We start from the raw sequence: 72,089 nt of genomic DNA on the forward strand, positions 1-72,089 counted from the left end.
TATAGGCCCGTTAGCCACCTGTCAAGAGGTGGTTCTCCTCGAGGATTTGATGGGCTCCACAAGGAGATCCAAACGTCCAAAGTTGAAAGAACATACAAATAGCAGCAATATGTGTCCGTCCTGTCGAGGCCAGCTGTCACTGGGAGATTGGATGAGAGAACTTTGTGGACTCCATCAATGTGCATAGCTATCAAACTGCATCCAGAACTTCATACCCTGCATTCGTCAGAGCTACACGTCTGCAGGCAGCGATGTTATACTCTACTCATACATGTCTCTCCATTAATCTCGACAAGAAAGAGTGTCCAGTCAGATGTAAGCTCATGACATAGGACGTGGCAAGCAACTGTTGGTTATAAGGGATTTGTGGGTCCCACGTGAGTCAACAGCTTACGTTGTACTCTTTTCTTTCTCAGGGCTTTATATCAGAAAGCTGGATTGGGATTGGCTCTTTCTTTTAATATGCTTCCTTGTTAATTAGGTTTCGTAATTGATATTAGTTTATAAAAGATAGACTTCTAAGTGTGAAGGAAGTTCCATTCCTTGGTTATAAATACAGGAGCTCACATGGTGTAGGAATGGCTTTTGGTTTTTACATTTTTTTTTTCTTTTATTCTCTATGTGAGAGAGAGGCTGAGGCAGAGGCAAAGGAGATCTTGAACCTTGTTTATCCCTTAGGTCTCATCATCTGGCCAATCTAAGCCGTTTAAACTCCTCGCACCTTCCTTTAGATTCCCTTCATCAGTGATTCCGTCTTCTCTGCACATTGTTGGGATTGCCAATTCAGGTTGTGTACCACATTGTATTGTAAAACGATGCAAAGCCTGAATGAAAGATACCTCGCTTTGGCACTGAGGTCTTGGTATGGATCCCTAGTGGGGGTGGCCAATTGTGAAGTGTGAACTGGCCGTGGAGTACACTAACAAGCTAACCAAAAAAAAACATTGTAAAAGGATGGAACATATGTAAAGTACTGTCAAAATCTTAGAACGTGGAAGGAAGGGAAATCAAATGATTTACTGAAGGAAATCAATTCAGTGGAATCGGTTGAAAGGACGAGTGGCTGTGATATGTTGTAAGGTCAGTTATTTTGTATCATAAGTGAATTTTGGATACAATAGCATCATACCATATGTGTTATCATTGGAGTTGGTTCACCATATATAGTGAGTATGATGGTTGCCTATAAAATCATATGAATTGGTTCAGTTTGTATGATAATGCTTGATAGGGTGGAGTGTACTCTGATTAACATGAGGCATGTTCCAAATTCAAAGAAGATTCTAATATTTCCGGGAGATTTGGATGTACTCGGATGTAAGTTTGTCAGTTATAAAGGGGTCTTAGAAGTTTTAAAAGGGACATTCATTGTTATGAATGTGCAAAGGAGCAAAAATCTTTACATGTTGATCTGTATCAGGTGGAGATGCAACATTTGTAGTGAAATCCATGTCGGTACATTTATGGTATGTGTGCCTAAGCTACATGAGTGAGCATGGTATAAAGTTACTTCTTGATATTTAATTAATTACTCGTTTAAAAAATGTTTATTTATATATACGTGAGCATTTCATATATGAAAAATAATTAAAATTATCATTTAAAACTAGGAAACATATTAGTAAATGTCAATTAGATTATGTACATTTGGATGTGTGGCACCCGTTGTTTTTGGAGGAGAGTTGTCATTCTTTGTCACATTCATTAACGATTTCATGTATGTGTTTATTTTATAATGTATAAATTCGATGTTTTCGTCACTTTCAATATGTGAAAGACAATGATTGAAAAATGGATATGGTGAAAGGTGAAAATCATGAGGATAGATAACGATGAAGAATTTACTTTTATGGAGTTTAATCAATATTTTAAGAAGAAAATCGTGAGTTACAGCACAATGAGGCATACACATAACAGAATGGTGTGGCCGAATGTATGATTCAGACTTTTTTGGAAAGAGCTCGAAGTATGTTAAGTAATTCTGAGTTGGGCAACGAACTATGGGCTAAGGCCATCAATACAATTTTTTATTTAATGAATCGATCTTTATCTACACCTATTAATTGTAAAATTTTGGAAGACGTATGGAGTGGTCGGGAAGTTGATTACTCAAGGCTATGCATATTTGGTTGTGATGCTTACTTTCATGTACCGTCAATTAAAAGAGATAAGTTAGACTAAATGGTTAATAAATATACTTTTGTCGGTTATAATAATGGTCTGAAATGATACAAATTGTATGAGCGGGTTTCACAGAAAATCATATTTAGTCGGGATATCAAGTTTAGTGAAGGCTCCTTATTTTAAAAGGATAGACATAAAGAAACAGAAAAATCAACAATTGATGTTTAAACGAACAAAGGTGAAACATTGGAGAAGTTGAGTCACATATTGATGTATAGGAAGATGTGGTAACACCACCTATCAAGAGAAATCCACAAAGGGATTACAGGGTACAATTGAGATACATGGATGACTCAAAATGTTAAGTTTGATCTTATTATAGATGAGCGTGATCCATCTACTTTTCAAAAAGCTTTAGAAGACAGAGATGCGGAAAAGTGAGTAGCAGCAATGCATGATAAGATAGACATTTTATACAAGAATGAAATGTGAGAGCTGATGGAGCTGCTTATTAGGTGGAAAGCGATCGGTTGCAAATAGATTTACTTGAAGAAAATGGATAGATACAATGCTAGATTGATAGCGAATGACTATGCTCAAAGGGAAGTGTCGACTTTAAGGAGATATTTACATATGTGGTTAAACAAGTATTTATAAGATTTGTATTACCATTGGCTGGCCAATAGAATCTAAAATTAGAATTGTTAGATGTAAAGACTGTGTTTTTGTATAAGGAACTAGAAGAACAAATCTATATAAAGTAACCTAGAGAGTTCGAAGTGCATGGAAATGAGAATATGATTTGTAGATTAAAGAGGCCGTTGTCTAACCTGAAATAGTTGCCTATGCAGTGGTATAATAAAATTGATTCTTTCATGTTAAGCCAACAGTTTATCAGAAGCGAATTCGATCATTGTGTCTATTTTAGATCACTGAGTAACATAGAATTCATCATTCAGGTGTTATATGTTGATGATATGTTTATCGTCAGCCATAATTTGTCTGAAATTAACATATTGAAGGCTCAATTATCTGAAACATTTAAGATGAATGATCCGAGGGCTTCAAAGGAGCAAAGACAGGGAAAGGAGCATGATATGGTTGTCTCAATTGGAGTATCTCGAGAAGGTCTTAGTCAAGTTTGGACTGAAAATTGCTAAACTAGTTAGTACATACACTGCTCACTTTCGGCTTTCTTCGAAGCAATGCCCTATGTCAGATAAAAAAAAGTGGTATATGTCTCGTGTGCTTTACTTGAGCATGTTTGGTAATCTTATGTATGCCATGGTCTATACTAGACTGAATATATTTCATATACGGTGGGTATTATGAGTAGATACATGTTAAACCCTAACAAACAACATTGAGAGGTAGTGAAATGGTTACTTTGTTATATACGACGTACAAGAAACTATGTCCTAACATTCAGAAATTCTGAAGAAAAACTTTTAGGCTATTTAATGCAAATTATACATGAAATGTGGATAATAGAATGTCGACTTCCGATTACTCATTTGTGTTAGTTGGTGGAGCTATCAGTTAGATCTCAAAGTTTTAGTACGTGGTTACTTTTTTTATAACTGAAGTTGAATATATGACAGTGACAGAAACATTCAATAAAATTATTTTGGTTAAAAGTGATGATGAATGAGTTGAGGCTTCAATAAGAAGCCATGCCTATGCGTTGTGATAGCGAGAATTCGATGTACCACTCATAGATTAAACACATTGATATTCATCATCATTTTTTCTATCGAATGTTAGAGGAAGGATGTATTACTCTTGAGAAGATTTAACGCTAGTAAAAATCAGACGGACATGTTTACGAAGGTTGTTATTGCAGAAAAGTTTAGGTTTTGCTTGACTTCTCTGAGCTTGACAAAGAGTAAATGAAGATGAAGTGTGCATGAGAAACGATAATGGTGTTATAATTGAAGATGATTATAGATATAGATAGCAACTTGGAGTAGTGGAGTTGGAAGATTAAAGTCATAGTGAAGATTGTTGATTAAATGCCTTTAATCTGGTGCAGTGCAATTGGTCAACTAAAGCCCGTTGTGATGTTTCCGATTAACCAAGGTTTGTTTTGGTTAATTAACAAACTCTCTTAATATCTCAATTAACTGAAGGTGCAACCAACAAAATGCATAAGTTTTTTTTTTTTTTTTTTAAAATTTTTTATTATTATATAGAAAATATGGGTTTTGTTTTTACTCTTGTATAGAGTTATATAAGCATGTCTCTAAGCTCGATTAGGGTAGGTAGAACAAGGTGAGCTTACACAATTTTTAGGATTTTGCAAAGAAAAAAGATTAGGTTTTCTATTCCGTAAGTTGTTCTATATCTTATAATTCATTGTTCATGGTGGATTAATTGTTACTCTGTGTTGTGGTTTTTTCCCACAAGAGTTTTTCACATAAAAATTAATGTTCTTTGTTATTATTATTATTATTTTTTTTGTTTTCCTATTTTGTGTTTAATTCACTATGAGGTTGCTTTTGTGCCCATAAAGGGATTTCAATGCCCAAAATGGAGTTGGATGTGACTTGACTTTGACATACAGGAGAAGGGAAAAATCAAATATTATTTTGTATGCAAAAGAAGTAATTAGACATCCCCAATTATATTCCTACCCTTGTCTTGAAACGGTTTAATAAGAATGCTTCATAAGTTGGCTTAGAGGCCTAGTATGATCAAGATCTCGGTATGGCCTTGAGTCCACCGTCTACTTCCAATCCCTTCGGATGCTTTCTCACTTAAATTTTGCAACTCACACAGTCACCCTTTACTCCCATAACTTTTGCAGTAGAAATTGCTTCCAATTGGTTTATCAATATGGTGGATCATGGGTTTACCCGGTCCAGATTTACAGCACATTTGCCCACCTGAATTCACTCGGGAACTGTGGGAGAAATCCATCCCATCATTGGGTGTGCCTTACAATGCACATGCTGGTTTTATACGCCAGACGCTGATGATGAATATGGCTGTTGATTAATTTTTCCAACAGCTATTTTTTATGAATGTGTGACGCAGCTAGCCAGGGAGCAACCTGATGTTCAGGCCTCAGTTGTCTGCATGTGAATTAATTGTATCCAATTGCGAGTGTCACGATCCGCATTCATGCAAAACAGCCACTTAGATGGGACCGCCCCCAAATTCAGTCGTGGCCATCCTAATGTTATATTAGTGGACACTTGTTTGAGCATGGATTATTTTTCATTTTATTATTCCATTTGATATCATCAACTTGTTAGGGTGCAACTTCAGTATCCACTTGACTGTGGGGCCCACTATATGTAACTTACATCAACTACGTCCATCCGTTTTGAAAGCTCATTTCATATTATGATTAAAAAAAACAAGCAGATCCAAAATCTTAGATGGATCACACTAAACAGTGGTGATTGAATACTCATCATTAGAGACTTCTTGGGGGCCACTGGAATGTTTATATGCCATCCAACCTGTTGATGAGGTAAAAAGTACCTGGATGAAGGGACCACACAAATATCAGCTTCATTCAATACTTTTGTGGCCCACAAGAAGTTTTTAATGGTCACTCACCACTATTTCCCGTGGCATGGTTCACCTAAGATTCGACTCTACCCATTCTTCCAATCACACGTTAAAATAAGCTTTCAAAACAGATGGACGGGGTGGATGTAAGGCACATACATCAAGGTGGGCCCAACCTTTTAATGGGATAATCCAACGTTATTCCTTTCACACAAGGGTGCCAAAAATGTGGACGGTTCGGATTGATGCACACACGTGAAATGTGCCATTTGCTGTCCGCACGGGCGTGGCTGCCAGCCGCATCCAGCGACTCCTCTTACAAAAGACAAATGCTCGTGTACTCGCCCTCCTTACGTGGGAGGGACACGAGCCAGCGTGCCAAACGCGGTTTAGATCTGGGAGTTTCATCAGGTGCGCCCCAGGATGAACTTACCCTGGACCGAAAATCAGGCCGGACCACCATCACGTGGGGTATAGTAGCCCTTGAATGTAGGGCTGGTCAGTTTATTTTAACCGTCCATTTTCTGTTGTACGTACGTAGGCAGCTAATGAGCAGAGCGGCCCATTTTTTGGCCTTGGCAGGGGCCGGGATACTCCGCAGCGAATATCTCGCTTGACGAGTGCTTGGAATTTTCTCACACATGCGTGCGAGAGTCGATGACCATCTGCAATTCATCTGGCAGCCCTCTTCAGTTGTTCAAAGGGAAATGACCAGATACAGCAGCAGCCATTTATCCGGATAACATGTGATATATGTAGAATATCCTATCCGTACAAAATGTTGTCCACATCATGTTGATCATCTGACACGAAAATCAGGCCGATCAAATATATAAAAGTACACAAAGACAAGATCAATGGACAGCCAATTGTATGACTTAGTGTACCGTTTTTCCTCTCACAATGAGTGGATTAGCCTGATTTTCATTCCAGTTGATCATCATGATGTGGCCCACCTTTTTTAACGGATAGGATTTTCTACATATGTTACACATTTGTACAAAAATAATGGCTCTACAAGGACCTATGATGCAGATGATCAACAGTACTGCACTGGAGCTGGCCTCTTTCTTTCCACATTTGTGATGACCGGTACTCACACAGCCACTGTATCTAGAAAACGTATAACTAAATCCAAACTGTCCAAATTGCGGGCCCACTTCACAAAGGGCATGGCTCCAAAATCAGATCGATCAGACCATTATAACCTAAATCAATGGACTTTGGTTTGTTGAACTAGCACAATAAACTACTTTGCATTTCTGATGCCCATTAGACGGTGATCAGTTAGACAGTCAGGATGATACCCATAAAGTGGGACCCACTGTTTTGGACGGTTTGGATCGAGTACTTGTATGACACATCTGCAGCAGCTATGTGCACGCGTGTAGATCATTTGTCAGACTGCCAGAGTATCTATGTTTTTCATAGAACAACGTAGTGTGTCTCTCGCGTATGATGAAAAAAAAGCATCGCGGTACATTACCAATTTTTGAAAACATTATACAGATCCAGAGCATTCATCAAGTGATATTCACTATTATCATACACTGATCTAAACATAACATCAATTAATGCATCATCAAGGCCACGATGAAAAATGTATCATGACCTTATAACCGTCCATTTTTATTTACAATAGCTCAAGTAATTACTAGACCATTCTATTTTTCCGGTTTTTTCATCTAGATGTCGGGATCCACCTGACGAGCGGCTCGGATACAGATTACGTGTAGCTTGTACACCTGTGAAATCAGAGTTAGTTGAATTTACTCGGTGAGTTTTGGTCAAGTAGGACAATGCATTGTTCTTACGGCCTTCACGATCCACACTGAGTTTCGATTCGGTAAACGGTTCCCAAAACCCGACACGGCCTTAACCCCTTCCTTCCTTTCTTCCTTCCCACTTGCAAGCATCGAGCGAGAAGGCGAGGCGAGCCAGCATAGATCGAGCGAGCAACGGAGAGATAGCCATCACTAGAATCCCATCCAAATCCTACCCGCACAAAAAACCCCAAACCCGCATACTGCACACTCTCATATCTCTTTACCAAAATGCCCCTCTTCTCTTCCTTGATCTGATCTATTCCACTCTGCTACTTCGGGAATGGCTTCTTCGGAAGCCGATTCCCGTCTGAGCCTGGTCATAATCCCAGCCCTCGACAAGATCATCAAGAACGCTTCATGGCGCAAGCACAACAAGCTAGCCCACCAATGCAAATCCGTCATCGACCGTCTATCTTCCCCTTTTACTCCTCCTTCCGAAAATGCTTCTCCTTCCCAAAATACCCCTCCCTCCACCCCTTCCTCTCCTTCGTCCCCAGACGATTTCTCCATCCCTGGCCCTCTCCATGACGGGCCCACCCAGCTCTCTCTGGCCGACTCTGAAACCATCCTCAGCCCTCTGATCGCTGCCGCCGGATCTGGTTTCCTCAAGATCGCTGATCCCGCCCTCGACTGCATCCAGAAGCTCATTGCCTACACCTACATCCGTGGTGAGGCTGATCCGTCTGGTGGGCCCGACTCCAAGCTACTCTCCCGCCTGATCGAGTCTGTCTGCAAGTGCCATGATCTCAGCGATGACGCCGTTGAGCTCATGGTCCTTAAGACCCTGCTCTCAGCTGTCACCTCGATGTCGCTGCGAATCCACGGCGACTGTCTCCTGCAGATCGTGCGAACGTGCTACGACATATACCTGGGCAGCAAGAATGTCGTCAACCAAACGACTGCGAAGGCATCCCTGATCCAGATGCTGGTGATTGTGTTCCGGCGGATGGAGGCTGATTCATCGACTGTGCCAATCCAGCCAATTGTCGTGGCGGAGCTGATGGAACCTGCTGAGAAGTCGGGCACTGATGTCAACATGACGCAGTTCGTGCAGGGCTTCATCACTAAGATCATGCAGGACATTGATGTGGTCTTAAATCCAACGCCATTGTCGAAATCTTCGTTGGGGGGCCATGATGGTGCATTTGAGTCGACAGCAGTCGAAACAACAAATCCCGCGGATCTGCTGGATTCGACAGATAAGGACATGCTGGATGCAAAGTATTGGGAGATTAGCATGTATAAGACAGCATTAGAAGGGCGGAAGGGGGAATTGGCAGACGGAGAGACAGATAGGGATGATGATTTGGAAGTTCAGATTGGGAATAAGCTGAGACGGGATGCGTTCTTAGTGTTTAGAGCACTTTGTAAGCTGTCGATGAAGACGCCACCCAAGGAGGCGTTGGCAGATCCATCTCTGATGCGTGGGAAGATCGTTGCTTTGGAGCTGCTGAAGATTTTGCTGGAGAATGCGGGAGCTATCTTTAGGACGAGCGATAGGTATTTGGTTAATTTATTCTGTTTATGTATTGAGCTCTTTCTATTTGAAATTATATCTGGTCATCTTCTTTATCTCTGCTCGAGCTTTTCGACATGCGAGTCAACTTGTTCCTTGAAATTTATGTGGTAATACGCATACATTGCATTTTGAATTTGTTTATTTGTGCATATATGTTGTGTAGTGTGGTGGAATAGACTTGCAGTATGAAAATCGTTATGTAATTAAAAATGTCTTTCAGCTTAAATGACATTGTGGTATTACTTTCCATATGCATGCATACCAGTCTGTACTCATGGTGTATATACCATTCAATCCAACCTATCCAAATGTGGGGCCAATTGTTGATCGATGATAACCAAAAACTGGCTATGAGTATGAGTGAATGAGCCTAACTGTCCGATTGGTGGGCATAAAATGGGGGATTGATTTGAAAACGGTCAGTTGTTCTAATTCAACAACCAAATGTCAATGAATTAGAGTTAGAGATTATTCAATAATCTATTTTGGCAGATGCGCTATCTACAATGTGGCCACTATTTGGACTGTTAGGGTTGACTTACGTCTATGCCACTTGTGCCATTTCAACGTGCATGTGTATGTCATACTCTGATAGAACATCAACATGTTTTCTCTAAGTATTATACCAGCTTACAAGGGTAATTGGATTCAATTACATCTCATTGCACAAGATCTTTTTCATCTAATGACTACGACAACCCAGTTATTGAGTCAATGAGATCTTGACACCTGAATCGTAAAGAAATAGACAAGAGTACACCCACAATAATATTTTAGTATAGAGGGAGAAATAATTTATTTAGATCAAACTTCCTACGATACTTAAAAATAACTCACTCAGAAAATTTTGGAATTTATCTTCCCCCTCCCCCCCGTTTCAAATCAATCTAATCTACCTAAGATAATAAAAACAAATTTAGGAAATAATTCTCAAAATTTTTATTCACATCTTAAATCAGCTCCCATATCATCGGTCAGATTCCCCCATATCTCCCACAAATAGTAAAATTTTGCTCGTGATATTTAGATCTCAAATCTATAAATAAACAATCCAAAATCAGCATATGATGGGCCCTAAGTGGGCCGTGGGCTTGCATCATGGGGTCGTATTTGTTGACATCATTCAATCTAGCAGCGGACATTGGATTAAAATTCAATGGTCAAGGTTTTCGCAGATGTTTTTTCATTCATTCATTCTGCAATAACATTTTTTTTTTCTTCTAGAACAATGGATGTTTTTAAACCAAAACTTTGCTTTGTGAGCTAGGATTAGTTGCGTGAAGCTTCTACTGTAGGTGCTGCTCCCCTCTCTCACTTCATGTGTCCCTCTTGCACCGAAGTCTTCTTCGCTTCATGTGGAGAGATTGGAATGGAAACTATCGGGGTGGAGAAGCAAATATCTATCGTTGGGAGGTCGGTTAACTCTCATTAAAGCAGCCCTTTCAAATATGCCTCTCTACATTATATTCCTCTTTAAGTGTCCCAAATTGGTGTTAGTATGAATATGATTGGAAAGACTTTGAAGAAACTTTTTGTGGCAAGGATCAGAGGAAAAGAAGAAATTCCATCTAGTTGGGTGGGGAGCCGTTTCTGAGTCTTAAGGGGGGATTGGGTTTTCTCTAGGTAATGGGGAGAAAATTTGGTTTTGGAAGGACGTGTGGGTGGCAGAATCTCCTCTTTAGGATGTATTTCCAAGACTTCCTAGAATATGGTAGAAATTGATCTTCCGGTTTCAAGGTGCTACTCGAGTGGTGATGGTGTGAAGGCGTGGTTGCCCATGCAGAGGGAACCTTTCTGATGAGGAGATCCAAGACCTTGTCATGCTCTTAAGAAGTATCCAGCTCCTTCATCGGAGGGGGAGAGAGACCTGATGAGGTGGCTTAAGGAGGCTTCAGGAAGCTTTTAGGTTTGATCTTTTTTCAAGATGCTTAGCAACTCTCAAGAGGACGGCGAGAGTGCGAAGACATCTTTTGCATGGAAATATGGAGCTCCTCTGAAAGTGGCGGTGTTTGCATGTCTAGTAGGGAGGAAGCGAGTATTGACTATTGACAACCTCTAAAAAAGGGCAATGATTATTCCAAATGTTTGTATTATGTGCATTAGGGACTTGGAGTCAGTGGATCACTTGTTCATTCATTGCCCCTTTGCTCATGAGATTTGGTCTAGCTTCCTTGAAGCTTTTGATATTTCATGGGTGATGCTGGGCATTGCGGAAGTGTTGCTAACTTCTTGGCATAGGGTGAAGCTAGGGAAGCAAGAACGGGCTTTGTGTGAAGGTTATCCTTGTTAGCTGGACTTCGGACGATTTGGGGCAAAAGGAATGGGAGATACTTTAACAATTTGAGTTCCTCTTTGTCCCTTGTGGTTGGAAGGGCAATGAATTGTGTGGCAGGTTGGATCTTTTGTATATACACTCTAAAAGATTTAAAATTTTCTTTTCCTTTGAGTGAGTTGTATGCAATGCTTTTTTCCCCCTCCCCTTTCTTTTAGTGGGTTGTAAGCTTTTGCGCTTGTTCAGTGCTCTTCCAATAAAACTATGTTCCTTTCAGGAAAAAAAAAGTTTTTCCCATTTCCAAATCTGGATATTATATGTGATTGGTTGTTTTGAAACTCCTAACAATTCTTTTTTATTACGTAGAAGTAATGTTTTAAAATGCATCACTGCAAAAACCCTGCAAAAGGTCAATACTTCCATTTAAAGAAAATACATGCTAGAACTCAATGCTTTGTTTAATAAAACTATAAGGCAAAGGATTAAACTAAACAAATGGCATGTTATGAAAATGATATCTATATCTGCAGGCATGCCCAAGATTTTGAGAATGGGAACCTGTATCCTTGTCAACATTGTTCTGTATTAGTATCTGTATGTGGGTGTCATAGCAAATAGTTCTCTAGCTGGCATCCTCTCTCTGTTAAGCAGTGCCTTCCCCTCTAGAAAACTCTATATCTGAAACATTTGCCTCTTGACCATGGACAATTAGATCCACAACCGCCTACATGTGTCTTTTTGGTGCTTGCATTTTAATTGCCCTAGTATACTTTGTTGACATCATCGTCATTGCAATTTGCAGCCTTGTCCCAGCTAATTCGGTTACGAATCTTTTTTTTCTATTCATAGTCAAAGCAAGTATTCTAATGATTTATTGGCAAAAGTTATACGTCCAGCTGCCCACTTGACATCAATCTTTCTTCTCCTTTGTTCACTCTCTTCAAGTCGAGGACAAGATTGTTCATAAATCTCAGGAGGTAGGCAAGGTGATTATGAAGCACCTCAAAAACCATTTTATGTTGGAGAATGTTTGGAGACCCTCTCTGCCTGGATGATCTAGCTTTTGAGACTCCGTTGGATGATAGAATTTTTGTGCTTGAAAGGAAGTGTTATGGGGAGGAAATTCTATATCGAAAATCGGAAATGATAAAGCCCCAAAACCTGAAGGTTTTATCCTTGTTTTCTTTTAAAAGAATTGAGAGCTCATTATAGACAGCATCCTATAGATGTTCAAAGAACTTAATGAAAGGAGACACATTTGTAAGATCATCGATGTAACCTTTATTGTGCCTTCTCCAAAAAATGATGCCTCCAGGGAGGTTGTCGACACTAAAAAAAATGTTTGTCATCGATGGGTACAAGCAGCAACAAGATGGTGTTCCAGGTTGATACGGTGCTGCCAAATGACATTGATACGGTGAACAACATCAATATGTCGAAGATGGTTCTTCCTAACAACATCGATTGGTTGATCCCTCCAATAATGTTCAAGAATAGGAGACACAAGCTCTAGCGTCGTCAAACTTCTTCTTCATGCAACAAATCAAAGTGCAGTCTATGCAACAAGAGCTTATGGTCTCGTAACAACAGATCAGATCAAAGTGATATGACCCATGCAATCTGGATCATCAAACAGATTAGGCCAAAGCTTGACACACCAATGGCTAAGATCGCACCATCCAAGCAGAGCCAATACATGCATGCAATGTTCAAGATTAGCCATACTGTTAGAAGACATTTTCTGCTGCTTGTTACGGATCATGGATGAAATCCAACAGTTAAACTATACACCAAAGATAGCTTCTATATCAGCTGCAACAACAGAAATGCTGCATGGTTCTCGGTTGCAACAAGGTAATAGCAACAGAGGATTGTAGCAAATCAACAACAACAAACAGATTGTTGGATCCAGCAACAAATCCTTTGTTGCGGCGGTTACAACTACCTTAGGTCATTGCAGCCCATCAATAGAGGTTATTCTCCCTGTTGAGGAGGGATCAGACATCAGAAGACAACAATGAGAGAGCAAGAGAGAAGTGAAGTGGAAGAAAGCTCTGCTGCAAAAACTTCCCAAATCTCTGCTAAAGCTCTCGAAATTATCTGAAACAACTAAGAGGAGTCCAAGGTCCAGGTCTACTCTCGACTCCAGAAGAAGAGTCGAAGTGTTTTGACTTGTATTTCACTAGAGCCCACATAAAACAAAAGTGTTGCTAGCGTTCTGTAAATCTTTATTCAGTACAATACTACCCGGAATATTCTGAGCTGAATGGAGGTCTCATATGTCCGCTCAATAAGCTTCGTCACTAGTCCTTGCGAAATTATTTTGGAAGTGCTTGCATCAAGACTGAATGAGGTCATGGGAGACACTATTCTGCCCATTCAAAGGGCATGTACAAAAGGATGATAATTGTAGATGGTGTGCTAATTGCTAATGATTGCTTAGATTCAAGGCACAATAGTGCTGAGGTGGGATTCCTTTGCAAATTTGTTATGGAGAAAATATATGACCATGTACATTGGAATTTCCTAAATTGCATTCTTGCTTGCATGGTCTTAGATTATACATGGAGATTGGAGATCAATGGATGTCTCTCTTTCTTCAAAAGAAGGGGGATGTCTTTCATCTGCTCGCTTTGTTATCCATTCTAAATGGCTTGCTAAAAGTTCTTTTCAAGAGCGGCCGTATCTGCATCAAGGCGATCCACTCTCCTCTTCTCTTTACCATCATAGGCGAAGCTTTGAGCCGATTGTTCGAGCTGATTCTTTGGGTTTCATTAAATCCTTTCATGTGGGCAACATGGCAATTCCACATCTCTAGTTTGCGAATGATCTTTAAAACTATTTAGTGGAAACTTTTGGGTTCGGGGGATGTATTTGTCTGTACAGCTTGCTTTGGAAATTGTAGGTGCTTCCTAGGATCGTTGCTTTTGTGTAGTTGGGTGTGACAGAATCTTAGCGTTTGATTGTGTTTGATGCAGAAATATGGTTTTGGTTAGTGGTTGCATTTGGTCGAGGAATGCTGAGTGTGCCAATATTGTATTCATCCGTTGCTCCTTTTCATTGCTGTATGAGGATGGTGTTTTTGCCAATTCAATGTCGCATGATCAATGCAAGATCCATCGATCAGGCTGTTGTGGCTTGGAGGCAAGGCTTTTGGGGCCATAAAGGGAAGACTTTATGGAGGTTATGCTTTGTGGCTACTGCTTGGGCTTTTAAGGGAAGGAATAACCATACCTTCAACAACAAATGTGAATCAGCTGTCCATGCTGTGGAAAGAGTTAAATGTCTTGTTAGCTTTTGGGCTATGGTCTTGAAAGTCTTTGCCAATGCCAGAAGTGAGGGTCGTTCTTTAGATTGATTGTTTCTTCTTTGTAATGCTTTAGCTGTGTAATGATCTTTTCTTTTCTAATAAAATTTCTTTTCACCTATAAAAAAAGTTTGTAGAGGTGGCAGCTTTGCTAAGGTCTGTTAAGCTGATTGTGGAGTTTAATTTCCTCTCTGCTGTGGTTGAAGGAGATTTCTCGTTGATTGTAATCAACCTTTTTAATAGACTATTAGGTTGTGCTTGATTGGAATCAACATATGCAATGGTCTATTACATAGCGCCTATGAGAGTTTTGTGCTCTCATTGCTGGTCCCAAGGCCGGATAAAGGAGGGTTGTGCGGGGTTGGCAGCTTGTGTCAAACTTATGCCATAACTTCCATCATGAATCTAGACAATAAGGCTTAGATGATGGTGGTGGTTGAGGGAGAATAAAACAATACGGTGGATTGGGCCAGGGGGCAGTTAGGGTTGTATGTGTGTCCAAGCACATTTCATACCCTTTGTTCCTAAGAACACAAATGAGAAGGTGGATGATTTGGCAAAAAGGTGGGCTGTTTAGGTCAAGTTTAGCTATCGCTGTCCTGACTAATCGGTGCTCTTTGTAAGGGTCTGGGGTGTAGGGGCATCTTGGTGTGAGATGTGCTTCGTTGGGTGGTGGTGTTGTATTGCTGCTTGTTGTTGTTGTTTATGTTATCCTCTTTTCTTTTAATAAAATTGCTATTCATCAAAAATAAAAAGTTCATAGATGATCTTATTATTATCATTATTTTTTTTAATGCCAAACATATCCAAATTGCTAACCGTAAAGTGATTGTTAGATGTTTCAACACTACATTAGGTCTCAAATAATTAAATTAATCTTTTTAAAAGTTGAACAGTTGGTACAGGGGTGGATGCTTAGAGGTCTGCTAGAGTGACCAGCGATTTTGTCAGGTTGTAGTTTGGAGCAATTTCTAATTCGGTGTCCGAGGTTTCCCTTGGGCATGGGCACTCGGTTATTGAATGCATGGAAAAAAGGGCTGCCTGCTTAGAAATGAAAGGGTTGCATCATTCTCATAAAAGCTAATGTGTCAAATCTTCGCCCTATCTCCTCTTTTAAAAATTCTTGCGGCTCTTAGTGACAAGATTGAGAAGTTCCAAGGGGGCTTCTTTTTGGAAGGCAATGTGGACCGGCATAAGTATCATATTTTGGGTTGGAAGGAAGTGTGTGAATTAAAAAGGATAGGAGGTATCATTTTGGGATCATCTATGAAAGAAACATACCCCTTCTTGGAAAACCATGGAATTGAAAACGGTTATGTTACAAATGAAATGGCCATTACATGAAGGAAATGATCTGATGTAGGACAGTCTAAAATAGAATGCATGTGTGAGCACAAAAATTATCTAGCCAAATAAATTAAGCAAATCAATTGAAATATTCACATTCCACATCATAGTAAAGATAATAATAAATGGAACATGCAATGGTTGTAGACCATCATCATGATCATACGGTGCCGTATTCAAATCATGTGTGGATTGGATCCGGCGAGGGATGGGACCTCCCGATCTTGCATGGTTTCAATCCAACAATCAATGCAACTTCTCTAGTCTAGGAAATCAAATGATTTTTGGAATAGGGATGACTAGAAAATCTGAGAGAGGGTTGAGATCAATTCTCAGATTTTCAGTGTCAATAGCAATAAAGAAAAAGACTAGGCATAGAAAGAGAAGAAGAAAGTTGGGGGGCTAGAAATAGAAGTTAGAAGAAGAGAAGAGACTAGGGGAGGAGAAGAACGTACCACAGAGAGGGGGGAAGGAGGCACCAAGCTTTCATTAAAAAGTCATTATTAGGTTTAGGGTAGAAAACACCGTATTTATAAAATTCGGATTTAAAAGAAAATGACTAAACTACCCCTATAACAAAAGAAAAAAAAAGACGTAAAACAAAGCTTTCTAAAAAAAAATAAAAATCATGCGTAATAGATCAGTCTTCTAACTCATCCTACAGGTGTGTCCTCCTAATGTGGGGCCTTCAATTAATCCAGGGACACATTTAAGGTCTTCAAAATCCTCATTGGTTGTGCCATGGACCATCATCATGCCATAAAGATGTATTCGTCGGCCACCTTCGTCTTTGATAAACTTTGAAGGGTCTGATGTCCTCATCATGATCACTCCCATTATGTGATATAGGTTGAATTGGTCCGTTGTTAAAAAAATATAAAACCATAAAGGGCACATTTTGAAATTTTTTCTCATTTTTCTACTTTATTCATTTCAACCATGAAGGAAGCTTAGAAACTAATTTGAAACTAGATCTAGGCCTATTTTGAGTATCTAATACAGAAAATTTGAGTGGGATTCAATGAGCCGAAGTAGAGTGGACAAAATTGGGAAACATAAGAAGGGGTAAACCATCACCTTTTTTTTCCCCATTTTCCGTCTTTTTGCTATATTTATATGCAAGGGGCCCCAATCCACCAAAACATGCTTGATTTTTGTTCAATTAGGGTCCATTTGGTCACGAGCTGACACTGCTTGACAACCAACATTTTACCATAGAATGGCCTAATACACCATCAAATACATGTCTAGAAAAAAAAAAAAAAAAGAAGAAGAAGAAGGAAAAAGGACTACATATGTGGGATCCTACTTACAAAAAATAAAATAAAATAAAAAAATCTCTTTTTTTTTTTGAAATTTACCAACACCTTTTGGGATCCTCATCTGGCTTCTCAAAAGACATGGGAGAGTCTAATTTGAGGGAGGTACTAGTATCCATGATGAGGACATCGTGCACACGCACGCTCGCACACCACCACCCCTACGCACGCACGTATGCAGAAGGAGGACCCCACCATCGATCTGGCTCGATGACGACGTACAGGGAGGGCCTCCTAGTTAGAAGACAAGTTTTGGTTCAAAAAAAGTAGGCCCGATAGTTAAGAAAAGTCCATCATGGGATCTCATGATCGTGGCCCACTCGTCAGATTGATTTCATATTTTAAGTTTTGCTTATTGTTATTATTTAGAGCATTGTGAACGCTTTAGATTTCTCTGTTTGGTTTTTATTTTGGTTTGCTTCATTGCCAAGTAATAGGTTGCGCACATAGTGCGAGTTTTGGGCATAGGATTTTTCCTATAAATAGACACCCCTTGTAGTTCTTTTGAGGCATTGAAGTTATTAAAAAAATTTCTGCTTTATTTTTCTGCTCTCTTCGTGAGTTGTGGAAGAATTCAAAAGTGGGTGCGAAGCCCTCCCTTTTTAAAGGGCTAACTACCGTGGTGCGAAGCCACATCGATCTCAATTCATTCCCATCCTCCATCATCTTTTTTTTTTTCCATCTTCCCCCACCATTCATACTTCGAATTCATCCTTTTTGTTGCATCAGATTTCTTCATTACAACAGGTTTTCAGATTTCGGCCCGCAGGCGAGCTGAAACTTCTGCGGAGCACCACACTCAGGCCAGAGCTCGGATCGACGTCAGATTTGGGAGTTTTGTAGCCCAAGCCTGACCAACCAAGGCCTAGGAATCCGTTTCTGGATTCCATCCCCCACCACACGTGTGGCCAGCCTCAGGCACACGTGCGCCCACACCTGGCTCGCTGTCCACACGCAGGGATTGTCTCGGGTTCAGGTTTCTTCCTATTTTCCTCTCTTTTATACATAATTTCATAAATCCTGACCCTAGATTACATTATCCCTAATTGATTTGTCCCTTTTCTCATCCTAGGGTTCCTTGAATTGAGATTGGGGAATCCCTTAGATTATGGACTGGTTCTTATGCATGTGTGGTTGATTTCTATTTCCCTTTGAGTATTGTTTGGTTCATAATTTTCATTGATCCAGCCCTAACATGTGTAGGCCTGGATCCGCATAGATTCCCCTTTAATTGAATGTTTGGATTTTCATGTGGGATGTGGAATTTGTGTGATTGTTTCTGAATTGGTGTGATCTAAGCTTGAAATCTTGCATATCATATTTAAATTCACGTCCTGCATCAAATTTGGTATTAGAGCCTAGGGTTCTTGTAGGGGAATTCACCACATATTTAGGGTTTAGTTTATTTGAGTCCTTCATGCATCCAATCCATCATATATAGCTGCTAGAAAACCGTAGTCTCTGATATATGTAGCTGAATTTTAGTAACGGTGTGTAGTCTCCTTCTTATAGAGTCTTGTAGGGTCATTTAGTTTTTTTAGATGCATAGTTGTTGTAGTATGTCCTTAGGATTGAGTTAGCCTGTGTATGCCCACACGTACGGGTCGCGGTTTTGGTTTACACCCTACTCTTAACATGGAGCAACTACAAGAATCAATGGCCAAGTTAGCCCAGCAGGTTGAGTCTATGTCTAAGCGCTTGGAACAACGCATAGATCAACGCCTTAACCAATTTGATGATCGCGTTACTCAAATAGAGGCCTCTCTCAGGGCAAACCCCACCATTGGGGAAGATGCCCATTCTCAGGCAGGTGGTTAGGAGATTAGACCAAGGAATGGAGGCGGCCAAGGAGTTGGTCATGGGCGCGCACCTGTGCACCCACCCCGTGAGGGACATCATGACCAATATGACCCAGATGTGCAACTCCTCAAGGGAGTTAGAGTAGATGCCCCTACTTTTGATGGCCACTTAGACCCTAAAACTTTTTTAGATTGGTTGGCGGATATGGACCACTATTTTGAGTGGTATGATATATCGGATGCTCGATGAGTCCGATTCGCCAAGATGAAGCTTGTGGGTCAAGCAAAGAGGTTTTGGGCGACGGTTGAGCAAAAAAAAGAAAGAGCGAGGGAACTCCCAATAGTTCATTGGGGAGAAATGAAAGAAACGCTAAAAGAGAAGTACCTCCCTTTCTCTTATCGCCTGTGGTTGATCAAGGAGTGACAGTCTCTTCGACAAGGTTCCATGAGTGTTGCTGACTATATTGAGAAATTCGAAGAGTACTTGACTTGCTGTGAGGTTGATGAGGACCTCGTACTCACCCTTGCTCGTTTTAAAACGGGCCTCCGTCCTGACATTAGGAGAGAATTGCTCGCCAAAGACATAGACAATATCGAACAGTTGTACTAAGTAGTGTTAGATGTCGAGCAATACCTTAAAGCATCTGTGGGAAGGCAGTTTGACTTCCGCGAATCTGATGCTAAGGCCTAGAGCTCGGCATTTTAGCCCCGAACCAGTGGATCCGACCCGATCAGACCCGATCTGACTCGATTCGAATAGAACCGACGGTCACGATCGGTCAGGATCGGGTAGCCTCATCCAGATCCGAAATATTTTCGGGTTGAATCCGGATAAGTCTCGCTTCGAACCGACTTGATCCGAAATTCGATCCGTTTGGATCCGATCTGATCCGGACCAATCCGATCCGGGCCCTGCATGGTATGTATTTTATTTTATTTTATATATAAACGATCATTTGAGATAGGAAGACAGAGAGAGATTAGTATTATATCATTTGAGATAAAAAACAGAGATTAGTACTAGGTATTAGAAAGGGAATGAAATTTTTGTAATTTTTTAGAAATAAAAAATATAAATGAAAATGGAAAAAGGGGTGTTGATAAGAACTCGGATGGGTTTTAAGATCTCACATTGGTTTTACATAGTTGCAGAGAAAGAGAGATATAGAGGTGAAGGTTACTTGACATGCAAGCAAGTACTCGATGGGAGAGGAAGAGAGAGGGAGGTGAAAGTTTGCTTGAAAGGCAAGGCAAGGGAAATAGATTGGGTACTCCCGTTGACTCTGGCCAATGGCTAGTGTTCGGTGCTATGTGGGCCCCACCATGATGTATTTGTTTCATCCATGCTTTCCATATATTTTTACTGATCATTTTATAATGTGAGTCCAAAAATGAGTTATATCCAAATCTCAAGTGGACCACATTACAGGAAACAGTGTTGAACGAGGGTCAACCATTAAAAATATTTTGCGGGCCATAAAAGTTTTAGATCAAGCTAATCTTTGTTTTTTCTCTTCATCTGGTACTGTATGACCTAACCAACAAATTGGATGTCAAATAAATAGCAGAGTGGGCCTTAGGAGGATTTTAATGGTGGATATCCAATCGCTATTGTTTTCATGTGGTGTGGTCCACCTGAGATTTAGATTCCTCTCATTTTTTGGATCAACACATAAAATTATCTTTAAAAATGGATAAACGGAATTGATGAAACACATACATCATGGTGGGGCCACAGAGCACAGACCACCAGCCATGGCAGGGGGAGTAGCCAATCCGTTCCCCAAGGCAAGTACCTGATGGGAGTTATCATGACAGCTATTCAACAGTACAAAAATATATAAATTTAATAAAAGATTTAAAAACTTCATTATGTACTCACGATAGCAAGTGCTGTGGGTTTGATCATGAGGTATATGTTATATCCAAACCGTCTATCCATTTGACGAGCTCGTCTTAAGGCTCGAGACGAAAAATAAGATATATCTAATAATCAGGTGGACCACACTACAGAAGGCAATGGGGGATTAACGTATACCATCGAAACCCTTTTTGGGGTCACAGAAGTTTTGGATCAAGGATCAATATGAAATTTGTTTTTCCTCTTCATTCAGGTCTTTTTGACCTTATGAACGGATTTGATGGAAAATAGATGGAAAATAAACGTTATGGTGGCCCTACGAATTGTTTAATGGTGACAATCATTATTTCCGCTTCTACTTTTGGTGTGGTCTAGATGATCTTTGGATATGATTCATTTTTTGGATAATACTCTAAAATGATCTCTAAAAATAGATGAACAGTGTGGATATAATAAATACATCACTGTGGGGCCATGTAATTTTGATTTCCTTTAAACTGTTCGTACAACTCGGAGCTCGAGGAATGCCAGTTCTCGTCTTGGCACGACACATACCTGCAGCAGCTATATATAGCTGGTGTGAGTGACGTACACTAGCCATCCGCTTCCTTTTAGTAAACTATGTGGGGCCGCTTTGAATTTTTTTTTTGGTTTATCCACATTGTCCATCAGCTTTTCCATATCATTTTAGGGGTTGATAGTAAGTTTTAAGTATATCCGGTGATTAAGTAGATCACACCATAGGAAACAGTGGGAAATGGACGTATTCGAATCCTGTCCAATCCGATCCGACTCGGTTTTCCTGACTGAGTTGGACTTGGATCGGTTAAGGCCAACAAGGGTTTGGATCTGTTCGAATCATATGACACGGACTCAGTCTCGGATCGGAACGAGTTCGAGTAAGGCCTTGCACATTTCGGACCTGGTCGAGTTGGACCGAATTCGATCCGACTCGGTCCGATGCCCAGCCCTACTAAGGCCAACCCCTCTGGGGCTAGACCTAAAACGGGATTCCAAAACAAACCTTCCTCTAATGTTCAGCCCAGACCTAAGGGTAAAGAGATTGTCGGGTCTAGTTCACGTGGAAGTGGGGCCACTAGGTGTTTTAGGTGTCAGGGGTTTGATCATTTTGCTCACTAGTGCAACACGAGAGAGGGAACCAAAGTACTCCTTATTGATGGGCAAGTAGAAGTAATGCCCCCAGAGAGTGATAGTGAGGAGGAATATGAGCCAGTCGGAACCCCTAGTGATGAGGAAGAGGGAGCACAAGAGTCTGTGACCCTCGCAATTGTGCGTTACGCCATAGCTCAAGCCAAGAGCACTGATGACTAGCGTCGCAACACGATCTTCTACACTCATGCAAAATGTGGGGAAAAGAGCTGTAAGATGATTGTGGATAGTGGTAGTTGTGCCAACGTGGCATTGACTAGCACTGTGAGTCGTTTGGGCTTGAAGCTAGAAGCCCATCCTCAACCCTATAGAGTCTCTTGGGTTGATGAAACATCCATTCCAGTCTCGCACCGCTGTCTTGTCCTTATTCAATTCGGATCTTATAAAGACACAATTTGGTGTGATGTTGTTCCTATGGATGTGGGCCATATTATTCTGGGTAGGCCGTGGCTCTATGACAGGGATGTTACCATATTTGGTCGTTCAAGTGTGTGTACATTCTGGTTTGAGGGCAAGAAGGTCAAGCTAAATTATCTGCCACCCAAGAATACAACTGGAAAAGAGTTCACCACACAGAGTGGTGTGAGCGGCCCAAAAGAAGTGAATGAGTCGAAGTCCAAGTCCAAACCGCTCCATATTTTGAATGCCAAAGACTTTGAGCCAGAGACGGAGGCAGACTCGATGATAGACGTCTTGTGGCTAGGAAGAGTGTACCAGAGACTAGCGTAGAGTTACCCACTGAGGCCATTAAGCTAGTACATGAGTTTCGTGATGTCTTTCTTGATGATTTATCGAATGAGCTTCCCCCTATGAGGGATATACAACATGCCATTGATTTAATCCCTGGGGCAACTCTACCAAACCTCCCGCATTACAGAATGAACTCGAAGGAGCACGCTGAGTTGAAGAGGCAGATTGATGAACTCCTAGAGAAGGGTTTCATTCGAGAGCACGGAACTACCAAACCTCCGTGTGCCGTGCCCGCCCTTCTTACACGTAAGAAGGATGACACATGGAGGATGTGTGTTGATAGTAGGGCCATTAACAAAATCACAATCAAGTATCGGTTTCCCATACCGCGTCTTGATGACATGCTAGATATGATGGCCAATGCTACTATCTTCTTAAAAATCGACCTCAAAAGTGGGTATCACCAAATCTGTATATGCCCTGGTGATAAGTGGAAGACGGCCTTCAAAACTAGGATGGGCTATATGAGTGGCTAGTTATGCCTTTTGGGTTAACTAATGCCCCAAGCACTTTCATGCGTGTGATGACCTAAGTGTTGAGACCCTTCATGGGGAAGTTCCTGGTCGTATACTTTGATGATATCTTGATTTATAGCATGACTAAGGAGCAACACCTCAACCATTTGAGGCGGGTTTGTGGGATCCTTAGGGCCGAGAAGTTGTACGCCAACCTAAAGAAGTGTGCGTTCTTGTCTAGTAGTGTGATCTTCTTAGGTTTTATTGTGTTAGCTGAGGGCGTATCGGTGGATCCCGAGAAGGTCAAGGCCATCGTTAATTAGCCTGAACCTCGCAATATTCATGAGGTGCGCAGCTTTCATGGCTTAGCCACTTTTTATAGGCGGTTCATTCGAGGCTTCAGTTCCATTGTGGCTCCCATCAAGGACTGCATAAAAAAGGAAGAATTTCAATGGACAAAGGCAGCCTCGAAGGACTTCAAGGAGATAAAGGTCAAGATGACCGAAGCTCCAGTTACGTGACTTCCAGATTTTTCAAAAGCTTTTGAAGTCGCATGTGACGCGTCAGGAGTCGGCATAGGAGTACTTAGCCAGGAAGGGCACCTTGTCGCCTTTTTTAGTGAGAAACTAAATGAGGCAAAGCAAAGATATTCCACCTATGACAAGGAATTCTACACGGTAGTGTAATCACTACGCCATTGGCGACATTACCTGTTACCGCAAGAATTCGTCTTGTTCTCAGATCACGAGGCCTTAAGATACTTGAACTTTCAGAAGAAATTAAGCCCCAGGCACGCTAAGTGGGTTCAATTCCTTCAAGAGTACACTTCTGTGCTTAAACACAAGGCCGGCATAGAAAATAAGCCTGCCGACGCGTTGAGTCGTCGAGTCGCATTACTCAACTCCATGAGCGTTGAAGTTATGGGCCTTGAGCGCATGAAAGAAGAGTATTTTGAGTGTCCAGATTTTGGGGTTGTGTATATGTCTTTATTAGAGAGTCCGTCAGGAGCTAACAGTGAGTATTTGATTTTTGACGGATATTTGTTTAGGAGTAACTGCTTGTGCATACCACGCACTTCCCTTCGCGATTTTCTTGTCTGGGAGTTACATTCAGGGGGGGTCGCGGGTCATTTCGGTCGTGACAAGACCATTGCCCTAGTAGAGGATAGATTTCATTGGCTAAGCCTCAAGTGGGACGTGGCCAAAATTATAGGACAATGCCGTACTTGTCAACTGGCAAAGTAGAGGAAACAGAATGCAGGATTATATACACCTTTGCCAATCCCATTCATCTCTTGGCAAGACATCAGTATGGACTTCGTGCTTGGACTTCCCAAGACTATTCGAAAGCATGACTCCATATTTGTTGTCGTGGATCGTTTCTCTAAAATGGCCCACTTCATTCCTTGTTCTAAGACCTCCGACGCCTCTCATGTTGCCAAGTTATTCTTTAGTGAGGTCGTCAAACTGCATGGGTTACCAAAAACCATAGTGTCTGATCGTGACGTGAGATTCATGAGTTACTTTTGGAAGACACTATGGCTCATGATGAATACTAGGCTCCAATTTTCTTCTGGCTACCACCCTCAGACCGATGGCTAGACTGAGGTGGTTAATAGGAGCCTAGGGAGTTTACTTCGATGTTTAGTAGGGGAGCATATCAGGATATGAGACGCCGTACTACCCATAGCTGAGTTTGCATACAATAGTTCTGTCAATAGGTCCATAGGTCTAAGTCCTTTTGAAGTCGTTACTGGTTATAAGCCTAGGAAGCCTATTGATCTTATCCTCATGTCATTGTCCCATAGGCCCATAGCTGAGTTTGCATACAATAGTTCTGTCAATAGGTCCACAGGTCTAAGTCCTTTTGAAGTCGTTACTGGTTATAAGCCTAGGAAGCCTATTGATCTTATCCCCATGTCATTGTCCCATAGGCCAACAGAGTCTGCAGAGTCTTTTGCGCATCACATACATTCATTGCATCAAGAAATCATGCGAAAGATCACTACTAGTAATGAACATTACAAATTTTCTGTAGACCTACATAGACGTTTCAAAGAGTTCAATATTTGGGACTCTGTGATGGTCCGCATCAGGCCCGATCGGTACTCTCCAGGGGCTGTTCGTAAGTTACACGCGCGTAGTGCTGGGCCCTTCAAAATTATAAAGCGAAACGGTCTCAATGCGTATGAGGTAGATCTTCCACCTTCCATGGGAATTAGTTCCACATTCAATGTGGAGGATCTAGTTGCTTTTCAGGGACCCACTGATACTTTGTCCGGCCCTTCGCCCACCCATCTTGATGCCCCAGCCTTACCCTTTGATCCATGGCCTCTTCCCGACCTTTCATCCCAGCCTCTGCCTCCTATACATAGCCTTCACACACCCAGAGAGGAAATAGAGGATATCCTGGACCATGAGATAATTTCCATGATGGATGGCGGGTTTCAGAAATACCTAGTTAAATGAAAGTCACGCCTAGCTTCAGACAACGCGTGGCTCACTGAGGAGGAGCTTCGGAGACTTAATCCCGACATTCTATAGCGGTTCAGGAGTTTTATTTCGCCAGTGGCGAAATCTTCGCAGCCGGGTAGAGTTGCTGAGGACATCATGCACACGCACGCCCGCACACCATCACACCTACGCATGTATGTACACAGGAGGACCTCACCATTGATCTGGCTTGATGACGACGTCCATGGAGGGCCTCCTAGTTAGAAGACAAGTTTTGGTTCCAAAAAAGTAGGCCCGATAGTTAAGAAAAGCCCATCATGGGATCTCATGATCGTGGCCCACTCGTATGATTGATTTCATATTTTAGGTTTTGCTTATTGTTATTATTTAGAACATTGTGAACGCTTTAGATTTCTCTGTTTGGTTTTTATTTTAGTTTGCTTCATCTTCAAGTAATAGGTTGCGCACATGGTGCGAGTTTTGGGGTATATGATTTTTCCTATAAATAGACACCCCTTGTAGTTCTTTTGAGGCATTGAAGTTAATAAAAAAAGTTCCTGCTTTATTTTTCTGCTCTCTTCGTGAGTTGTGGAAGAATTTAAAAGTGGGTGCGAAGCCCTCCCTTTTCGAAGGGCTAACTACCGTGGTGCGAAGCCACATCGATCCCGATTCACTCCCATCCTCCATCTTTTTTTTCCATCTTCCCCCACCATCCGTACTTCGAATTCGTCCCTTTTGTTGCATTAGATTTCTTCATTACAGCAGGTTTTCAGATTTCGGCCCGCAGGCGAGCTGAAACTTCTGCGAAGCACCACACTCAGGCCAGAGCTTGGATCGACGTCAGATTTGGGAGTTTCGCAGCCCAAGCCTGGCCGACCAAGGCCTAGGAATCCGTTTCTGGATTCCGTCCCCCACCACACGTGCGGCCAGCCTCAGGCGCACGTGCGCCCGCACCTGGCTCGCTGTCCACAGGCAGGGATTGTCTCGGGTTCAGGTTTCTTCCTATTTTCCTCTCTTTTATACATAATTTCATAAATCCTGACCCTAGATTACATTATCCCTAATTGATTTGCCCATTTTCTCATCCTAGGGTTCCTTGAATTGAGATTGGGGAATCCCTTGGATTAGGGACTGATTCTTATACATATGTGGTTGATTTCTATTTCCCTTTGAGTATTGTTTGGTTCATAATTTTCATTGATCTAGCCCTAACGTGTGTAGGCCTGGATCCGCATAGATTCCCCTTTAATTGAATGTTTGGATTTTCATGTGGGATGTGGAATTTGTGTGATTGTTTTTGAATTGGTGTGATCTAAGCCTGAAATCTTGCAGATCATATTTAAATTCACGCCCTGCATCAATCCACCAACTTGTCGATGATATGAACTAATGTCCCTTGGCTTCAGTTTTTTAGAAGCCAAAAGACATGGGAGGGTCCGATTCAAGGGAGGTACCAACATCCATCAACTTGTCAATGATATAAACCAACGTCATTGGGCTTGGGTTTTTTTAGAAGCCCAAGGCAGACGGTTGAATCCCTTCCAACGACTAGAATTTTGAGGTTATGAATTTTCTCATCTGAGTTCTGATTAAACATGTGATACAAGCTGCACTATGCAAAGGTATCCCCATAAGAGGAGATGAAAAGTGGACCTTTACAACTTGGAATGCATGCTTACCATATTACTAAAGGAAATGGATTGCAAAACTGCATTCTCCGAAGAAGCCTCTTCTTTATATTGACTCACTACAACCTATTTTGAGAACTTCAAAAAAAAAATTACAATCAATCTATTTTGGGACTTAATAATTATCCTAGAAACTTGAATTTCGTTTTGTTATAACTCAACCATTATCCAGGTGTCTCTCCATCTTTGATTCGGACTCGAGGTAGAATGCTACCACTTCTTATCTGTTTATACTTGATAACATTTTGAATTAGACTTCCCAACTCTGGCACCTGAATCCACTGCTGCTTCCCCTTGCGCTTTTTACAACTATAAATTGAACTACACAGCAGACAGTTTTGCTGTGATAAGATCCTTGCTCTGTCAAAGAATGATTCTATTGGCCAAAGATGATAGTAGATGCATACGGATATGATGGTAGCTGCCAGATTTGTCAAATGGCCAAAGGGCATATCTACAGTGAACTATTTGGTCGTGATAAGACCCTTGCTCTTATCGAAGAATGATGTCGATGCAGGACGGATGGCCTAGCCTAAATAAACTAACAAAAAAAAAATAACAAACATATAAACAACTAAATAAACTAAACTATTTCGTGGCCCATGATCAAAATGTCCAATGACGATGATCCAATGGTCGGAATGGTCTAACTTTGTAGCCCACATGCATCTTCCCAGTGTGGAGCCTTCAAAGATGCATAATCATGCATTTGGGGTCTTCAACGGGTTAGGCACTCGAATTGGGTCGGCGGGGCCCCATGTATGCATCACCTAGCCATAAAGAAACGGGAGCTTTCCTCCTCCTCTGGTATACTCTGACTGGTGCTTGGATGTCCTCATCAGAGGCTGTTGGCCCATGATGAGATGAGATGTCCACGATCAGCTGCCAGATTTGTTGATGCAGGACATGAAAATTAAATATGATATGCGAGATTTCAGGCTTAAGATCACGTTAGTTCAGAAACAATTATAGAAATTCCATATCTCACATGAAAATCCAAACATTCAATTAAGGGGAATCTATGCGGGTCCAGGCCTACACATGATAGGGCTGGATCAATAAAAATTATGAACCAAACGATACTCAAAGATAAGACATAATCATCCACACATGCATAGTAATCAGTCCCCAATCCAAGGGATTCAGAAATTCCAATTCGAGGAACCCTGGGGTACGAAAAGGGGCATAAAATTGGAGATTTGAGTAATTTAGGGTTAGGTTTAGGGATTTTGCGTGAAAGCGGAGTGAAAGAGAGGAGAGAGATGAACCAAAGAAGTACTGCACGCGTGGACAACAACAATGGCCCAAACGTACGTGCGTGTGATCCCGACTGCACGTGTGTGGGGCTCACTTCAGAAAAAGGCCACCTTGGCCCTGGTCGGCCAGGGATGGACTCCAAAACCCCCAAATCTCAGCTCGATCCGATGTACGGTTTGTGCATGGTGCTCTGCCGAAGTTTCAGCCCTCCCGTAGGGCCAGATTCTGAAATTCTGTTGTGGGGAGGAGAATTGTTGTAATAGATGATTGATTCGAAGTGTAGATGATGGGGTGAGATGAGAAGAAGGGATGGTAAAAGATGGGTAGTAGAGATGGTGATGGATGGGGGCGAATCGGGATAGATGTGGCCTCGTACCACGGTAGTTAACCCTTCGATGAAGGGAGGGCTTCGCACCCAATTAGGCTTCACAACTCAGAGAGTAGGAAAATGCAGACTTTTTATTAATCTTCAATCAATGAAAAAAGCTACAAGGGGTGCCTATTTATAAGAAAACCCTATACCCCAAAACTTGCGCCATGTGCGCAACCTATTACTTAGCGATGAAATAAACCAAAATAAAAACTAATCAAAGAAATCTAAAGCGTCCATGATGTTCTAAATAACATTAATAAGCAAAACCTAAAATATGAAATCAATCTGACTAGTGGGCCACGATCATGAGATCCTATGATGGGCTTTTCTTGACTAACGGGCCCACTCTTTTGAATGAAAACTTCATCTTCTAGCTAGGATGTCCTCCCTGGATGTCGTCATCGATCCAGATTGACGGTGGGGCCCTCCTTCTGGCGTACGTGCGTAGCGGGGGCGGCGTGAGTGCACGTGTGCGCTTGATGTCCCCATCATTTGTCAAACAGCCTAAGGGCATGCACACACTGCTTTTGTGCATTCCAGTTACAGCCCATCTTTTCCAGATTTGTGAAATGGGCAAAGTGCATAATGACACTGGCTTGTGCGTCCTCCTTGTTCCATCTTTGTCTTGACTGATTGAGAACATTTAAATGCTCCAGCATGTTCTCTTAAGCCCTTTAGTCTCGAAACAATGTACTGGTTGAAACACTCCCAGCTCATTCATGCATGCAGATCTGCATTAAGAGCACTATGGTTTCTCAAGAATGTTAGGTGAAACAATCAAAGCTCATTTGAGATATGATCCCTCTTGTTGAAGAAGATACTATTGGCCAAACATGAGACAATGTATACAGATGCATTGATGTTTGCCAGATCTGTCAGATGGTCGAAGGGCATTTCTGAAATGTTTATGTGTGTAGGCCTGTTCCTAATGTATTTTCACCTTGACCAATTGAGAAGATGTAGATCTGTCTTGAGCCTTTTGTCTTGAAGTAATTCACTGATTGCGGTTAAAAAAAGAAAAAAGAAAAAAGAACTCCAATCTCACTCATGTATGCAACTATGCAGTAAGAACGTATTGGATTCCTTGAGATCATTGGTCTTACTCTTGATTGCATCCAGAAACCAATGCTATGCTTGCATTCAGAACAAGTTGGGCCTTATTGTTGGAATTGAATGCAAACTATTCCCATCAGATAGATTCTGTCTGTAAATGCCATGCTGTGGCAGCATTGTCTATCTCAGGGTCCCCAATTTTTAGGAAATCTCATTCTCTACCATCGGTTTGACCTTGGTTCAGATCCATGGCGGTCATTTATTGGCTGTTAATCCCTTTAACCATATGCATAATGAAGTCAGAGTCATCAATCAGACACTTCAAAGGCTTGTTTGATCCAAATGTGCATTATGGCCTGTAGTCATCATCTTCTTGGAGTGGAGTACAACATGAGGCAGTTTCTCTAAAGTTTGAAAACTATGGGTCCCCAATTTTTAGGAACCCTCATTCTCTACTATCGGTTTGACCTTGTTTCAGATCCATGGTGGTCATTTATTGGCTGTTAATCCCTTTAACCATGTGCATAATGAAGTCAGAATCATCAATCAGACACTTCAAAGGCTTGTTTGATCCAAATGTGCATTATGGCCCGTAGTCATCATCTTCTTGAAGTGGAGTTCAACATGAGGCAGTTTCTCTAAAGTTTGAAAACTAAGATCACACATGATGTCTGTGTGGTCTTGAATCTGGAACAGTCCACAAAGTTCTTGATGGGATGTCATGTCACAACAATTTAGGCATCAATTGTATGCTCTGTCAAAACCATGGATGCAGTGAAGTTTAGAGATAAGGAAAAGGAGTTGTGAGATAACTCTGCAAAATATGGCTTTAGAAAAGGGAGCATGGTGCTTTAGAAAAGGCGTCAATTGTATGCTCTGCCAAAACCATGGATGATCCTGCTTAAGGCCTTTAGGAGTATTATCAATGTGTGTAAAGATGGTCTTTGGAGCTGCTAAAGATATCACCAGATTGCCTGTCTTGTGTTTTATATAGCAGCCTAGGCAATCGTGTTTGTTGATTCTACACTACATGCTTTTTTGACGAGTCTGCCTATGCTATTGTGATTATTGATTCTACTCTACATGCTTTTTGACAAGTCAGATGTCAGTTTGTCCAAATTTTTATCACCTAATTCTGTGCTAGTAGTCGCTGCTTTACTGGGGTGCCTTACCTCTTTATTGTTCATGTTTCTTTTAATCCAGTCAAGATTTTATTTGCCAATGTTTTGCAATAACATGCTTTTATATGCCTTGGTTTACAGCTTACACTTTCATTGTTTCTGGGGATTGCGTTTCTTTCCACAGCCTGTAGTTTCTTTGAAATATCTTGTGTATTTGGTTAGTTAGATTCAATCCATAACCTGATGAATCTGCTTGCAATGATACAGGTTTTTAGGTGCTATTAAGCAGTATCTATGCCTGTCACTGTTGAAGAATAGTGCTTCCACTCTCATGATCGTTTTTCAGCTATCTTGTTCCATTTTCATTAGTCTGGTTTCAAGATTCAGAGCTGGATTGAAGGCAGAGATTGGAGTATTCTTTCCAATGATTGTACTCAGAGTTCTGGAAAATGTTGCTCAGCCTAATTTTCAGCAGAAGATGATAGTGCTTCGGTTTTTGGACAAGCTCTGTGTCGATTCGCAGATATTGGTAGACATTTTCATCAACTATGATTGTGACGTTAATTCATCAAACATATTCGAGAGGTATGTTGTTTCTCCTCTGGCATAAGACTTTGAAGCATTCGTCAAATGTTTTGTTATCTGCATCAAGTTACTGTTCTTGCTTTGTTCATGAACCTCAACTATTGGTAGTTCTAAGGGTTTCTGCTTTCTGCCAATAATTAAAATTTCTTCATCCCGTTGTTTTGTATTTGTATTCATTTTCTATCTAATGTGTTCTCCTAATAGGATGGTCAATGGTTTGCTCAAGACTGCTCAAGGTGTCCCTCCTGGTACTGCCACTACCCTCCAACCACCTCAGGAGGCCACCATGAAACTTGAAGCAATGAAGTGCTTAGTGTCCATTTTGAGATCAATGGGAGATTGGATGAACAAACAGTTGCGGATCCCAGATTCCCATTCTCCTAAGAAATCAGAGGCAGCCGAGAACACTCCCGAATCTGGAAATGGTCTTCTTGTGGAGAATGGGAATGCGGAGGAGACTGCTGAAGGATCAGATTCTCATTCCGATACTGCAAATGAAGTCTCTGAAGTAGCATCTATTGAGCAACGCAGGGCTTACAAGCTTGAACTTCAGGTATATATATTAAGTCTTCATTCTTTTCCATGCAAGCATCTCTATTGCAACTAAAAATGTCTTCACGCCCATGCAATCTAATATAAAAATTTGTGGCAGGAAGGTATATCTCTTTTCAATCGGAAGCCTAAAAAGGGAATTGATTTCCTTATTAATGCTAAGAAGGTGGGGGATTCACCAGAGGAGATATCTGCTTTCCTTAAAACAGCGTCTGGTTTGAACAAGACTTTGATTGGTGATTATCTAGGAGAGAGGGAAGATTTATCACTGAAAGTCATGCATGCATATGTGGATTCGTTTAATTTTCAAGGAATGGAATTTGACGAGGCAATTAGGGCCTTTCTACAAGGCTTTAGGTTGCCTGGTGAGGCACAGAAGATTGACCGAATCATGGAAAAATTTGCTGAGCGTTATTGCAAATGTAATCCAAAAGTTTTTACCAGTGCAGATACGGCTTATGTCCTCGCGTACTCTGTGATCTTGCTCAACACTGATTCTCATAACCCAATGGTCAAGAACAAGGTCTGCCCCCATTCTTAAGATTTATCTCATGAATTGATTGGATAATTTTAATAATCTCTGAAAACCTTATTATGCGATTGGTTGTTGCAGATGTCACCCGATGATTTTATAAGGAACAATCGTGGTATTGATGATGGAAAAGATCTACCTGAAGAGTATTTGAGATCATTGTATGAACGGATTTCAAGGAATGAGATTAAAATGAAAGATGACGAATTGGTGTCTCAACATAAGCAATCAATGAATTCTAACAGAATCTTAGGCTTGGATGGTATTTTGAATATTGTGATCCGCAAACGAGGGGAAGAAAATTCTATGGAGACCAGCGATGATCTCATCAAGCACATGCAAGAGCAATTCAAGGAAAAAGCTCGAAAAACTGAGTAAGCTTACTAACTTATCCCATCTATAAACAATTCATTACACTTCAATGGGGCATTACTGGAACTGTTAATTATCACAGTAGTGACTTCTCATTCTTTTATTTGGCAGCCTCTTTGCTATTCTCTTTTCTTTTTGGGTGTGGTTTCTGGTTATCTGAAAAATTGCGACTTCATTTATGATTTGTTTGTAAGGATGAAAATTTGCAACTTCATGATAGTCTTGTTCTGATCTGGTGCCCTTTTGCAAATTCTAGGTCAGTTTATTATGCTGCAACGGATGTGGTAATTTTGAAATTCATGATTGAGGTCTGTTGGGCTCCTATGTTAGCTGCCTTCAGTGTTCCACTGGACCAGAGTGATGATGAAGTAATAATATCACAGTGCCTTGAAGGCTTTCGTTATGCTATCCATGTTACTTCTGTAATGTCCATGAAGACTCATAGAGATGCTTTTGTTACTTCACTCGCCAAGTTCACCTCCCTCCATTCAGCTGCAGATATCAAGCAGAAAAATATCGATGCCATCAAGGTTCGTGTTTGGTTGTCCTCTTTTTTGCTGCACAATTACAAATTAATGTTGTCCTTCCTCTAGGGATTTTCCTGAACATGGTATCTCTTATCATTCAATGAAAGAATTCCTTCACATTTTGTGTAGGTTAACCATATTGATTTTTTTTTTTTTTTTTGGTGAATTTCTCTTTTAATTGTAATCATTAGCCTACAATGATTTTGGTTAACATTATTAAAGGCCACAACAGTTTTTTTGGGTATAACATTTGTTTTGCCTACACTCTAATTGTTTCAGATATCCTCTCCTGTTTCAAGGTCAGCTGGTGTTTCCCTAGAGATGTGGACCTGCTGCTCAAAGCTTGGCACGGTGTCAGAATAGGCAAATTGAAATCTCGGCTATGGCGGATGGCGATTCTGGCCACCTGGTGGGCTGTGTGGATAGAAAGAAATAGCCGTTGCTTCCCACACGAATCAAAGCCCTCCCACTTAGTGGCCTCCAATGTTAAATGTCTGATCGCTGAATGGGCTTCCCATATGGATGGGTTTAAAGATGTAGATTTAGTCTTTCCTGAGGCTTAGTTAGGTTTATGCTCCCTCAGCAGATTCTAGCTCTCTTGTAGTTCTGTTCTCTTTTAATATATTCAGTTATCTTTCAAAAAAAAAAAAAATTTGTTTCAGATCATGGTCTTAAGCCTACATCGGACACTTTTAGACAATCATAAATCTGGAAAAAATAGGTCTTTGATGATAGCAAGGCCATACTTTCCAGTTACTAGTGCCACCATCCTTGCAAAATATAGATGCAAGGCTTGGGATTCTAAGGTTTATTTATTTATTTATTTTAAAGTTCTCTTATGTTTTTTTGTTTGTTCTTTTAGATGTGTGTCACAGCTAGACTGTTTGTAGGAGCACCATAGATTTCCTAAACCTAGGTCACAGGTGGAGGCACCATTCCATGGGATCAAGTTTAACAAGTTATGAAGTGTCACCAGAATAATTTGACAATGTTCAACAATTATTCTGTTAAAAAGTGTCCGTGAATAGAGGCAATTCTCTCTTGATTTTAAAGGAAAAGTAATGAGGGCATCCAAGCACCTACACAGGTTTATTGGAGGAGGGGAGCTGAGGCCCCAGCTCTAGCTTCATTATGGTTGGATGATCATTACATGGGGCCCAGTGGACCCAATTCGAGTTCTTAGCCGCGTTAAAGACCCCACATGCATGGTTGAGCATCTTTGAAGATCCCACACTGGGAAGAGATCTTAAAGGAAAAGTATCTCCCCCTCTCTTACCGCCAATGGCTTGTGGATCAGTGACAACCCCTTCGTCAGGGATCTATGCCCGCGGTTGATTACATCGCAAAATTTGGTGAGTATATGATGCAATGTAACATCAAGGACTTGTTAGTGACCCTTTCTGGCTTCAGAATGAGCCTCCAACTTGAGCTTCAGCAATAGCTCTTTCCTCACGACATGAACACCTTAAGAGCATGCATGTCAAGCGGTACAAGAACTCAAGCAGTATCTGAAACTGCAATTCGTGAGGCAATTCGACTCACGCGATTCCAATGTCAAGGCCACTCCCCAGGCAATTAGGCCTAATTTTGGGAGTCATTCTAAAGCCCCTATTAGCACTTCATCTGACAATCGGGATGTGAAGGGTAAAGGTTTAGCTAGTACTAGTTCGAGGGGAGGTGAGCAAGCGTGGCGTTACGACTGCCAAGGATATGGCCATTTCACATACCAATGCCCTCCGAAAGCGCGAAATAAGGCCCTTGTGATTGGCGAGTTGGATGGCGATGATCAGGGTGAGATTATGAAGAAGAAGTCTATGAGCCCGAAGTTGGTGCTAGTGATGAAGAAACTAAAGAAGTTGAGGCTGTGCCACTTATAGTTGTTAGATGCGCCTTGGCCCGGGCCAAAGAAAGTGATGATTAGTGCATGAATTCATTTTTCCATACTTACACCAAGTGTGGTGATAAAAAACTGTAAAGTAATAATCGATAGTGGCAGTTGCACCAATATGGTATCTACTAGCATTGTATCTCATTTGGGTTTGAAGCACGTTTCTCACCATTAGCCCTATTGAGTTTCATGGGTTGATGTGTCCTGGATGTCGGTTTCTCAGCAATGGCTTGTTCCCATTCAATTTTCTTCCTATAAAGACACGCTGTGGTGTGATTATTGCTTATGAATGTAGGCCACATCATTTTGGGTAGACCTTGGCTGTATGATCATGATGTGACACTATTTGGCCGTTTGAATATGTGTTCTTTTATTTATGAAGATAAGATGATCAAGTTAAATCCTCTCCCGCCTAAAAGTGTCTTGGAAAAGGAGGACGTAAAGAAGGGTGGCTCGAAAGATGTGAAGAAGCCTCAACATAGTCTCTTCACATAATAAATGCCAAATAGTTTGAAAGAGATACTAGAGTTTATTCGATGGTGTACGCCCTCATGGCGAGAAAGGTTATCTTTGAGGTTAGCATAGAGGTGCCATCTGAGGTGATTCCGATATTGGAGTTCTATGATGTTTTCCCAAAAGATCTATTGAATGAGCTTCCACCCATGTGGGGCATTTAGCATGCTATCGATTTAGTCCCTGGGTCGATTTTACCAAACCTCCCTAACTACCGAATGAACCCCGTGAAGCATGCGTTCTTGAAGAAGCAAGTTGATGAGCTTCTTAGGAAAGGGTTCATTTAGGAAAGTTTGAGTCCATGTGCCGTGCCCACCGTCCTTATGCCTAAGAAAGATGGCACGTGGCGTATGTGCATGGACAGTCGAGCCATTAAAAAGATCACAGTCAAGTATCGGTTTTCTATACCGTGTCTTGACGACATGTTAGATATGATGGCCAGTGCCACGATCTTCTCTAAAATTGACTTTGAAAGTGGGTATCATCAAATACATATTTGCCCAAGAAATGAATGGAAGACAACCTTCAAGATGAATGATGGGCTATATGAGTGGTTGGTCATGCCTTTTGACTTGACTAACACTCCGAGTGCGTTAGAATGATGACCTAGGTGTTGAGGCCCTTTATGGGTAAGTTTCTGGTGGTATATTTCGACGACATCCTCATTTATAGTGCCTCTAAGGAACAACACCTGCATCATTTGAGGCAATTTTGCGGGGTCCTTAAAAATGAGAAGTTATATGCCAACTTGAAGAAGTGTTTTTTCATGTTTGATAAAGTTGTCTTTTTAGGGTTCATTGTTTCATCTGATGGCATGTTTGCGGATCCTGAGAAAGTCAAGGCTATAATAAGTTGGCCTGAATCGTAAAACATTCATGAGGTGCGTAGCTTCCACGACGTAGCTAGTTCCATTATGGCTCCTATCATGGATTGCATTAAAAATGGAGAGTTCAAATGGACTAATGCTGCCTCCAAAGCGTTTAAGGAGATTAAGGCTAAAATGATTGAGGCTCCTGTCATGCATCTTTTACACTTTTCTAAAGTCTTTCAGGTTGCGTGTGACGCATGTGGTATGAGTATAGGTAGAGTGCTTAGCTAGGAAGGGCACCCTGTTGCCTATTTTAGTGAGAACATGAATGAGGCGAAGCAACGACACTCTACCTATGACAACAAATTCTACACGGTAATACAATTCTTGTGACATTGGCGACATTACTTACTACCACAAGAATTCACTCTATTTTTTTTTTTACCATGAGGCCTCGCAATACCTCAACTCCCAAAAGAAAATAAACCCAAGGCATGCCAAGTGGGTTGAGTTTTCCCAATAGTACACTTTTGTTTTGAAACACAAAGCCAGGGTCGAGAACAAACCTAATGATTCCCTTAGAGTGGCGTTAATTCAATTCATGAGCGTGGAAGTCATTGGGTTCCATCAATTGAAAGGAGAATATTTTGTGTGCCCAGATTTTGGGAAGGTGTACATATCACTTTTGGGTGAAAAGTCGATGAGTGATAGTGGGTTTGTCCTAATTGATGAGTTCTTACTTAAAGGTGATAGACTCTGCATTCCCCGTACTACGGGGTTTTCTAGTTTGGGAGCTTAATGCCGGAGGAGTAGCCAACCATTTTGGTAGAGACGAGACTATTGCCCTTATCAAGGATAGGTTTTATTGGCTCAGTCTCAAGCGAGACATTGCTAAAATTATTGGGCAATGTACGAGACTTGTTAGCTGACAAGGCATAAAAGTCAAAATACTAGGTTATATACGCCTTTGTCAGTACCACAGACTCATTGGCAAGATATCAATATGGATTTCGTGCTTGGGTTACCCAAGACAAACAAAAATCATGATTTCGTTTTTGTGGTGGTGGACCGTTTTTCGAAAATGGCCAATTTTCTTCCATGTTCCAAAACATTTAATACTTCCAAAATTGCCAAGCTTTTCTTTGATGAGGTGGTTTGCTTGCATGGTTTGTCGAAGACCATTGTGTCTGATAGAGATGTGAGGTTCATGAGCTATTTTTGGAAGACACTTTGGCTTATGATGGGCACGAGACTCCAGTTCTCGACGGTATACCACCTTCAAACTGATGGTCAAACGGAAGTGTTCAATCGAAGCTTAGGTAACTTGTTGCGATGTCTTGTGGGTGACTATATTAGGACTTGGGATTCAGTTTTACTAGTTGCGGAGTTTGCTTATAACAATTAAGTCAATAGGTCAATAGACATGAGTCATTTTGAAGTAATTTATGGTTACAAGCTTAGGAAGCCTATAGATCTCATTCCCATGTCAATCTCCCATAGGCCATCGGAGTTTGCAGATACATTTGCACGGCATATTCATGATTTGCATAATGAAATTAAGAAACGGACTACCATGAGCAATGAAAAGTATAAAATATTTTCTGATTCTCATCGCAAGTTTAAGGAATTCTAGGTAAGAGATTATGTGATGGTTTAAATAAAGTTAGAACGGTTTCCGCAAGGGTTTGTGAAGAAATTACAAGCCTGTAGTGCCGAACTTTATAAGATATTGAAAAGAATGGGTTCCAATGCGTATGTTGTAGATCTTTCACCTAATTTGAGCATGAGTTCTACATTCAATGTGGAAGATCTTGTGTCATTTAAAGATCCAACACTTTCACCCACTTGCCCTTCTCCGGATCCTCTTGTGTCATTTAAAGATCCAACACTTTCACTCGCTTGCCCTTCTCTCGACCCTCACATTGATCCAGGTAGTGGTGCTCCCAATCCGTTCTATGACCTGTGGCTCTTGCCAGACTAACCTTTTCATTCTTTGCCTCCTTTACCATCCATACCTACCAAAAGAGGAGAGAATATATCTTGGATGAACATGTGATTTCCACCAAACACGGAGGTTTTCAAAAGTATCTCGTCAAGTGGAAAAACAAGGCAGAGTCAGATAACATTTGTATAACCGAGGACGAGCTACAGAGACTAGACCCGGATTTTCTAGAGCATTATTGCAGTTTTATTTCGCCAGAGGCGAACTCTTCTCAACCGAGGGGGAGTTGATGAGGGCATCCGAGCACTTACATGAGTTTATTGGGGGAGGAGGGGAGGTGAGGCCCCAACCCAGCTTCATTATGGTTGGATGATCATTACATGGGGCCCAGTGGACCCAATTCGAGTTCTTAGCCGCGTTAAAGATCCCACATGCATGGTTGAGTATCTTTGAAGACCCCACACTGGGAAGATGCACGTGGGCTGCTTGTTTGGAACTGATTGATACATATTTGGACTGTTTGGAGGTCACCCAGCTTGACCTGGTCCACATCTGGATGCTACAAACACTAGACCATGCTGTTGGATATCTTAGACACATCAGTTTGGTGATCTAAATCGTTGGATATGTTCGGAGACTCAGGCTTAGGTAGAGCTGGGCACCGGACGACTCGACTCGCTTGACTCGACTCGTCCAACTCGTTCAAACCTGACTTGACCCCAACCGAATGGGTGAGTCGGGCTGAACTCAAACCGAGTCGAGTTCGAGTTACCCAGTAACTCGACCCGACTCGACCCAAAGCTCAATCCGGTCAAACTCGACTCGATCCGAAACCGACTTGACTCGGATTTGGGCATATATAATAATAATAAAATTCTAATTTCTAAGTCTTCTAACCCTATACGCCGACTCTAAACCCACCCTGACCTGATCCCAATCTCTCCCTCCCTCATCCTCCTCTTCCAAGCACGACAACCACCCACCACCATCACCACCCTCCTCTCTCTCTCCTCTCCACTCCCTCCCGCATATCTCGATCTGAATCTGTGCCAACTCGAACCGATTTGGTACTTTTGATCGGGTCGGACTCGGTTTGGATTAGTTCGTGCTAGATTCGGACTCGGATCGGTTTAGGCATGCTGGACTCGGTATCGAGTTGAGTCGAGTTCGGGTCAGGCCTATTTCGAAACTGGATCGAGTTAGGTCAGCCCTAACTCGGTCCGACTCGACTCGATGCCCAACTCTAGGTTTAGGTGTACAGACACTCTAGTCTGCACATCCAAGCCATGGGCACGTTTAACCACACTCATCTAGGCCGTTAATCACGTGTGGACGTACCTGTTGCACGTTGGAGATCATTGTTGTGCCGTGTGACACATCTTTATTTCTCCTTTATTTTCAGTTTTATTTTTGGTTATTAGAGATTTATGTTTTGATCTTGACCGTTAATAAATTCAGACGGTCAAGAATAGTTCTAGACTTAGAGTTTGCTTAGGTTTTCTTCTATATACTTGTTTAAGACTTGATACTTGTGATTATTGATATTGAATAAAATTTCTCTACATTGCTTCTTTTGGGCAAGAAAACTTCCCATGAATGGAATTTGGTGTGAAGCCATTGGAGTGATTCCAAGTTATATTTCTTATTCCTATCAAGGTATGTCTTTTTTACTCTTTCAAGCCGCCCTTTTTTTTCCATTGAATATTTTTCTTTCTTCTTTTCCAAACTGACCCAACCCCACCACACCATTCGCATGATTGTACAAACATCCCCGTACACTTCACGGATCTTTCCATACAGCTGATCGGCCTCCCCCTCATTAACCCTTATCTCTTCTTCTCTATTTTATAAAACCTTAACCGTAATCTTAGCCTTTTATAAAACTATAAATTCCCAATTTTTTTTTTCAAACCCAAACCCTAATCCATTCAAACCCCGGCAAAGTGCAAGTGAATCCTCGAATTTAGAGCGAATCCTATGCTAGATGGATGTTCTACCTTCCATTGGGCCATTTCTGATCAATAGCCTTAAGGATCTATTTTGTGGGATTGTGGTGTGGTATTGAATTGGAGTTTAATCAAATATTTGATTTCTCTAGATTTATGGTAGATTGGCTTTATTTCATGCTTTGATTTACTATGATAATCCGTTAATTAATTTATTTGCATCATCCTAGTTTAGTTCATCCGTCCTGCATCAAAAAGCAATTCTGGGCTTTGAAGAGACTATCTAAACCAAAATGAGCTGGTTATACTCCTATCATTGAGCTTGCTTATGGGGGTACAGAATTTGTTTTTATGGAGTCTGTCTCATTAACTACTAACTGGAACCTTTGTATGGCGGGGTACTTTTGGGTGTATGAAGAGCTAGGGACTTTATGGAGTTTGTGCAGAATCTTTGTGATCTGAATGGTTGCTTTTCCATTTTACAGTTGGAAATGCAACTTTTGATCTTTCTGCAAATAAAATTTTTATTATATAGCTGTAAACATTAACCTCACATTATGATTTTGCTATTGACTGTCTGTACTCTACAGGCAATTATTACTATTGCAGATGAGGATGGCAATTACTTGCAAGAAGCCTGGGAGCATATCTTGACATGTGTTTCACGGTTTGAACATTTGCATCTCCTAGGGGAAGGTGCTCCACCAGATGCTACTTTCTTTGCCATACATCAGAATGAGATTGAGAAATCTAAGCAAGCCAAATCAACAATCCTTCCTGTACTGAAAAAGAAGGGAGCTGGGCGGATTCAGTATGCTGCTGCAGCTGCCAGAAGGGGTTCATATGATAGTGCTGGTGTCGGTGGCCACGCTTCCGGAGTGGTTACAACTGAACAGATGACCAACTTAGTATCCAATTTAAACATGTTGGAACAAGTTGGAAGCTCTGAAATGAATCGTATATTTACACGAAGTCAAAGGTTGAATAGTGAGGCAGTAACTGATTTTGTTAAAGCTCTTTGTAAGGTATCTATGGAAGAACTGCGCTCTACATCTGATCCACGGGTTTTCAGTCTTACAAAGATTGTTGAGATTGCGTAAGAAATCAATCCCTTCACTTTTACCATGCTTCTTGTTGACATTTTATAATGCTATGTTACTTCTTTGGTTGAGCTTACATTGGTAATTTTTTCCTCATAAGATGGATAGCTTCAGAAATTTCCCATTACACGTTTTTGTTCTTACAGGCACTACAACATGAATCGCATTAGGCTTGTTTGGTCAAGCGTCTGGCATGTTCTTTCTGAGTTCTTTGTCACCATTGGTTGTTCTGAAAACCTCTCAATTGCAATTTTTGCAATGGATTCCCTGCGCCAACTAGCGATGAAGTTCTTAGAGCGGGAAGAATTGGGCAATTACAATTTTCAGAATGAGTTTATGAAGCCTTTTGTCATTGTTATGCGTAAGAGCAGTGCTGTTGAAATCCGAGAACTAATCATCAGATGTGTCTCTCAAATGGTTTTGACTCGTGTTAATAATGTCAAGTCAGGATGGAAAAGCATGTTCATGGTATGTTCTTTGTTTTTATGTGTATATAATATTATAATTGTACTTGATGTTTTCTTGGATATGAAATCTGTCCATACTAGTCAATTTGTGGAGGGTCCCCATGATAATGTTTCTTGTCGTCCTTTAATCCCATCTTTTAATCATCATCACCTTTGTCTGTCATTCTGCTCACCTGATGATTGCTTTTGCAGGTATTCACAACTGCAGCTTATGATGACCACAAAAACATTGTACTTTTGGCTTTTGAGATCATTGAGAAGATTGTGCGAGACTACTTTCCATATATCACTGAAACTGAAACCACCACTTTTACAGACTGTGTGAATTGTCTGATTGCATTTACTAATAGTAGGTTCAACAAAGATATCAGCCTCAATGCAATTGCTTTTCTTCGGTTCTGTGCTGCGAAGCTGGCAGAAGGAGATCTTGGCTCGTCTGCACGGAATAAGGACAAAGATGCTTCTGGAAAGGTTGCTCCATCTTCATCCTCAACAGGAAAAGATGGGAAACAAGATGTTCCTCAGCTCACAGATAAAGATGATCATCTCTATTTCTGGTTCCCATTGTTGGTTGGTAAGTGGATTGCATCAGATAAGGGTTCACAGATGTTGTGGGGGAGGCATTTAAAGAACTTCCAAGTTCCAATATTTTACCTAGCTTGGGAATTATTTATATTAATTAGAAACCATGCAACAAGGAAACTCCTTTTTGAAAATTTACCATATTAGATGTGTTGGTGTTGAATTACCTATTGACAATGCTGTCAGAAAAATTTACCATATTAATTCCCAGGAACAATAAGAGTCCGATTATAGGTCCCGGGAACGATTACGGTGCGTTTACAGGTCCCGGGAATGGTTTCGGTGTGGGACTTATAAATGCACTGAAACGTTCTTGGGACCGGTAATTGTACCGAAATCGTTCTTGGGACCCGTAATCACACCGTAATTGTTCCCGGGTTCTGTAATGGCACCGTAATTGTTCCTGGGATCTGTAATTGCACCGTAATCGTTCTCGGGAGCTGTAATCGCACCGAAATCGTTCCCGGGACTGGTAATCGCACCGTAATCATTCCCGGGAAATAGCAGCAAAGTTGTTTAGTTTATGCTTCATATACTTTGCATTGGGAATTAATGTATATTTTGTTTATCCAGATAACACTTTTCTATATATTGTGCTTTCATGAACGAATATTCAAATAGCAACAATTTGTCATAATCATTATCATATTGCAAATCGTAATTGAGGCTGAATTGAATCATATTGCATTGTAAATTCTAAGATTTTTTCCCCTCAATTTTCTCAAAAATCAGAACAAACTGAAAAATTTATAAATACATCAGAAAAAAAATAAGAAAACATATCCATGATCCATTTCCCATCAATATGCACCAAGAAAAATAACATATCATACCTTTTAAAAAAGAAAAGGAAAAGAAAGATAACACAAAAAAGAAAAGGAAAAGAAAAATAACATATCATGACGTTATCAATTGAGAGCCTGTATAACGGGTGTACATGTGTCATTGTTGGTCATAATATAGTTTGAATCATCCCAAAAAAGTAATGCTACCAATTCAATGGACTTCAAAGTAATGATCCACACTGCATAAACTCTATCATGTTTTATAAGTCAAAAGGCATTAAGCGCAAGCCCCTAATTAGGCCTTCAACAAATCTTTTAGTAAGTTTTTTCTTTGTGATATAAATAATTAACTATTAAGTGTGCTTTTGAGTTTAAAATTACATAATGAAACCCTAGATAAATAGAACTTGAATTTTAGATATGTGACAAAAACATAATAAATTAAGTAAAGGTCTTTAAATTGAAGTCAAATCCTAAGCCCCATTATCACGAGACATAGGTCAACATGACCTATTATGGCAACCATCGATAAAACCGCAAGTCATAGATAAATATGTGTATTGTCCAATTAAGAGCTAAGAAATCATAAAAAAAGCTCCACAATTTAACATTGAAGAGAAGATCCATCATCTAATTTCTTATAAAGAATAAAAATAAAACAAATTATCTTTTTTAAAAGATTCTTAAAGCCCCCCACCTATTTAAAAGTAGAAAATGGGAGCCAAATAAATTTAAAAGAGGAGAATAAGTATAATTTGAATTGTAAATTTGGTATTGAATCATTAATTGTAGGATTCAAATTGTATAATCGTAAGATTCATCTAGAAATGGATTCAAATAATTTTTCCTAGGATCATAAATTGTAAATCATAGGATTTGAAAACTATGAGCGATGCCCTTTTTAAAAATATATATTACTGAATGGATTCATCTGCATGTCAGGTTTCTTGGTTCTTTGTGTCTGTGCCTGACATCAATTCATGTTTCTGTGTCTCAGTAATATCTTAGAGGCCATTCCTTCTAAATGTAAAGGAGTGAAGCACTTCTAAGGCATAAGCTTTCTGTTCTTTGTGCAGGATTGTCAGAACTTAGCTTTGATCCAAGACCTGAAATCAGGAAAAGTGCCTTGCAAGTGCTCTTTGATACATTACGCAACCATGGTCATCTTTTCTCATTACCTCTGTGGGAGCGAGTATTTGACTCCATCCTTTTCCCCATATTTGACTATGTTCGGCATGCAATTGATCCTTCGGGGGGAACCCTGCCTGATCAAGGGCTTGAAAATGATACAAATGAAGATCAAGATTCATGGCTTTATGAAACATGTACACTTGCTCTCCAACTAGTTGTGGACCTCTTTGTTAAGTTCTACGATACAGTTAATCCTCTATTAAAAAAAGTGCTGATGCTGCTGATAAGTTTCATTAGGCGACCCCATCAAAGCCTTGCAGGCATTGGTATTGCTGCATTTGTTCGTTTAATGAGCCATGCTGGGGGTCTGTTTTCTGAGGACAAGTGGCTAGATGTGGTTACGTCATTGGAGGAAGCAGCCAAAGCCACTCATCCTGATTTCTCGCTTATCATGAATGAATTTGGCAGTAATGGTGTGGCTAGGAGCTATGGAGATTCTTCCACCAAACCTAGTAGTCCAGAGTCTTCTGGGACAGTTGTAGTAGATGACGACGTGGAGAACCTGAGAACACGCAACCTGTATTTTGCAATCACTGATGCTAAGTGCCGTGCTGCCGTTCAGCTTCTGTTGATTCAGGTTTGAAAGTTTCTTCCTTCTTATGTTTATATAGTTCACTTTTTCTGTCATTTCGTATTCACTAAGGGCTTTTTTGGATTCATGGAAAGCATAGTAAAGGAAATAGTGTTTCTTTGGAAATCTTATTTCCACAAAACTTGTGAGAAAGGAAACGGTGTTTTCCTTGTTTGTTTTCCAACAAGATTTTTTAGATCTATTTTAAATTTGTTGCTTGGCAGCCATTTTTTTTTTTAGGATCTAGGTAATCACTAACATGTGCCAGATTAGCACATATGGCACATGTGTGATGCTTGAAGATGGATAGTGGCATACGTGGCATTTGTGCATGCTTGAAGCTGAATAGTGGCACACACGATACATGTGAGGTGCTTGAAGCTGTATGGTGGCACACAGAGCATAAGACATGCATTGGCACATTTGACATGTGGGCACTTGAAGCTAGATGGCAGCACTTGTGCACATTGGTACGATTGGCATGTGGCATATTTGGAGTGATTGAAGATGGACGATGGTACATGTGGCGCATTGGCGCATGTGAAGTGCCTTGCACACGTGGGGTGCAAGAGAAGATGAATGGTGTTACATGTGGCACATTAACATGTGGCGTGTGAGAGAAGATAATGGTGTCACATGTAGCACATTAGCACATGTGGGATGCTTTACACGTGAGGTGCAAGAGAAGGTGGATTGTGGCATGTTTGGGGCATAACGAAAGATGATAGTGGCTCAAGTGGCACTTTTGAGGTGATTGAATATGGATGGGGGCACATTCAGGCTTAACCCTTGAGAAACCCATTTTCCTTCTATCGTATGAAAATGCCTTTCTTAGGAGTGGAGGTGGGAAATTTGTTTCTTTTCCAACAAAGAAAGTGGGAAATGGTGTTTCCCACAAATTCCCACAAAGAAATGCTTGACAAAGAATGGAAAGTGAGTTTCATGGGAAACGATCTTTCCTTTACTTTCCATGAATCCAAACAGGCCCTGAATGGAATCATCTGACATGCCGCTTTTAATTGACCCAGTTGACATCTTAGGTAAGAAGCATTAAATTGCTGTTATATTCTCACCATTCTTGAATGATGTTGCCTACAACGTAGTTCAAATTTTCTGTTTGACTGAACAATTATGACAGTCAAAAGATACCCTTTCTTTTGTTTTTTGATGGGTAATGATAATTTACTAAACTGGAAAAAGCATGGTTGGATACAATACAAGGTGAGGATGGTGATTGACCATCCTTCCCTTGTAACTGAGGACCCTAAACCCCAATTGGTCTCAAAATCTTCTTTACCACACTGCACAAATAATTTTTGTACATGGGGTTCATGAAACAGCCCTCTTTTTGCCTCGCTAAACACTTGTCCCTATGGTTTGACTTATTGTTGAACATTCAGTTATTTTGTTCTTTAAGATTGCCCATTGTCATGCCAGCAAGGACATACTCTATAACAATCTCCCCCTTTTTTTACCTTGACAACAAGCCCTGGTCCACCTCTCTATGAATGCCCAATGACTTGGGAATCACCCAACCCATCCCCTATAGCTTAATAAAACTCCACACACTTCCATTGTAAATGCACAGTGATAACTAAATGGCCCACTGTACCCTCATTACTTGACATAAAATGCACTTATTCATTATTATCATCTGTCTACTCATGATTTGACATTAATTCAACACCTTATCTTTACCAGCAAGCCATCCAAACATCATCACTCCTGATGGTCACTGATATAACCAGATTTTTTGCCAAGCTATTGTAGCGGCTCCTACTTCCTGCCAAAATGAGTTATAGAACAATTTCATTGAAGGGTACCTTGATGCTTCAAAGCTTCACTCCCTTCTGTCTCCTTCTGTTGGGGTGGTGTTATCTATTCCAACATCTCTGGGAGGTCTATGAGTTTGACTTTCACCTTGTTACTCAAGTCCCTCCTCAAGATCCTTATCTATATCATTTGGTTTCCGAGGTTTTGTAACATCGACTACCTTTAACTTCTTTCACCTGGTGCCACCCTGTACAACCTTGCTGATTCTTAACTCAACAGCTTTGCATCATCCCATGTGCCCTCCCAGAATGTAATTGAGTCGGCATTCTCATTCTAAAAACCAACCCTTTCGAGAAATTATTTTCAACCCTAAAACCACTTTTCATAGGCGTGATCCCCAAAGACCACTTACCATCTGGATCTATGATCCCCACATTTACCGGCAATGGCTTCCAGTGACTGTCATCTTCCCCCCTATTCAATGGCCATTTACCTAGAAGTGCTGTATTGACTAATTTTAATCGTGGATCAAAATGCTGATTTTGAAGCGTGCTTCCTAAAATAGGCAAATTTAGAAAATTTAAGAACTATCTCACACAAAGTTAAACTCATATTCACACAACTTTAAATGCGCTCAAATTTGATCTCATACTCACACAAATTTGAACCCGCTTTAATCCTCATTAACAAATTTAAACTCAAATTCATATAAATTAGCCAATAAACCAATAAACACATGGGGCCTTTTCATATGAATTTAGTCAAGTTCATAGATGAATTTGGGAATACCTGTCTCCAGCTGCCTTGAAAATACTGGTCTAGGCTCCAAAAGGGGCCTTTTGATATGAATTTAGTTTCACAAACAATGAATGTGTTATCCTAGTGTAAAAAGCTAAAAATTAATAATAAAAAACAAATAGTAATAAAAAATATACTTTTTATATGAAAAACTCCAAAATGGCCTTCTTCCCTAGAACATTTAGATTGTGAACCCAGAGAAATGATCACGTTTTTGCTGAAATGGATGGAATGTAATCTTCCAAGTCAAATTCTCTCTTATGCAATTCTTTTCTTGCTTTGTGAGTTTTTCAATAAAATATTGTTGCCTCTCCAAAAAAAAAAAAAAAAAAAAAAAAGAAGAAGAAAAAAAAAAGAAAAGAAAAAGAAAAAGAAAAAAAGAAGTAGAAGAAAAAAAAGAAATCCAAGAAAAAATGTCAGAATGGATGTTTCTACTTTCAAAAGAAACATTTATATAGCCATAGGACGAGCGACGCAGCAGTTCATAGAGACTCACCTTGACTCGAAACAAAACTGAGCTGAATTGGTCTGGCTTGTCCTGATTTTGGAGGCATTGGAACAGGCGGGAGATATATGTGGTTTTGGGCTTGTGACTCGCCTCAGGCCCTACTGAAACCAATGCAAATCGGTCGAAAGTAAAACAAGGAAAACAAAGTGGTATTGGACGATATTTTGCGATCACGATATAAATGCCCTTATCCTTGCTTCTTGCTTCTGAGGCTTACAAACTACCCCCATTCTGTGCTCATCCTCCATTCCTTTCTAGAAGAAATCCATTCGAAACCTTTCGACCCTCTCTTATGCTCACATGGCAATAAAAAATGGACATGAAGTTGGCATATCGGAGAGAGCTGATTCCATGAGTGATCCGGATCCTTGCACTATTCCATCCTGCTAGCTTTTTCCTGAACCTTTCGATTTCAACATCCTACAGGCATTTATATGGCTTACCCATGCACAGTGGCTGTCCAAGATAGGTTGAGGACAGTTGTCCAGCCTTGCAACCAAAAACCTCCACCATCTCTCCAACTCCTTTCTTCTGAACCTCAACTCCAAGAGTTTTCACCTTTTTGCATGTCAATGCTTTGCCCTGAAACCTCAAAACATCTCACCACTTCCCTCAAGTTTTGCAAGCAGACTCTATTAGCATCGCAAAAGGGAATAGTACCATCATGGAGTTGGAGATCGTAACTTGAAGTTTGCTTGTTCCACCCTAGAGCCCCAAATCAGTTATTCGTCCCAGGCCTTTCCTATCACCTACTTAGGGTTTCAATAACTACAACAGACAAGAGAGGAACGGGGACAGCAGCTCATGACATTTGACCTTGTGATCCCTTGACGGTTACCGTGGTGTGCACATGCATGCACATGTAGGTTTCCAACATTACAGGCCTGCTTGTGCTTCCACGTGCATATGAACCTTAGTTCATGTTTGAGGTGCCACTCCCACCTCCTAGGCATTTACGCTCCCTAACATTTTGAGGACCCCACCAGTTCCTCGATCCTATCCTCATGCTTTATGCAAGTGATGAAAGCAAGTTAGAGCTGTCTGATGCTTCCCAGATTGGGCCATAGTTATACAGTGTACTGATGGTCTCTCCATGGGTTAAATGTGCTCAAAGTAGTTTGTGACCAACCCTAGATCAAGTGGTTAGGGTTTTTCCTAGTGTTTTTTGAGTGTTGTTTCAGTAATCTGTGAGCCTCTACCGTGGCCAGCTCTAAAGCCTGGTAAAAGTGGAAGGTTGATGTTTGGTGGGCGGCCGATCTTAAAAACTTTTGCCTATCTACCATTTAAAGGCTGGCCCCAAATTGTTGTGAGAAGTTTAAGATGAGATGATGATGATGATGATGATACGATGCTTAGTCATCTCATGGGAAAGACTAATCTATACAGGATGGGCCTCGCAGGCAACACGTGTGAGAGTTCTTTGGGAAGTCTTTTGTATAAGAGTCCCTCCAGAAAAGGTAACTATATGGAGGAAGAATTATTTTTGGAGTGAGAATTTTGTCTGTATGAAGGGTAATTGTGTCAGTTAAATTCACATGAGAAATTGAATAGAGGAAGGGGCTGCAGCTAGTATTGCTCCCTATTGGTTACTTGGGCCCTACTTGATGTCTAGGTGTTAATTAGGGAATCATTGTTAATTGTCTCGGTCAAGTAAAAGACAGTATGGCTGTTCACATGCCAGTTTTTCATTGGTTGGGGAAGGACAACTAGAATAGCTTTAGGTCCAAAACTGGTAGGTCTTTGGTTGTATTTGGCTAGTTGTTTCTAAAAGTTAGGAGTCCCAGTTGTCTTTAGCTAATGAGAGTTCTGTTTTAGAAAGATTTAAGCCCAGCTGTTGAAGGTTTGTGCTGTGTGCTTGTGGGCGGGCGTGTCCATGGGCATGTGCAAATCGTGCATGTGCATGGGCATCTGGATATGGAAACACTTCTCGTGTGCATGGTGTAGGGTTTGTGTGCCTGTGTGGGTGTGTGTGTGTGTGGTGGCTGGTGCAGAGGTCTGTATTTTTTCCACTGTTTCCTACGACTGGAAATACCAAAAGGTAAATGCCTGCAAGTGTGGTGAGACTCCACACAAGTAGCTTGGCGAGAGTTCGGGCTATCTATATTTCTATCCTAAATAATTTCATATTTGTTTTATCTTAGTTACTGGTAAGACAAAGCTATTCCCTGGTCGCTCAGTAATTCTTGTTGGATTTTTAGAGGTCTGTTTCTACAGGTATCTTTTATATCATCATCTATTTCTACACACATTTTCTACATCATGGAAGGTATCATTTCAGTGATAGGATTGTAATGTGAATGGGAGCTCTTCCACTTTTAATTTTTCTAGGCCATTTTTTGGAGAGGTAATGATAATTTATTTATTTATTTAAACGAGTCAAAAAGCCCAAATTACAAAATGAAAATTACAACCTGGCTAGGAACGACCACTCATTTTGCCGAGATCTTCGATACATGTAATCCACCCTATTACATACATTTTTGCCCTCTCATATGCATCTAGCTCAGAACTACTCTTATTTTGGAAGCATCTCCCACTTCTCTCCCCCCATATAGCCCAAAAGATTGCCATCATTACTATCTTTCCCACCGCTATCTCCTTTTGTCTTCAGACCACCTGTAGGCCAAGCTAGTAGGAGTCGTACCATCGAACCCGGCATCACCCGAGGAGATCCGAAGGAGATGACAGCCCTTTCCCGCACCTTGCTTGCAAAAGAGCAATGGATGGACAAATGGTTCACTGATTCCGCTGCTCTCATATACATATCACAACAGTTTGGGATTACTATGGATCTTTTCGGCAAATTATCAATTGTAAGGATCTGATTCCTTCCCACCAGCCATGTAAACACTGGTACTTTGGGAGGAGTTGCACTGGACCATAAAATCGACAATGCATTGCTGCCCTCTCAGACTGAGAACTGCCCTGATTTATCCAGAGACCACACTATGGAATCCTTCTCTCCCGAGACGACCCATATAAGACTAAGCCATTCCGACAGCCATACTAGCTCTTCTGTTTCAATTTCCGATAAGTTTCTTTGGTACTGGTGTGTCCACACCGCAAAATCACCAATATACATGATGCATTGGTCGACAGGCATGTCCAAATCTGATGCAGCTGTAGCTAGAGATGGGAATGCCTCTAGCAAGAGGCATTCCCTGATCCATAAGTTCTTCTAGAAGTGAATTCTTTTCCCATCTTCCAATGAGAACTGGATCTTTCCTTCAAACTTGTTCATTAGGGAAGAGACCTCCTACAATGCACAAATCCTATAAATTGATGATTCTTTCACCATCAACCCCTTCCTGTAGGCCATGTAATGCAGGGGCATTTTCACACCGGGCTCGAGTGGAGTTGCTTGTGGGATGTAGGGGCACACTCGGGGTGAGCGGCCCGTGTGAGGCGGGCCCCACCTGTGTGAGGCGGTACCCATGTGATTTGGGGCCTACGAGGGGGGTTCTGACGAGGTCCTGACCCATGAGATGTGGGGCCTGGGCTTATGAGATAAAGGGATTGCTTCGCCATGCTCTAACAGTTCGAGCTTTTAGAGCAAGTGGTTAATTGTCCTGTATCACCGTACTTGATATAATAACTCTCCACCACCTTCCTTCCTCCGACCTGAACCTCCAAAGCCATTTCCCTAATAGTGCTTGGTTCATTCGTGCAAATTTCTGATGCCGGCTCCTCTCTCCCTATATGGTTTGCACACTTAATGTTGTAGATCTACAATGTGTAGAGCTCGAAAGTTTGTTGGCTTCTGATGAGTTCCATTAATTTGATGGTGTCCCCATAATTTGTTCTACTCTGCCCAGCAGCGATGATACACCAGCTGGCCCCTACCCTAGGTAAGTGGAGGGTTGGTGTCAGGTACGCAGTCCATCATTGAACTTTTTCTAAGCAATTGTGAGAATATTCCCTGTTTCACCACCCATTAAAAAAAAAAAATCACTTCTCCATAAAACAAATAGGAAGAAAATTGCTGTTTCGAAATGATTGGTGAAAGAGGATTTGTAAGGCCAATACCAAATAGTTGTGACAAGGCTATGATGACGACTACAAAGATGTGATGAGTTCCATTAAATTTTGTGACCACCCACTGGGCTTTCTAATGCTTACAGTTGCATACAATCACATGTGAAGTTGTGCTTTTGTTGTTTTCGCATAACCAGTTCTTTCCTGTTAAAACAAGACTAGAGCTTATGCTGATTTTAATAATAACAGTTGCAACATGAACCTGAGCTCCTTGTTGAAATCTTTCTAGGCTGTGATGGAGATCTATAACATGTATAGACTTCAGCTCTCCGCGAAGAACACAGTGGTACTCTTCAATGCTATGCATGCTGTGGCGATCCATGCCCACGAGATAAACAGTGACAGTAACCTGCGTTCGAAGCTACAGGAGCTGGGGTCCATGACCCAGATGCAGGACCCTCCATTGCTACGCCTCGAGAATGAGTCCTACCAGATATGCCTCACACTGTTGCAGAATCTCATACTGGACAGACCACTTAGTTTCGACGAGGTCGAAGTGGATACATACCTTGTTGACCTCTGCAAAGAGGTCCTACAGGTTTATCTCAAAACAGCATGGTCTGGGCAGCCAGCTGAGCCCTCTGCTGGTGTTCAGCGGAAGCCTCATTGGTTGATTCCTCTTGGTTCTGCAAAACGGAGGGAGCTGGCGGCACGAGCACCTCTCATTGTGGCCACCCTTCAAGCTATTTGCGGATTGGGAGATTCCTCATTTATGAAGAACTTGGCCCAATTCTTCCCTCTCCTCACAGGCCTGATAAGCTGTGAGCATGGGTCGAGTGAAGTGCAGGTGGCCCTGAGCGACATGCTCAACACATGGGTGGGCCCTGTGTTGCTTCAATCCTGTTGAACGGGGGTGGAAGCAGATTGCATGCTTTTGAGGTGTATGATAATATTTCATCTTTCATAATTCCTCTCCTTTTTTTTTTTTTTTTTAATTCACTTTTTCTTTGTCATAAGCATTGTTGAGGATGTGTAGATTCTTAGTGTAATGAAGAGCTAGTGGATTGCAGGAAATGCTTTTTGAAACATTGTGTAGTGTAGAAAGCATAGATAGCTCCTCTGTCGGGTAATGGATTTGCTTGGAAAGGAGTTTTGGTGTTGTATGCTTAGACGTTATTCAATTTGGAATTTTTTTTTTTTTTTTGGTATTCTTTAGCTTTTCTTTCCTTCACTCTTCAAGATTCACGAGTGAGAAGGTACTTTGGCATGTGATTGAAAGATATGATATTCTCAATCTATTCACTTGTTTGGTGTCATCCTTTGTATTTACAACACTTTTACAAAATCCATCTACACCGTCTGCATCTCCATACCTCCATCACTGCAAACCCCGTTTCTTACCAGCACAACAGCACAAGTCATGGAGGACACAAGTCCAACCTGAAGGCTAAAACCGCACCCCATTGCAAGGGTAATGACTGGAACCCACGGAGATCAGCATACACCTAGTGACCCTGTTAATATCACTGGGTTGGCGATAACGAAATATCACTTTATTCATTGGAATTTCAGGTATGGGTGATAATTCTGCGAAAATATCGTCATTGTGTAGTTACATTGAAAATATCTTTGGTATTTTCTTCATAAAAATTTTAGGTGTTGCTGATACTTTTGATATCATGGCTGATACCATTTCATGTCCCCGGAACATGTGCAAGTCACTGGAAAATTGAGGAAAATCTGAAAAATAAGAAATTTAGGGTTTTTTTTTTGGATCTGGTTGGGTAATAGATTTTGATAATTCTTCTTCCATTTTCATGAATTAAAATCCCTCAATCGGGGAGAAAAATAGGAAGGAAGAAAGTGTTTAAATACTCAAGAAATTAAAAAAATTGTAAATATTGCAAAAATTAAAAAAATAGTAATTTTTTTTGGGAATCAGGTTAATGGAGTTGATATCAATCACTCATTTTTCATTTTCATGAATCAAGATGTGGTTGGGGAGTGGATTTTGACCACTTTTCTTTCATTTTCATGAATCAAATTCGTCAATTGGAGGAAAATTGGGAAGGGGAACCATGTGCGCTAATCAGAACAAAAATAAAAAAAATTATTTTTTTCTTTTTAAAAATAGGTTGGGGAGCGGAGTTTAACAACTAACATTTCGTTATCATGAAATAAATTCCTCAATTTTGGGGGAAAAATTAGCAAGTGGAAAACCATGAGTAAATATTGCAAAAATTAGAATTTTTTTTTAAAAAAAACTAGAAACTTCATTATTATTATTATTATTATTATTATTATTATTATTATTATTTAGGATATGATTTCAACTCCCCTTCAAATTTTGGATTTTTTTAATTATTTAAAAGTTAAAGGAGGAAAAGAATTTTTTTTATATTTAAAATAATAATGACATTGTCTCATGGAAATTTTTTAATTTTTCTTTTCATGGATGGACATAGATGATAGATGAGCGATTTGTTGCATTTTTCAAAAAAAAAAAAAAACTTTTTTGAAGTTTTAAAGATTATGGAAAAATTTAAAAATAGTAATTTTTTTTAAAAATATAATTATTCTATTTTATAATTATGTATGTGTGGTTGGATGTATAATATATGAACGTGTGGTGTGTGCATTGATGGATGGATGAATGGATGCGTTATGGATGGATGTGTTATGTATGTATGGAAAGATTATGGATGCATGGATATATCAATGTATGCTTGGATAGTCCTGTAAGGATGTACGTATGCATGTGTGCTTGGATGAGATCATGTATGTACGCATGCATGGATGGCTAGCTCGGTGGATGGTTGGTTGGATGGAAGGACCATGTGTGAATTCATGTATGTTTATATGCACGGATGGATGGATGCATGCTGCATTAGTGTATGTATGTATAGATGGATGGATGTATTAATGCATGTAGGGATGGAAGGATGGATAGACATGTATGGATGTGTTAATGCATGTCCGCATATATGTATGTTTGTATGGATGGATGGATGAATGTGTTAATGTATGTATGTATGGATGGATGGATGAATGTGTTAATGTATGTATGTATGGATGGATACGTAGGTATGCATGCATGCATGAATGTATGAATGGATGAATGACTTTTGCTTTGATTTTGAAACAACTTTAATGATTATTGTGTTTCGCTGGCCCTTTTACATGCTGGTTTTGTTCAATTAACGGAGGCCTAGTTACTTCTTCTTCACCCCATAAGAATTTTGGTTTGGCGCCCCTCTTGTTTTTTGCCTAGTCCTAGAGTTGTCTTGTGTTTTTTTGTCGGTGCTTTTAGAGCTTTGTGTAGGTTGTTTCATACATTCTTGATCCGCAGGTTATTTTGTATTGTATAGTTGTTGTTAGGCCCGATCTTGTATAGGCTTGATAAGGCTATGATAAGTGAGCCTTTGTTTTTTTTTTTTTTTGTTTGTGTGGCGCCCACTCAAGTACTTTTAAAACCATTAGTAGATTTAATAAAGTTATAGGTGGTATGAACTAGCCTTTATGGATCAAAAAAGTATTTCTAATGATGCTATTGGTATGAAATAAACTCATTTTGATTCTATTGCATTGAATTTTTACGACAAAGCATGCTTTAGGCTCTAATTGGACGAAAAATCTATTATGTATGGTTCTTTTTTTTGGTTAAATAAAATAGTAATTCCTATTTTTTCTTTTAATTTTTAACTCTAAAAGACACAATTATGTATATTTTTTTTCTTTGAAAGATCCACCCTTTTCCTAATCTTTCCCTCCATCTTATTAGCGATAACAATACATGTTTCCGCAGCATGTAAGATACCAATACTTTGAAGACTGCATATGCCCAACCACGGCCTAACCACCCTCATACCGGCATCTCCTAAACAAATGTCAAGAGTTAGGTTTACCATGGGAAGCGGCATCTTCTTTACCGCTCTCATAAGCCCTTAAAATATTTTCAAACCATTATCCTGACCACATGCTAGGATGGTCCAATGATCAGAGTTGCACATGTTGTGGACTCCATTCTATCCGGTTTGCCTAAACCTGACTTGAAAAGAAAAAAATTTCATGGAATTTCCTTAATGTTAAGGGTTGGTTTAGTTGCACCAGACATCAATATGCACTTCCAAAAAGCAATCACTAACAAATGCAAATTTTTTTTGTTTTTTGTTGTCGTTGTTTTTTTTTTTTTAATTTATTTTTGGGTTTTCACTTGATCCCATTGATGGAGTTTTCCTCCTCAGTTTAGAGGAGAGATAGTATAGCCGGTTGAAAATCGGAGTGTTTCACTGCGCTGTTCGACCAGTCGAGTGGACTGCTCGACCGGTCGAGTGAACAGTGCTCGACCAGTCGAGGGTTACTCAACTCAAAGTCCAGTGAGCTCAGTGAACAGTGCTCGACCAGTCGAGGGCTTGGTTCGACCGGTCGAGTGAACAGTTTCAACCAGTCGAGTAGCCTGCTCGACCAGTCGAGGCTATGCAAATTTGAGTCCGGATCTTACGCGGATTGCAGAAATCTGAGGCCTTTTCGCAAGGGGTGTGAAAAAGACTTTCCTAAACTATAAATAGGGGTGCCTAGGGCGTTTCTAGGCAATGCAAGAGGGTTTCGTAAAGCTTTGCAAGGGTTTGCTAAAGGATTTAGGGCTATCAAAGGTGTGTGAGAGAGAGAGAGAAAGAGAGGGAGGAAGCTTGTGAAAGGGAGGTTATGATCGTAGATGTGATCTACTATATCTCAGCGCTTCCACGTCCTCGTAATTGGTGAGATATCTCCAATTTTCTTTTATTCTCTTATTGTTTATTCACTCCTGTGTGACTGAAGAAGGTTGTAACGTTCTACTTCATAGTAGATTGTTGATCTGGACGATGTCCAATTGTTTTTACCTCTTTGAGGGTTTTCTACGTAAAAATCTCTTGTGTGGTGTGGTTTATGTTTTGATTTATTTTATTGTTTCATGATCTCATAATTCTGGTTTGTTTTGGGAGGCTAGATCCTAAAGTTTTGTACAAGGCCCCCAACAAAGTGGTATCAGAGCTAAGTTCATTGAGCGGAGTAGGATCGATTTTGAATTATGGAAGGTGGCTCATCAAGGATGATCAGCCTCAATGGTTCTAACTGGACCGTATGGAAGGCTAAGATGGAGGACTTGCTTTATTGCAAGGACTTATATTCTCCAATTTTAGGCATATCAGCAAAATCCAAGGATATGTCTGATGATGATTGGAAGAAGTTGGACCGGAAGGCGGTGGAGTTTATTAGACAATGGTTGGATGATTCTGTGTTCCACCATGTATCTACGGAGACCTCGTCCGCTAGTCTATGGCTGAAATTGGAAGGGCTGTATGAGAGGAAGACGGCCGGTAATAAAATCTTCCTGATAAGACGACTTGTGAATCTTAAGTTCAAAGATGGTGGTTCTGTTGCTGAGCATATGAATGAGGTCAGCAATATATTGAACTAACTCTTCGATATGAGGATGGTCCTGGATGATGAATTACAGGCTTTGCTATTGCTTAGCTCATTGCCTGACAGTTGGGAGACATTAGTGGTGTCTCTAAGTAACTCCATGCCAAACGGAAAGGTATTCATGGAACAAGTAACTAGCTGTCTCTTCAATGAGGAGATAAGGAGGAAGTCTCAGGAGTCTACTCAGCAAGAGGCCCTTGTGACACAAGAACGGGGGAGAGGAAAGAACAGAAAAGGCGAGAAGGCCCGAGATAAATCAAGAGGCAAGTCGAGTATCAGGAAAGATGTTGAATGCTGAAATTGTGGTAAGAAGGGCCACTATAAGCATGAATGTCGTAAGAATAAGAACGACAAGAAAGGAAAAGGAAAGGAGAAGCAAGATGAATCAGATTCCACTACGGTCACTTCAGCTGGCGACATTGTAGTTATTCTTTCAGCTTATCATGATGTTTGTCTCACAGCTACGAGTCAGGACACCAACTGGGTGATTGACTCGGGTGCTTCTTTTCATGCGACTCCACGCAGAGACTTCTTCACAAGCTACAAGTCAGGTGATTATGGGACCGTGAAGATAAAAAATTCTGTCATATCGAAGATCATAGGTGTTGGTGATATTTGTGTGAAGACCGATGTGGGCTACACATTGGTTCTCAGGGATGTGAGGCATATCCCAGACCTTCGCCTCAATTTGATGTCGACGGGAAGGCTGGATGATGATGGCTATGAAAGCTGGTTTGCTGGTGGGTGCTGAAAGCTCATCAAGGTTTCGTTGATCACGGCTAAAGGAAAGAAATGTTGCACCCTTCACAAGGCAAGTGTCAGTGTGTGCAAGGGTGGGTTGAACCTAGCGGAAGATTCAACTATTGACATGTGGCACAGATGTCTAGGCCACATGAGTGAAAAAAGGGCTTCAGCTACTAGCGAGGAGCGGATCCTTCCAGACATGATAGGTATACCTATCAAAACCTGTATTGATTGTTTATCAGGGAAACATCACAGAGTTTCATTTGTTAAATCTGCTTCTCATGTTAATAAAGTGTATGCATTAGATTTGGTTTATTCTGATGTTTATGGTCCTATGAGGACTAAAACCTTGGGTGGGGCATTGTATTTTGTCACTTTTATGGATGATGCATTTAGGAGGGTTTGTGTTTATGCTTTGAAATCCAAGGACGAGGTCTTTGGTGTGTTTAACTTGTTTCGTGCTATGGTCGAGAGAGAGACAGGTAGGGGTGTACATCGGGTCGAACCGAGTCGAACTGGGCTCAACCCGGCCCCGCCCAATCACCAGCCAAACTGGCACGAACCCGGCCCGGCCCGGTCACCGGGCCAACATGTCTAGCCCTAACCCGACCCGGTCAGCAATTGGGCGAGTTCGGGAAAGTTTTGGACCCATGATTTGGACGGCCTTGATTTTTTGACCCTGCTCCACTACTCCATGGGAAGGCTTTTGCAGGTAACTTGAACGGCCTTGATTTTTAGGAAGGGCTTTTATCATAGATTTTTGGGACTTTGCTCCATCTACAAAGGAACCCACGATTTGGACGGCGTGGATTACTATAAATGGTTAGGGTAAGAATTTAGAAAATTTTATATATATATATATATATATATATATATATATATATATATATATATATATATATATATATAACGGCCCTATGAAGCCAATTCGTGTCTTAGTTAATTCTATAGGTAGGGCTAAGAAAATAGCCCATCCCGACCCGAACTCAGTTCCTGGTCGGGCCGAGTTGAGCTTTTTCGAGTCGAGTCGAGCGAGTTAATCGGGCTAGCCCGATTTGTGTACAGCCCTAGAGATAGGTAGATCATTAAAGTCCATCCGCACTGACAATGGTGGTGAATGCATTGACGACTTTCATAAGTATTGTAAGTCCCTGGGTATATGGCATGAACAGATAGTTCCCAAGACCCCCCAGCATAATGGTGTGGCTGAGTGAATGAATCGCACAATTGTAGAAAGAATTAAATGTATGTTATCCCATGCGAAGTTGCCCAAGACGTTCTGGGGAGAAGCAATGCACACGGCAGTGTATTTTGATAAATAGGTCTCCATCAGCCTCGTTAAATAGAGAAGTACCTAAGAAGGTGTGGATTGGGCAGGATCCATCGTACAGTCATCTCAAGATGTTTGGATGCAGGGTATCTGTTCATGTACCAAAGGACGAGAGGTCCAAGCTCGATATGAAAATCAAGCAGTGTGTGTTCTTGGGGTACGGTTATGAAAATTTTGACTCAGATTGTGGGATTCGACTGAGAAGAAGCTCGCTAGGAACAGAGATGTGGTTTTCTTTGGAGATCAGTGTATAGAAGACATTGGTAAGCTAGAGAAGAACCAGCCTAGTTCAGGTGAGCTAGAGGACATAGATCTTATTATTCCTCCCGTGGTGCTTGATGACGGGGGAGTACAACAAGGTGCAGAGGATGAGGGAGCTCCTACAGAAGATGGACAGGGGGAGCAGCCCCCACTTGATCCACCTGTTGAGCCACATGTGAGGAGGTCATCTAGGGACAGACAGCCGTCCAAGAGGTACTCGCTGTATGAGTATATTATACTCACTGATGGGGGAGAATAAGAAGATTATTCTGAGGCTCTAGCAGACGAGCATAAGGGGGAGTGGTTGAAAGCTATGCAAGAGGAGATGAAATCCTTGTATAAGAACCACACCTATGATATGGTGAAATTGCCTAAGGGCAAGAAAGCTTTGAGCAATAAGTGAGTGTGAAGAAAGAAGGTTGAGCAGAAGAATTCATAGACGAGGTTTGAAGGCTAGACTTGTGGTGAAAGGGTTTGGTTAAAAGAAAGGCATAGACTTCGAGGAGATATTCTCACTAGTGGTGAAGATGACATCCATATGGGTGTTGCTTGGGTTGACAGCTGGCATGGATCTGGAGATAGAGCAGTTAGATGTTAAAACTGCATTCTTCCATGGTAACCTGGAAGAAGAGATCTACATGCACTAACTAGAGGGGTTCAAGGTCAAGGGCAAAGAGCATATGATGTGTAGGCTGAGGAATAGCTTGTATGTGCTGAAACAAGCTCCAGACAATGGTAAAAGAAGTTCGATTCGTTTATATTGAAGCATGGGTATAACAGAACGGAGTCAGACCACTGTGTGTTTAGGCTCAAGTTCTCAGATGATGATTTCTTAGTTCTGCTTTTATACATTGATGACATGCTTATCATGGGAAAAGACATCAAGAAGATTGACAAGCTGAAACAGGAGTTGGGCAAGCCGTTCGTGATGAAAGACTTGGGCCCAGCTAAGCAGATCTTAGGAATGGAGATAACCCGTGATAGAAGCAGCAGGAACCTTTGGCTGTCACAAGAGCGGTATATTGAGAAAGTCCTAGAGCGGTTCAATATGAATGTAGCAAAGCCGGCCAGTACTCCACTGGATGGTTACTTCAGATTGAGTGACAGGTAGTGTCCCAAGACAAAGACAGAGGTGGAAGAGATGCAGAAGATACCCTATGCATCAGCTGTAGGAAGTTTGATGTATGCTATGGTGTGTACATGCCTAGACATAGCATATGCGGTTGGTGTTGTCAGCCGATATCTTGCCAATCCTGGCAAAGAGAATTAGGCATTGGTGAAATGGATACTGCGGTATCTAAGAGGCTCATCTAGGTTGAGCATATGCTATGGTGACAGAAAACCTGTGTTAGAGGGCTACACAGATGTAGATATGACAGCCGACATAGACTCCAGGAAGTCTACATTGGGGTTCATGTTCACGTTTGCAGGGGGAGCGGTCTCTTGGCAAAGCAAGCTACAGAAGGTCGTAGCATTGTCGACGACAGAGGCTGAGTATATTGCAGTAAAAAAAGCATATAAAGAGATGCTTTAGATGAAGAGGTTTTTACATGAACTTAGCCTGAAGCAGGAGCAGCACGTGGTCTATTACGATAGTCAAAGTGCTATACACTTGAGCAAGAAGTCAAGTCAGCATTGCAAGTCGAAGCACATAGAGATTCAGTATCACTATATCAGGGATACTTTGGAACAGAAGGTGTTACAACTTGAGAAGGTCCACATGGACGACAATGGGTCAGATATGATGACTAAGGCATTAGTCAAGAGCAAGTTCGAGGTTTGTAGAAACTAGGTTGACTTGAAGAAGGTGAATTCCTCCTAAGTTAGAAATTGAGAGATTTGATGGGATTTTCCTCCTCAGTTCAGAGGAGAGATAGTGCAGCTGGTTAAAAATCGGAGTGTTTCATCGCGCTGTTTAAGCAGTGAGTGGACTACTCGACCGGTCGAGTGAACAGTGCTCGACCAGTCGAGGGTCACTTGACTCAAAGTTCAGCGAGCTCAGTGAATAGTGCTCGACCAGTCGAGGGCTTGGCTCGACCGGTCGAGTGAACAGTCTCGACCAGTCGAGCAGCTTGCTCGATCAGTCGAAGCTACGCAGATTTGAGTCCGGATCTTACGCGGACTGCAAAAATCTGAGGTCCTTTCGCAAGGGGTGCGAAAGGGAGTTTCCTAAACTATAAATAGGGGTGCCTAGGGCCTTTCTAGGCAATGCAAGAGGATTTTCTAAAGCTTTGCAAGAGTTTGCTAAAGGGTTTAGGGCTACCAAATGTGAGAGAGAGAGAGAGAGGAAACTTGTGGAAGGGAGGTTATGCTTATAGAGGTGATCTACTATATCTCAGCGCTTCCACGTCTTCGCAATCGGTGAGATTTTTCCGTTTTTCTTTTATTCTTTTATTGTTTATTCACTCCTGCGTGAGTGAAGAAGATTATAACGTTTTACTTTATAGTAGATTGTTGATCTGGACGAGGTCCCATGGTTTTTACTTTTTTGAAGGTTTTCCACGTAAAAATCTCTTATGTGGTGTGGTTTATGCTTTGATTTATTTCATTGCTTTATTATCCCATAATTTTGGTTTGTTTTGGGAGGCTAGATCTTAAGATTTTGTGCAAAGCCCCCAACACCCATGATCTCAGTGTTAAAATAGAGTCTCTCTGCCACTGAGCTATGGAGCTAGACCCATTTTTTATGTTAGTTATTTCTTAATAAGTAATTTGATGTCCGCTCCAAACAAAAGACTCTCAACAAGTTAGAAGTGATTTTTAAAAGCACTTACTTTAATAGTGTTGAACGGCCCCTAAGCAAAGCTCGGTAAGTTGCAAAGTTCAAACTATCATTTGCGTAATCTATTGTTGTATGGATGTATGGATACATTACTAATACATTGCGATACTCCTGGCCCAAATATTTTGTATGATGGGATATGTTCAATTTTTGGATCTTCAAATGAAAATTACCACCGTTTGATGTTCAACTTGAAACACATGGAATTGCAATTACATCTTAGGCACCTCCTCTTTAGTCATTTCTTCTGTCATGGAATTCGTTTATTGCAATTTGAGTATCCAAATGTTTCCCTTGATCGGAATTCCTTCGCTTGGATCTAACACCTTGTAACATGTATACACCTTTCATACCTTTACAAAAAGTAAACCATTACAACTGAGAACTAGTTTCTCTTAAAATTAGGTTGGTTGAGCAATCTTAACCACTGATTTTTTAACACTTAGATCATTGGATTAAACTTAAACCCATAATTGGGTTTCAATCCTTGCCTGGGTGGTAGACTCTAAGGGGGTGTTTGGGGCAGTGCATTAGATGGGATAGAATTGCATTTGGTCCGTCCAATTCCATCTAGCATTTGGAGAGGATGGGAAAGGTTGGGATTAGGTGGGATGGAATTGCATGTGGTCCCATGTAGGATTTCCATGGATTTTGAAATCCACTACACATGTGAGCCCCACATTGATGCATCTGTTTATCCATGCCCTCCATCCATATACACTGTTTACATGTAACATTCTGGTTATATATGTGTACGAGTGAATTACATCCATTGTGAATTTGCTTTGTTGATTACAATTCCATGGTCCAACAAACATGATTTTGCTCAATCTAGTAACAAAATTTTTATCCCAAACATGGGATTGGATGGCTAAAATACCATGGTATTTCCAAACATGTAATTATTGTGCAATAATGATGTTAATCCCATCTAATACAAATCAATACCATACAATTCCATGGACCAAACAAGGAGTTTCAACATGGGTTTGAAACCAATAGGTGCGGAGATCCCACTACGGCGTGTATGGGTGTGTGTTAAAAAAAAAAAAAAACTTAAATACCATAATTTGGACAATTTAATTTGAGTTTCTACAAACACAATTTTTAAATAATTTCTCAGTGCCCGCATATCATCGTCATGCTCTTCCGGAGTATAAAAGTTTTCCGCTATTCATGGCATAATTGCCTGATAGATATTAGGTCCATAGAGATGAGGTGCAAGTCATATCGACATTTGTGGATTGGAAGAATCGTATACGCAACTAACAACATGATGTTGACAATGAACTACGCCTACAATCGTGTGTCTATGATCTATCTTTTACTTCCAGATTTACCAACTTTTCAGAAACATTGATGCACCTTGAGACTGCAACGCGCGCGCGCGCACACACACATATATATAGCCATTGTGCACGTGGCATACACGGTTGTCATTGAACCCAATTAATTTATGTGCCCTACAGTAGAAGACTGGTCGTAACCCAAATATCGTGCTGAAAGGATGAACCCATCAGTTAGTAGTCATTAAAAAAAACTAACTGTGGTCCACCTGATGAATGGGCCGGATCTCTCATGACTTGAACACCTGGTCTAGCAATCGACATATACTACCATCTTTGGATGCCCGTGGGCCGGACTATGCTAACCGTCCGATCTGTGGATTTTTGGCCATCAAATGTGGGCAGTTGCATTTACTTTTGCATGTTGAGTTTCATTTGCAGCGCCTCCATATGTTGGGTTAGGATGTCCCATGGGTCCATTTTTGGAGTCAAGTACATGGCGCGGATTGCCTGGGGACCTGGTCAGCAGGGATATCCTGGTGACCGTTCTCTTTGGGATCCACCGTGATGTATGTGTTCTATCCACGCCATCCATCTGATTTGCCAGCTCATTTCAGGGAATTAATCCGAAAATGAGGCATATCCAAACTTCAAGTGGACCACGTCACAGGAAAAAAAAAAGAAAAAGTGGGGATTATGATGCCATCCAACTTGTTCATGAGGTCACACGGATAAAACACAAATTTCAAATTTTAGCTTGATCGAAACTTTTCAACGGTAGGCAGGCGTTCAATCCCCACCGTTTCCTGTGGCGTGGTCCACTTGAGCCTTGGATCTGCCTTATGTTGGGGCTAGATGAGCTGAAAAATGGATGGAGGCGTGGGTAAAACAAATACATCATGGTGGACCCAAAGAGTCGGTCACGAGTGACATCACTGGTGAGTCACGAGGCAATCCGCGTCCCGCGGTCATGCAGGTAAAGCTCACCAGGTGTACCTTCTGGATCTATCAGTCGGGATAGGTTGGATGATTCTGAGATCCAAACCGCTGATCTTATGAGCCCAAAAGTGGATCGAGGATGCCCCACAAATCATTGGATTTGAATATCATAAAATCCTAGAATAATCTTCCATTGAATCCAGACCCTTGCTGTACTTTCTTCTTAAAAAATCCATTTGTAAGACACTGACTGAACTATTCGAATCTTCCTCTTTGAATACTCTAGGAACATCACGCGGGGACTATATCAACGGTCCAGATCACCAAACCAATGGGAGACAGTAGTACGCAGACTACTACTGACGCATACACCTACCTTTTCTGCTGTTGGTGTTTATCAAAGTGGGTTTGGATGTCAAATCGGGTGAAAGCCTTCTTAATGTATACACAAGACGCTAGCCTACGAATGAATATAAAGAAGGTGGCCCACTAACTTCACATCAACGACGTTGATTGACATGGCCAAATTAACTATATTTAGCCAAACATATTTCTACCTTCAAAATGGTCTTTGGGTAATTCCTTATCCCATGGGTGTGGTTGATTTCTGAGGGCCGGGCCTTATCGCGAGGCCCACTTTGATGTATGTTTTGTACATCCACGCCGTTCATCCGTTTTTCCAGCACATTTAGGGCACGAGCCTAAAACTGAAGCAGATCCATTTCTCAGGTGGACCATACCATAAAAAATAGTGATGATTGACCATTAAAAACTTCTCATGGGCCACGAAAGTTTTGGATACAGCTGATTTCCTTTCATCCAGGTCTATGTCTACGTGACCTTATCAACCGGTTGGATGGAAAATAAAAATTATGGTTTTCGATGGGCCCTAAGAAGTTCGTAATGGCAGGCGTTCAATCCCCACCTTCAATATCAAGGTCTGGCCCTCACCGTCTTGGGTGAGGCCGAGGCCGCGCTTATCCTCCTCCCCTTTGCATGTGCTCGGAACAGGGAATGTGTGTGCAGTCCACCGGGGATTGCTTATGGCATCGAACCTGTGATTCCGGTAGCGAAATTTAGACACCCTAAAGATCAAGTTGATGTAAATTTGGAGATTCTTATATAGCTGTCCATTATTTTCTGTGGTGCGGTTCACATACTAATAACGTAGGCCTGATTTTTGGGGCATTCCATGGTCATGGCATGGCTCACTTAATGCGGTTGATGGCAAATACATGCCACCACAGGTCCCACCCGAAAACAAAAAGAAAGAGAAGTAAAACTACAGCGATAATTTAAATTGGGCTGATTTTTGGAGCGTCCAGCTCTTACATTGGAATGACATGTATTTTAATATATGAGTTGGATGCCATAGGCACACCGGTTAGGTCCCACAACCAGCAATTTTAGAATAAAGTTAGAGATCAACCTCATTCAAAGCTAGGAAACTTCTCCACAGTAGCCCGTACTGATAATCTTGCTGTCATGCTTTACCACTTGTATTAAATTATTAAAAAGAAAAGAAAAAAGATGTGGCTCATCCATCAACTAGAGCGGGCCTATACATCACTTTTTTCTTCCCGTTAGGCCCTGATTTGTTTTTCAATTATAAAAGGGATAATGATTACTTATCCCAATAGGTGTAATGAGATCACTCACGTTTGTCTACAATGGTAATATAAGGTCAGACCTTCGAGTACCTGCACCAGAGGAATACCTGCACAAGAAGAAGATAAAAGAGACCCTAGTTAGAATAGGGGACCCTCCAATGCCAAAGTTAGATTAGGAATCTAGGTCTGATAGTATCGAGGGATTTTTAGGTGAGAGATTCTACGTACCTTTCACCATTAGAGATACTCATATTTATAATTGAGGAGAGGCAATGACGTAGAGAAGATCTCCCTGTTTGGTAGGGATGTACTGTAGAGGGATTCGGATCTCGAACGCGTGGAGGTAATTTCTTGAAATTCTTGGTGAAGATCTCGGGATCCCGAGTGTGTTGCGGATGTCCTTTGAGATCTGATCTCTCTTAGATAAGATCCGATTATTCCATGGGAGGCCTAACTTGAATCAATGGAGATGTGCAATAGGAGGGTGGGGCCGAGGCTGAGGTGGTCTTGGCCGACCTGACCTGGGGGTAATATGCCGACATGTATTCTTTGGAGAGTCTTAACCCTTCTCTCAGTGTCGTGCAGATTGCCAACCCGCCCATCTGCCCTCATACTTCAAGTTAGGCCAGTGAGTCCGAGCTCCATTCCTTAGTAGAATTCGTGTGACATATGTAGTGGGGGGTCGAGCTTAAGAGTCTGAAGTGGTCTTGGTTGACCTGGATACTCGAATGAGCTTTGAGACTCTCTTATTATTGGGCAGATGGAGGACTCGCCGACCTGTCGACTTGCCTTCATATATAGTAGGTGACCGATCTCTTTTCTTTGGTCATTGAGGAGCTCATTAGGCATGACCGGCGCTGTCCGACCTCGTGTCCCGAAGAGATGTCCGAGCTAACTTCTTTTTTTTAGCCAATCCATTTTTACCCATAACAGTAAGTTCCCTACTTTCGAGCTCGCGCAACGGGCTTGGAAAGTAAGTTGGTTTTAGTGAGGTCGGACATTTTAGCCGAGTAGGAGCGTTGGGGTGAGCTTTTGAGCTCTTCCTTTTATTAGGAGAATTCTACTTTTGTCGAACAAATGAGTTAGCTGCAACGACCCATTCATGAGGGGCCAAGCAGTTTACTTAGGAAGACTATTTTCCCTTACACTAAGAGATCCTTATTGTAGATCGTGCGATCTGAGTGACATTACCAATTAGTGGTCCGACCTCTTCTTTAAGGGTTGATTGGTAATGATTGTTTTTCTCTTGCACTAAGAGAAGTCCTCAGTAGTTCATGTAACTCGGATTGTAGAAAAAGAGATTTTCTTCCCGATTTGGGGAAGCTCTTCCATAGTAGAATTCATGGTAGAAGACTTTTTTTTCCTCGCACTACGGGAAGTCCTTGTAGTCAATTTTACAGCTCGGATAATTGAAATTTGAAAGAAGTTCTCTTCCCCTGATCTGGGGAAGTTCTTTTATTGTAGAAATCGTCGAACAATAAAAAATACAATGGAAGTGTGGCGAGCACATTTTTCCCTTTTAGAAAGGGAGATCACCCTTGTTGAGTAAGTCAGTTAGTCGACGTGCTCCTGGTCAGAGAATTTCTTGAGTCCTTAGGAGTATTATATCTTCAAGTGGTTAGCATTCCATGGGCGAGGTAAGAGCGTCCCCCCGCCCATGTCTTCTAGTCGACATGTCCCTCAGTATTTGATGTTGAGGTTGGAGTTGGCCGATTAGCCTTATTACCGAGCTTGGTTAATTGGTTCAACTCGGTCGTCCGATTTCCTTGCTGAGCTCGGCTTCTTTCAGTACCTGCTTCGGCTTAGCGTTTAAGGGAGTATACCAATGGAAGTGACTTTCTGGATGTCAGTTGGTATGTTAGGCTCCGTCTTGGTTGTCCCCTTTCCTTCTTTTGGTGTTAACAGCAGAATGCTCCCCTTTCTCCATTCACTTCCTATTCTCAGTCGAGTTATTTCCTCTTCGAGCAGCTCTTTGTGAACTAAATAGTTCCTCGATAATGGAATATTTTTGAGATCAGTTAAATAGGTCGGCGAGGGTAGTCGGGGGGTTCTTACCAATAGAGAATAAGAACTTTCCTTATTTGAGGCTGGCCACCATGGCGGTCAGATCAATCTCATCGGAATAATCTTCTACCTGGGCAACTTTGGCGTTGTAACATATGAGGTAGTCTCTTAACAGTTCGAACTCCCTCTGCTTAATCGTAAGAAGATGAGCTGATGGTTTTCTTCTGTCTCTCTCATCAATGAACTATGTAAGGAAGGCTTTGCTGAATTACAAGAAATAACTGATGGACCTTGACTTCAGCTATCTGAACCACTGCCGAGTAGCTCCTGATAAGGTTAGGGAGAATTCTCGGCATATTAGGGGGCTCGAGGCACCATGAAGCTCCATTCAAGATTTGAAGGACTTGAGGTGCTCGACCAGATCGGCGGCTCTAGAGTAAGGGGTCATCTGCAGCATCCAAAAACTGGGTGGAAGCGGAGATGCCATAATATCGTTGGTGAATGGTGGTTCAATTTCTCCTAATATGGCCTCTATTAAGGCCGACACTCGGTCACGGTAGGCTTATCTGATATCACTGATCTGCTCTCGAATTTTCCTGAGCATTGCCTCAGAAGGGTCCTCATTCTCAGCCATTGCTTCAGAGGCTTTTCCACAGCTCTTCCTCTTTGGCGCGAGGAGCAAGTTGGAGTTTGCGAGCATGGCTGCTCGCGAAGTATGGAAAAGAACCTGGGCTGGCAGCTCATGAGGTTAGTTATTTCTCTGCGAATTGACCAGTGATTAAGGTGGTGTAGTGGTGGCACCCTCCTCTGCATCGCGACTGAGGGGTGGATTCTATCTCTTCAGGAGTTGCACGAGTCGATCTATATTTTTATTTAGGTCTTCGACTTAATTCTCCAAGGAGACTAATTGACCGCCTCAGGTGCGAGATCAAGGAGCTGGCGTTGCGGGAGTAGAGTCGGCTCGCTGCTGGTAGGGCTAGGCACCCTGCTCGGCTGATGATTCAGGAAGAGCTAGGATGACTGCATCATATGATTTAGGAAAAGTTGAGATGCTTACAACAGATGATTCAAGAAGAGCTAGGATGGCTGCAGCAATGGCAGTTAGAGCTTTTTTCTTTTCTTTCGCCATTGTGGTTTTCTAGTAAAGCAGGAATGACTTTGATGTCATTCCCATAGACGACGCCAAAGCATTGATGCAAAAATATGGTCCACCCTTTTTAGACCTTCGAGTACCTGCACAGAAAGAAGATAGTGGAGACTCTGGCTAAAATAAGGGACCCTCCAATGCCAAAGTTAGGCTAGGAATCTAAGTCTGATAGTATCAAGGGCTTTTGGGGTGAGAGATTCTGCATACCTTTCACTATTAGAGATGCTCTTATTTATAGTTGAAGAGAGGTGGTGATGTAGATGAGATCTCCAAATTTGGTAGGGACGTACTGTAGAAGGATTTAGATCCTGAACGTGCGGGGGAATCTCTTGAGATCATTGGTGAAGATCTCGGGATCCTAAGCGTGTCGCGGATGTCCTCTGAGATCTTTGGAGAAGATCTCGAGCGGATCTCACTAAGATATGATTATTTGGAATCAATGGAGATGTGCAATAGGAGGTCGAGGTAGTCTTTGCTGACCCGACCTAGGGGTAGTATGCCGACCTGTCTTGGGGGTAATATGTCGACCTGTATTCTCTAGCGAGCCCTGACCCATCTCTCAATGCCGTGTAGAATGCCGACCTGCCATCATACTTCATGTTAGGGCAATGAGGCTGAGCTCGTTTCCTTAGTAGAATTCATATGACATATGTTGCGGTGTGTTGGGGGGAGGGGGGTCGAGCTCAAGAGTTTGAAGTGGTCTAGGCCGACCTGGATACTCGGATGAGCTTTAAGACTTTTTTTATTTTTTTATTTTTTATCATTGGACAGATGGCGAACTCACCAACTTACCAACCCGTCGACCCGCCTTCATATATAGTAGGTGACCAACCTCTCTTCCTTGGCCATTTAGGAGCTCATTAGTCATGACCAATGCTGTCCGACCTCATGTCCTGCAGAAATGTCCAAGCTAACCTCTTCTCTTTAGCAACTCTATTTTTACCCATAACAATTATAATTTCCTTTATTAGTTTATTTTATATCTTCATTTTTTAATGCGATAATTCTCTCCTAACCAAGCTTACACCTGGGAGAGCTAATAATAAAAATTGAAAAAACCAAACATGCCCGGAGCTAGCTCTGGTATGAGACCTTGTATCTAATAAAGGCAAATGCAAAACACCAACGTCACGAAATTTCAGCGACTCAATCTGAGATTCTCTCGTGGGCCTCATATTTATACACGGTCGGATGGTCCAAATCGTCCAGTGCATCTTACATTTCGAAAACCGCGAACAGATCACTTACAGCCATCGGTGCCGCAATTTGTGGAACCGAACACTCGTTCCCGCCAACATGCTACATTCCACTTTTTTTTTTTTTTTTTTTGGTTTCTTAGGTTAGCTCGTTAGCACACACCATGTCAGTACACACACTCCACCCTCGCTAGGGATCGATACCAAGACCTAAGTGTTGAAACCAGGTATCTCGACTCAGTCGGCCGATTTAGCTATGGATCTGGGTGTACATGCTACATTCCACTTGTATAAGAAAGAAGTCGGTGAAAATGACAAGTCCCTCGTCAAAAATCAGGCTGATCAAGTGGGTCACATCTGTATGTTGAATCAGACGGTCGATTTTCTATTGATTCCAATGCCCCATCCCAACTTTCTCGTATTAGAAATAACCGAACGGGTTAAAAAGATATGGACGATCTTTTAGTTATTGTACATTTGTTCAGTTAATTGTGGGCCACCTAACTAGTGGACCGATAAGATTTTTGGGACAAGAAATCTAAATAGTGGTAGCCTTGGGATGGATGGCTTGGATATATATTGCACAATGGCACACGTGTGTGCACGATTAATTCATTATGGTGACCATGCAAATGCCCATATTTGACCGGATCCAATCAGGTCCGGAGATCCAATGCATACCTGGCAGATACTCTTGAA

General features: G+C 41.2%; 1 protein-coding gene across 1 annotated transcript; it reads left to right on the forward strand.

Annotated features, from left to right (window-relative positions):
• The first annotated feature begins 7,467 nt into the window (after nt 1–7,467).
• On the forward strand, nt 7,468–53,802 carry LOC131234012 (brefeldin A-inhibited guanine nucleotide-exchange protein 2-like). The gene is made up of 11 exons (XM_058230962.1): nt 7,468–8,969; nt 31,481–31,798; nt 32,003–32,351; nt 32,451–32,873; nt 32,964–33,256; nt 33,511–33,784; nt 41,469–41,974; nt 42,125–42,446; nt 42,638–43,019; nt 44,889–45,580; nt 52,918–53,802. The coding sequence occupies exons 1-11, from the start codon at nt 7,750–7,752 to the stop codon at nt 53,533–53,535; spliced, it is 5,397 nt and encodes a 1,798-aa protein (XP_058086945.1). The 5' UTR covers nt 7,468–7,749; the 3' UTR covers nt 53,536–53,802.
• Nucleotides 53,803–72,089: the final 18,287 nt, after the last annotated feature.

Source organism: Magnolia sinica, chromosome 18, assembly GCF_029962835.1.
Source record: "Magnolia sinica isolate HGM2019 chromosome 18, MsV1, whole genome shotgun sequence".
NCBI lineage: Eukaryota > Viridiplantae > Streptophyta > Magnoliopsida > Magnoliales > Magnoliaceae > Magnolia > Magnolia sinica.

What these genes read in the sequence shown, in the direction of transcription:
- LOC131234012 (XM_058230962.1), top strand. Translation starts at nt 7,750, where the DNA reads ATGGCTTCTTCGGAAGCCGATTCCCGTCTGAGCCTGGTCATAATCCCA. An exon ending in ACCCAATGGTCAAGAACAAG is followed by an intron (nt 32,874 to 32,963) that starts GTCTGCCCCCAT and finishes TGGTTGTTGCAG; the next exon opens with ATGTCACCCGATGATTTTAT. An exon ending in CTGGTTCCCATTGTTGGTTG is followed by an intron (nt 43,020 to 44,888) that starts GTAAGTGGATTG and finishes TTCTTTGTGCAG; the next exon opens with GATTGTCAGAACTTAGCTTT.